This window comes from Salvia miltiorrhiza, chromosome 3, assembly GCF_028751815.1.
Source record: "Salvia miltiorrhiza cultivar Shanhuang (shh) chromosome 3, IMPLAD_Smil_shh, whole genome shotgun sequence".
Lineage (NCBI taxonomy): Eukaryota > Viridiplantae > Streptophyta > Magnoliopsida > Lamiales > Lamiaceae > Salvia > Salvia miltiorrhiza.
The window spans coordinates 24,996,321-25,068,409 of record NC_080389.1 but is presented as its reverse complement, the minus strand read 5'-3'; the positions used below and the strand labels follow the sequence as shown (position 1 = coordinate 25,068,409).

Below are 72,089 nucleotides of genomic sequence, written 5' to 3'. Positions count from 1 at the left end.
TATCTGTAGCAAAGAAAGGTTCTTGGTGAAAGTTGAAGGGATTATCTAATTTTGTTTATGCATAACTTTGGACTGATCTCTGGTAGGTGGGATTTTCATTGAAAGTGATTTCATTTCTTTTTCTTGTCTATATCAGGCATCTTAATGTGTCTTGATTATTAATATTAATGCTACTTTGTCTTGTGGGCCTGATGGGGACTTTCTGTTAATTGTTTTTGAAAATCTGTGTATTTGTTTGTTCTAAACAATCATTTTCATCACTCTGCGCTTTATGTAGGAAACATCTTAGACATTCTTTATTATGTATAGAATATTCATTACACTTGATCTGCATGAAAAGTGGAATCATAGGTGTTTTGGAGTCTCTTCAATGGTTCTTTCTTGCTTATAATTCTTTTTGTATTTATTTATTTTTTATTTTAATCCCAGAAGATCCGTAGCTGCTCGTCGTGGCTTGCAGCTTGTTCTGTACAGTTCTTAACAACGATGATTTTTGTGAATAAAATGGACTATATTACTTGATGTGTTGTATAATTTGCAGTGAAACTATATATGTATATCATAGTGAATCTTCTTTAGCTTCTTTTTGCTTCACTTTTATATGTGGCTTCTTCTAGCTTAGTACTATTTCGATGAAGAGAAGGAAAGAACAAACAAAGAAAGACGCACTTTGCTGTCTTGATAAGCTTTTTAATTCAATCCTTGCCGTTTCAGCTGCTGAATTGTGATGTGAACTACTTCAATTTTCTTGCATTAGGCATTTTGTAGTTGTACCATCTCAAGTTATTACCACTATTAAAAAGTTCATTTTCACGTCCACTTATAAGGCTTGTCTAAAGCTTACATCCATCACAGTTCATTCTCTATCATTTCCTTTTTCAGGTTCCTGAAAATCATCTTTCTGTTTGACTGAATTAGTAGTTTTTGATAGCTCGGTGGTAAGCACGATGACTGTTGGAAACCTAAAGCTTGGGGTAGATGTTATTAGTGCTCATAACCTTTTGCCTAAAGACGGTCAGGGTTCGTCTAGTGCTTTTGTGGAGCTTTGCTTTGATGGCCAGAGATACCGCTCCACGACCAAAGACAAAGATCTTAGTCCCGTGTGGAACGAGAGCTTTTACTTCAATATATCAGATCCTGCCATCCTCCACTCTCTGGCTCTCGATGCCTACGTCTATAACAATGTCAGAGGCATCCAATCCAGAACCTTCCTTGGAAAGGTTAGCATCAACGGGACTTCCTTCGTACCCTACTCTGATGCAGTTGTCCTGCACTACCCTCTGGAGAAGCGTGGTATATTCTCACGTGTTCGAGGAGAGCTCGGGCTCAAGGTTTACATCACGGATGATCCATCAATAAAGTCATCCATCCCTGCTTCCATGGCTGATGAATCTCATTTATCCTCAGAATCAGGTCACAGGTCAATATCAAACGCGGCCCATCATGTGAAAATTGAGGCGGCAAGGCATACATTCCACACTCTGCCAAGACGTGGTGATTCTGATGAACAAGCCCCTGTAGTCGAAGAGCCTCATCATGTTACTAAGTACATGGGTGACGAGATGAAGGCTCCTGAACCAATGCCTCCAAAGCTTGTACACATGCACTCGGTATCATCAGCACAACCGGTTGATTTTGCTCTAAAGGAGACGAGCCCTTTCCTTGGCGGGGGGAGGGTTGTCGGGGGAAGGGTTATCCGAACTGACAGGGCAGCCGTGGGTACCTACGATCTTGTCGAGAAAATGCACTTTCTGTTTGTTAGAGTCGTGAAGGCCCGTGAGCTTCCTGCCATGGATGTCACTGGAAGCCTAGATCCCTTCGTGGAGGTGAGAATCGGAAACTATAAAGGAATTACTAGGCACATTGAGAAACAGCAGCATCCACTATGGAATGTAGTTTTTGCTTTCTCAAGGGAAAGGATGCAAGCATCTGTACTAGAAGTTGTTGTTAAGGATAAAGATCTTTTGAAAGATGATTTTGTTGGTTTGGTCCGATTCGACCTTAATGAGGTCCCGATGCGTGTTCCACCCGATAGTCCCTTGGCTCCGGAGTGGTACCGTCTTGAAGATAAGAAGGGGGAGAAAATAAAGGGCGAGCTGATGCTTGCAGTCTGGATCGGCACTCAAGCAGACGAGGCCTTTCCCGATGCATGGCACTCCGATGCAGCTACGCCCATCGACAGCTCAGCAGCAGCATCAGCTCTTATACGCTCTAAAGTCTACCATGCACCACGCTTGTGGTATGTTCGTGTTAATGTCGTTGAAGCCCAGGACTTGGTACCAACGGAGAGGAATCGGTTCCCTGATGTGTATGTGAAGGCACACATAGGAAACCAGGTCATGAGAACGAAACCAACTCAGGCTCGGAACTTTAACCCTGTGTGGAATGAAGATCTGTTTTTTGTAGCTGCTGAGCCTTTCGAAGACCATCTCATTCTTACAGTTGAGGATCGAGTGGCTCCTGGAAAAGATGAGATCATCGGGAGGGTTATTATACCGTTGAATATGGTGGAGAAGCGTGCTGATGATCGCATCATTCATTCCCGTTGGTTCAACCTAGAAAAGCCGGTTCTTGTGGATGTCGATCAGTTAAAGAAGGACAAGTTCTCGAGCAGGCTTCACCTACGAGTATGCTTAGACGGGGGCTACCATGTTCTAGACGAATCGACTCACTATAGTAGTGACCTTCGCCCCACAGCGAAACAGCTCTGGAAACCACCCATCGGTGTTCTAGAGCTTGGCATCTTGAATGCTGTTGGACTTCACCCGATGAAAACACGTGACGGGAAGGGCACGTCAGACACGTATTGTGTGGCCAAATACGGCCACAAGTGGGTCCGAACTCGTACTATTGTGGACAATCTGTTTCCCAAGTACAACGAGCAGTATACGTGGGAGGTCTTCGATCCAGCAACGGTCCTCACCGTTGGTGTTCTTGATAACAGCCAGCTAGGCGAAAAGGGTTCAAACGGCAACAAAGACCTAAAGATCGGGAAGGTCCGGATACGAATCTCCACGCTCGAAACAGGCAGAGTCTACACACATTCCTACCCACTCCTGGTTCTACACCCAGGCCGGTGTCAAGAAGATGGGGGAGCTCCATTTGGCGTTACGTTTCACGTGCACCTCGTTCGCCAACATGCTCTACATCTACTGGAGACCTCTACTCCCGAAGATGCACTACATCAGGCCGTTCAGCGTGATCCAGCTGGATATGCTGAGGCATCAGGCCGTCAACATAGTGGCAACGAGGCTGGGCCGGGCAGAGCCACCTCTGAGAAGGGAGGTGGTGGAGTACATGTCTGACGTGGACTCACACCTCTGGAGCATGCGGAGGAGCAAGGCGAACTTCTTCCGCCTGATGTCCGTCTTCAACGGGCTATTCGCTGTCGGGAGATGGTCGGGGGACATCTGCATGTGGAAGAACCCTATCACAACAGTGCTTGTCCATGTCCTGTATCTCATGCTTGTCTCCTTCCCAGAACTGATCCTACCAACAGTTTTCCTCTACATGTTTCTGATAGGGATTTGGAACTTCCGATACCGGCCGAGGTATCCTCCTCACATGAACACGAAGCTCTCGCAGGCAGAGGCAGTGCACCCCGACGAGCTTGATGAAGAGTTCGACACGTTCCCCACAAGCCGCAACCCGGATCTGGTGAGGATGAGGTATGATCGGTTGAGGAGCGTGGCTGGCCGGATCCAGACCGTTGTTGGAGACGTTGCAACTCAGGGCGAGCGCCTCCACTCGCTGCTGAGCTGGAGGGACCCTCGTGCTACGGCCATCTTCGTGACCTTCTGCCTCGTCTCCGCTGTGGTATTGTATGTCACGCCGTTCCAGCTTATCGCTGCCTTGGCAGGTGTGTACATGATGAGGCATCCGAGGTTTCGCTACCGCCTCCCATCGCTGCCCGTCAACTTCTTCCGTCGCCTTCCTGCTAGGACGGATAGCATGCTGTAGGCTGATCAACTTTCCTTACACTTTTTGAGAAACATGACTTCTGTTGTAGTATGCTTCTTATCTTCTACATCAGATTATGGATGATATATTTGTAAAACTCATTTTCGTGCTGCATTTTTAATTTGTAGGTTCTTTGTGCAGTAATAACCTTTTACCATTTTGTCTCTAGTTTATCATTTCCACGTTGAATTGTATGATGTCTGTTCGAGCAAAGTATGCTAAAATTAATAAACTACATCCATATTTGGAAGTATGAGAAATGAGAGGGCAATATTTTTATTCTATAGGTGATATCTCTTCATTACAATTCTCTTGTCTCATTTTAATAGATTCATTTTTTTAGGCACCGAAATTAAGAAACTTATTTTTTTAGGAGAAAAATGGTGTGGTCTGGTCCACACGAATTAAATATATTTTTTTTTATCAAAAATAGAAAACGAATCTATTATAGTGGAATGTCCAAAAAAAAAAACGAGTCTGCTAGAGTGGGACGGAAGGAGTATATCATTTGGTTAAATATTATTCTCAAAAGTTTTTTATGAGAAATAATATAATGTTGCTCTAATATATCTCCGTAAATAGATTTGTAGATCGAAGTAAAAAGAAGAAATAGATCTGTAAATTTGGGTGGCAAAATAAATGATTGAAAATGGGAAGTACAAGCATTCGATGACTCAATATTGCATGCAGCCCATCGCACATTGAAATTGCAGGAGCGATAGAGGGGACCAAGCTGATATAAAAAGGGTATATAATCTATAAGGAAGATTATGTACGATCCTTCAGGCAAGTTTAAAGGGGATGTGATGAGTGGTAAATGCTCGCAATTCAACACGCGAGATGGGTGCCCGCTCTGCCTTATTACGACATTGTGGCGCTCCTATATTCACCAATCTGATCCTTCATTACTTCCTCAAGTTCCAATTTTACCCCTATACTGACTCTACCTTATTGAATTTCTAATCTTTACCCTTGTACTCCCTCCATCCCACTGTATCTGAGACTCTTTCTATTTTGGGCGTCTCACTGTAAGTGAGACTTTTTCCTTTTTGGACAAAAGTTTTTTCCTTTAAACACCTTTTTATTTTTTCACCTACATACAAAATACACATTTCTTAATTCTCGTGTCCAAAAAAAGGTATCTGAGACTCTTTCTATTTTGGGCGTCCCACTGTAAGTGAGACTTTTTCCTTTTTGGGTAAAAGCTTTTCCCTTTGAACACCTTTTCACTTTTTCACCTACATACAAAATACACATTTCTTAATTCTCGTGTCCAAAAAAATGTATCTGAGACTCTTTCTATTTTGGGCGTCCCACTGTAAGTGAGACTTTTTCCTTTTTGGGTAAAAGTTTTTCCCTTTAAACACCTTTTCACTTTTTCACCTACATACAAAATACACATTTCTTAATTCTCGTGTCCAAAAAAAGGTATCTGAGACTCTTTCTATTTTGGGCGTCCCACTGTAAGTGAGACTTTTTCATTTTTGGGTAAAAGTTTTTCCCTTTAAACACCTTTTCATTTTTTCACCTACATACAAAATACACATTTCTTAATTCTCGTGTCCAAAAAAAAGGTCTCACTTACAGTGGGACGGAGGGAGTATATAATGACTCTGCCTTGATGAATTTCTAATCTTTCTTTTTTAATTAAAGGGTTAATAGTGTTTTATGTGCCAAACTTTCAGCATTTTTTACAAAATGTCTCAAACATTTATTTTCTTCTAAAAAATCTCGAACTTTCACTTTTTTTTATAAAATTTTTCGTTATATAAAATTCAGTGACAACCCTAAAGAAAATATTTTGAGAACCGTTATTATTGAAAAATTCTATTAGGAATCACCATTGTTGAAAAATGCTAAAAGTTCGGAATTTTTTGTCATTTTTTCTTTATTGAATTATTTTGTATAGTGGGATATTTTATGAAAAAAATTAAAAGTTTGAGGTTTTTTTAGGAAAAAATAAAAGTTCATGATATTTTATGGACAATGTTAAAAGTTTGCAACATAAAACACTATTAACCTTTAATTAAATAAATGCGTTCGAGAATCGAAATCATATATCACTATTAACCTTTAATTAAATAAATGCGTTCGAGAATCGAAATCATATATGACAAAATCTAACCCTTATGGACTAACGGGTATGACTTGTAATCTTTTTTAAGGATAAAATACTATGGATTGAAAATGAGTGAGATCGAACGCTTCGATGGGATTCACGGGTATAGTTGCTGAATCTATAGTCGGGTATGACTTGTAATCTTTTTTAAGAGATAAAATACTATGGATTGAAAATGAGTGAGATCGAACGCTTCGATGAGATTCACGGGTATAGTTGCTGAATCTATAGTCGTGATACTATAAATTTAAGGGATAATTGCGTACAATATCACCAACTATGTTCAAAATCCATTTTCCCCATGAACTTCTAAAAATCCAAATTATATCACATACTTTAATTTGTGTTCAATTTGCCCATGGACTTATTTTTGACTATTTCAAATCATACCCCTGTTTTTCTTGAAAATGTAAAATTGACCCCATCACATAATAAATTGCACAACAACCCCACTTTTGGAATTGTCTTTTCAAATTACACTAATTATAACATATGCATACCACGCTCGCCTAAAATGGTATCAGAGCGGGTTAAAATTGAGGAATTATTTTATATTTAATTTATTTTATGATTAACCTATGTGGGAGGAGACTCCATAAGAATTGGAATGGATCCGGACGAGTGTCCGAGATGTCTTGTATACAGGATATCTTTCCAAATTTTAGAAAAAGAAGCTAGTGACCTAATAAGGGAACTACGATGGTACTGGCGAGCACTTATGCTCAACATCACCGAGGACGAGGAGACTGTTCGTGAGATCGTTACGAACATCCAGGAGCATCTTGATGCTCTATTGGAGAATGTCGTGGCTAAATCGGCAAACAGGCAAGCCAGAGCCTACCTCCATCAATATCATACTTGATGGAACCGAAGGACAAAGCAGGAGTAGCTTATCCAAGCTACACTAAGATCGAGCCAAACTCTTCCGACAACGTCAACTTGCGGGAGATTCAAAGAACGGTGGAATATTATGGCGTCAAGCTATATGAACTACCGATGGAAATGAGCAAAATATCACTCAAACAAGAGGAAATCCTAACCCTCTTGCGTGATATCCAGAAAAGAGTGGAGGACATCGAGCGGAGAAAACCATGTTCCGGGAAAATTCGGAATAAATGGTCCAAAGACCCGACGTATCCACTACCACTTGATGCAGCACCCAAGGAGTTGCAACCGGAGGACATAATCCGAATCATGAAAGGCAAATGAATAACCTTGATCGAATCGGATTAGAAGATTTACAGGAGTTAGCAGAATCTTTTGCTAACCTCAATATGGTTGATCTAAAGATGAACCAAGGAGAAGGGGTGCCCAAAATTGAGCATCAAGAAGAAGAGTCGTCAAATAAAGGTGGGGCTCAAGAAGATGCGAGCCATTTTCAACGAACCAGACGACGACGGCCTCAGATTCGGGATACTCCTGTAGGAAAGGCCACATTAGAACCAATCCATCCATACGGATTGATTCTCAACCTCGATGAAGCTAGTTTCAAAGATTGGGAGAGTCTCATCGACGAATGGGCTTCATCATTGAAGATCGTAATTGCCACGATAGATTATGACAAAGAAGAATTTGTCAAGATCTTCGAAGCAAGTTTTGCAGGCATGGCAAAACAATTCTGGGATAGAGCCGAAACCCAGGGAAAGAATGATTTGTTTAGCCACACGTCAATTTCTGAAATCCTTGAGTTGGCCACCAAACAAATTAAAATCCATTTTCTTGGAATGAGTTTTTTCGAAGGATCTGCAGAAGAGAAGCGCAAGAAATATCAACAGACACTTTACAATTTAAGATTGGTTGTGCTAGAGCCCAAAGCTCTTGATGAATTTCTGCGCCTGTACACCCTATATGTCCATATGGGGGTAGTTGATGATCAGACCGCCAAGGACCTCTTTTTCACAAAGTTTCCGAGTCCATGGAGGGAGATGCTCATCAACGAGTACGTGTCACCAGGAGAATATCCACTTGACAGTGCGTCAAGAAGGATGTCCTATGTTCACAAGAAGCTGTCCGAATGGTGCCAGAAGGCAGCGGACCAGAGAAATCTCAAGAGATTGAGAAGACTCAATAAGAAATCTCCATTGATGTGCGACAACATTGATCTTCCAACAGAGATTGGTGCTGAGTTGCTTTATCAAAGGAAGAGCAGAAAGAAACATAGGTATCAACCCTATGAAAAAAGGTCAAGGAGAAGTTCTTGGAAGCCAAGAACTATGTGGACCAGACAGGAGGCACGCTCCAACAAATCGGGCCAACGGAGCGGACCATCTAGGAACCGATTCTCATCCCAAAAGAGAATCCCGGCGAGGAAAACTTTCAGGCGTACCCAAGCCAAAGCAAATGAAAGTTTCAAAGACTGCAACTGCTGGACATGCGGTGCAAAGGGGCATATCTCTACCAATTGCCCAGACAACGAGAGAAGAGGGATAAAGAAATTCGAATCCACACAGGATATCGAAGACACCCTCTACTACCAAAAATTGATACCCGTGTATCAATTTGAAGATATATCCTCTGACGAGAGTATATATGAGCAAGAAGAAGTCTTTAGCTCTGAAGATTCGGAGATGACCGATGGATCAACCGGAGACGAGTCAGACTAAAGAAGAAAATGAGGTTTTCCACACTCAGACAGAGGATCAGAAGGGTTTTACCAGCCATTTTCTGATTCCACAAGAAGAGGTGGTGAAGAAGCTCGTGAAAAAACTCAAGAATGAAACCGAGGAGGTACAAACATACCAAGGGTTTTCTAGTGGAAGAATGAATCAAGTCCTACACAGCTTGAGTCCATTCAAAAGGAGGCATCATGTCTATTTCGGCGTTACTAGTCGAGAAATGGCGCTTCCAATCGAGATTACAAGCAACCAGGTGGAGATCCAAATTGTTCCAGCCGAAGATATAAGGCGGGATCTCAAAAGAATGAAGCCAGAAGTCGCTAGTACGATGAAATGGATTCATATTGGAGCAATTCAGTTGGTAATCAAATCTGCCCTCTTCCCAGGAACAGATCAACCGATTGATGTTGCACTCTGCGACAAGAGAATTAGGGATGCCAAAGAAGCAGTTCTTGGAGCTTTTTCAGGCAATCTCTATGCCAAAAAGATTATAACCGAAATGTACCCACAAATCGCTTATAATCTACAGGATTCATCCTTCAGCCGAGCCCTGACATTATATCAGGACTACAAGAGGAAGGATCTCATGACGGGAGGAAATAGGCCATACTCGCTTACATATCAAGTATCGTATGCCCTAACAAATTCCCACCACACAGAATTATTTCTGGGAATGGAATTTATTGAAATTCCAGAAATATTCAAAGAGGTAGCCAAGGCAGTCAACCCAAACCGAGTGGAGATTCCCCAGATCAGGGCAATCGACATCGACTTAGGAGACAAGCAGGTGCTAAGCCATGACCAGAGTCTCAGACTGAGAGCACCAAGGCTATCATTCCAAGGAAATAGGCTAACTTCAGGACCTATTACAAGGAGTTTCTCTCATTCATATGAGAGAAGGGCGATTCAGGAAACACCAGTTCCGGACATGAGAATTAAGCTCAAATGTCCCGAAGGATGGAGAAGGGTTTCCACAAGATTTGATACAACAAAAAGGGAAAACCAGTTTCCTTGTAGCACGTTGTATTATTTGGCAAATCCAGAAAGTAACCGATATATCGGAATTCTGGAAATTGGAGGCTTTGAAATCCAAGTCGAAGGCCAAGCCGGACAAGAAGCTGACGTCCTGATTTAAGGACGAGATTTCCTTGACAAATATCAGCCATGGTCATGGAAAGCAGGGGGAATGGAGATCACAATCGGACGCCAAAGATTGATGATCTAATGACAAGTCCATTCTCGATATACATCTCTGTAGGGATGTTATACGAGAAATTCAAAGCAGAATATTTTGCTGCTTATATGGATTCAGGAGCAGGAATCTGTACAGCAAAAAGAGGAGTCTTTCCAGCAGAAGTTGAAGAAGAACTGCCTCGAATTGCGGGAAGAGATTTCTCTAAAAAGATTTTGCTCCTATCAAATGGAGTAAAATAGACGGAAATATTGATCGGTGGTGCAGGACAGACACCTGGTACAAGGTCAAAACTCCACCGATATATTTCCATGATACCGGAGCAGATATATTATTCGGCAATAATTTTCTACAAACCTTTAAGCGGTACACACAAGACAATGAGGCCAGAGGACTGGTGTTCACAACCAATTGTGACCACAAGATCATTGTGCAAAGGCTCGAAGGAGCTTTTAATCGCTCGATGCCATTAAAATTTCGCAGCAAGCGTGGTGATGATGGCAGACTCCGAAGACCACAAATGAAGGATCAACGAAGATTCAGAGATGTTCTGCTCAAATGCAGAATCGAGGGATTCCCAGATCTCTCCGAGGAAGAAACTCAAATCCTCAAAGTCTCCCTGATATCACACAAAGATATCAAGGAAGAAGAACAGGTGTCCATAGCCGACGTCAAAAGGAGAATCCAGAAGTGTTATCACGAGGATCCTTTGGCATGGTGGGACAAGAACCAGCTCAAAGCTACCTTGAAAGTTAAAACTGGAAAGGAGCATGAGTTCGTAAGGTTCAGACCTATCTTGATGAACACTCAAGATCAACATGATATGAGGAGTATAATCAAGGAACACCTTGATTTGAAGCTGATCGAACCAGGGAATTCGCCTTACAGCAGTCCTGGATTTCTGGTGAGAAATCATGGGGAGATCAAGCGAGGAAAACCAAGATTGGTCATTAATTACAAAGGGATTAATGACATTCTTGAGTTTGATGGATATTTCATCCCAAGCAGAGAACACCTTATCAATTGCATCAGGAGTGCAAAGGTATTCTCTAAGTTCGATTGCAAATCCGGATTTTACCAGATTCGCATGGATGAAGGGAGTAAGAAGTTCACAGCCTTCTCAACTCCACAAGGACATTATGTCTGGAATGTCATGCCAATGGGGTTAGCCAACGTGCCTCAGATATTCCAAAGAAAGATGGATAATCTCTTCAAAGATTATTCTTCGTTTATGTTTGTTTATATTGATGACATTCTTATTGCATCAAAGAACATTCATGAACATGTCAGGCATCTGGAGATCTTTGCGGATGTTTGTCAACAAGAAGGACTAGTGTTGTCTGAGAAGAAGGCAGTCATAGCCACCCAGAAGATGGAGTTTCTAGGAATTGAGATCGATGAATCTGGAATAATTCTACAAGACCATATTGTGGAAAAAGTCCAGAATTTCCCGGAGGATCTCAAGGAGAAGAAGCAGCCCCAAAGCTTTCTCGGAGTTGTTAACTTTGCAGGAATGTTTATTAAAAATCTTGCAGAGCACAGGAAAATCTTCAGTCCATTACTGAAGAAAGATGTTCCATTTATATGGAAGGAGGAGCATCGGGAGGGTATGAAGAAGTTGAAGGAGATTTGCAAAAAACTCCCAAAGCTTTCAATACCACAAGATGAGGATGAACTGGTCCTCTATACAGACGCGAGTGATTCCTGGTGGGCAGCCGTGCTCACAAAGATCACCCCATTTGGAGAAGAACCTTGCAGATACTGTAGCGGTCTTTTATCCGACAACGAGGCTGTGCGATGGCACATAAACGAGAAAGAATTTTATGCAGTCAGAAAGGCGTTCAAAAAATGGCCGCTCTTCTTACTTGCTAAGAAATTCGTTTTGAAAGTTGATAACACTAATGTTAAAGCTTTCTTAACAAAAAAGATAGAATCTAAACCTGAAAAGGCTAGATTACTAAGATGGCAAGCAGAATGCCAATATTATGAATTTGATATTGTCATTTTGAAATCTAATGAAAATGTTCTTGCAGATTTCCTAACAAGAGATGGAGCCAACCGAGGTTGACTCTATCATGGAGTACCAGAGGCAGCTCCTGGACAACCTGGAGATGCTACAACAAGAATGGCAAGAGTGCTTACTCCATGCCAAACAAGCGGGAAGGATACAAACGGATGATGAATCCAAAGTGTCTAACTGTATACGAAAATGTATCAAAAAGATGTTAAATCTTAATGATGCAACCCACAAGCCGCTCCTGCGCGGGATCATGGCTCCCATGATCGAAGCAGGCATTACCGTACAGGCCGGATTACCTGTAGCAGGGGATTCAAATACCCCTAACACAAGTTCTGAGGCTAAGGTGTCAAAACCAGATCCTCAAGAAAAAGATGTTGCTAAGGCTTCACCGCCCGAACCAACATGTCAACCCTCCACCTTTGGGGACAAAAAGGGAGAGATCAGTCTTAGGCCGTTGACAGGAAAATCTAAGATTGATATTAACATGATTGAAATTTCTCCTGTTTGGCAGATATACCAATCCAGATGGGAGAAACTCAACACCAGAAAAGGACTTAATCCGGGCTATTGCCGGGTTGATGTTGCGGGAAAATATCCTCGCATATGGATGACCACCGGAGCCAATCCTCAGGAGGTCAAAGAGTGGTATGAATTCGGGGCATTAGCCTCAGTCTATACTACTTCGCCAACATTTAGCGAAATCAAGGGTCTACCCAGGTGGATCCAAGAGACAGTTTATGATGCTTGGGCGAACAACCAGTCCCTCAACCGGGGAGATGTCCTGGAGCTATATTTTCTTAGTGCAGCTCCAGAACCAGCAGGCAAAGGGAATCATGAAGCTTTCCATTTTATCAAGCTTTGGAGACCCGACACGGAGGCCTTAAACCGAATTAAGGCACCTAATCATGAAGTTTCCACTGTTACAACATTCACGGAAGATCAAATTTCCACGAGACGTGCATGGGGACTATGGGTCTGTCTCACAGAGATGGACAAAGTAAAGTACCAGTTCAAGTTCTCTCATAACGCAGGACTTGGATCTTTCCTGTTAAATTCTATGACGGGAAAAACTACAAGCTTCGCGGAGAAGGCCTTTGAAGAGAAAAGGCAGACTCTCTGGCGAAACAAGGTGGCGGGAAGCAAGGAAACTCGTCACAAGTTCTGCAACATGGCTCATTTAGGCCATTGGACAGATCACATCTGCACGGAGTGTCCGACGCAGAAAGAACCGGAGTTTGGCAAAGGCTTCTTTCCAAAGCCTAACAAAAAGAAATTCTGGTCCGACGAGTACGGGGAGCACAAGACTCCACGTGGACGAGCACCTCGGGCACCAAAAAAGTAAGGGGCCCGACAAAGAAAAGGGAGTCATGTGACTCAAGACAGGAGGACCACCCACTAAAAGAGAAACGACGAAAGCGGGTGGATAATAATGCAGGCTAACTACCCACTGACCAAAGTGGGTAATTCTACAGGAGCTCCACTCATCAAAAGAAGACAAAGGATGGTGGAAAAGTTGCAGGCTGGCCCCTCACAGCATTATCAATTGAATAATGGAGTATGGGACCAGAAAAGCACCACTCACCAAAAACATAAGACAAGGCTGAGTGGAGGGAAAAGCGGAGGGACCTCCCCAACCATTATCACAAAAGGATAAAGGAAGGTTCAACTCCATGTGAAGGTACTAACTAGTGTCGGCAACCATGGCCGACAAAAGAAGGTGGATGTCACATTCAAGTTAGCTGGCCACGAAGAAAGAATCCAAGGCCAACTACCGAGCAATTATAGAGGGGATCAAACCTCTATATAAACCCAAGCTCTGGAGAGAAGAGATCATCGAAAAATTCTCAACACTTTCACACCTCACACTCTCTCTTCAGAAAAACTATCTTTTGTATTTTAAATTTTAGTTTTTCAAAGTTTTTTAGTTTTTAAGATTTAGTTTTTTTTATTTAATGTATACAAGTATTTAGCTACTAATGAGTAGCTAAACAAGTTAGTCTCCTCCCTTAGGGAGATTATTATGAAATAAATTAAGTATTTTATAATTCCTCTTTTAAACGCTTTGTTTTTGCCCAATATTCCGGTTAAGTAAAAATATTTTCTTTTCATTTATCAACAAAAGTATTTGACGACGAGACACAGTGAAGGAGGAAGGTTGCAACCATCTCTTGCGAGTGCGTGGTTGGACAAGAGCCTGGAGGGCGGAAGGTCCGTAAAACGCGACGTGTACTGACTCCTGAAGGTGACCATTCGTCGAAAGGTATACTGTTGATTTATGTTTTGAATTATTCTGAAGTGTCACGGAAGCATGTTGGGCCATATTTTGATTTTGCATAATAATTTTGGGTAATATTGCCTTGAATGAGAGCATGTTGGGGTTCTTTGTTGATGCTTAGTTTGAGATGGGGTCTTTTTTATAATTTGTCTGAATGTTGGGTAGATTTGTAATTATCATGAAGATGAATGTGGGGAGATTGGACGACCTTGAAAGTATTTGATATTTTGTGAATTTTTTAAAGATGGTGGGGAATTTGGATTTTCCTCAAAGTTGGTGATATTCTATGCAATTATCCCTAAATTTAATATTGTCGATATGTAATTCTTTGTATAACAACAGATGTTACAGTGAAACACTAATATGGAATAGAGCTGCTAATGTGCCCAAATGCAACACGATGAGGAAAAAGGATAATTGAGAGAGGATAATTCGTGAGATAATTGAGAGAGGATAATTCGTGAGAGAGATAGATGAGAACGTTAACTTTTTAAATTAAACCAGTGCGTAATTCGTCAAAATTCGATGGAAAATTATTTTAAATTATTATTTAAATTATATGATATTTCCTCCATTCTTCAAAATTATGCATACTTTTTTTTTAGTACAGCCCCCAAAATTATGCATACCCTATTTTTATACACTACCCCACATATAATTATTTTTACCCTTTTAACTTACACTATTTACTCATAATCTATTCAACAATATCCTCAATGTGGGACCCTTTCTCCACTATAAACCCTTTCTCCACTATAATTAATACAAACTTCCATGCATAATTTTAGGGGACGGGGGAGTGTTATTTTTATATAAATAATTATTTATATATAAATTATTTTTAAATTTATTTAGTTTAAGGTAATATAGTTGAAATTATATTAATTTGAATCATATTCCTCTATTAAATGTTAACCTTTCGTTAGAATAATAAATATTCTTTTTATATAAATTTTTATTTAATAATATTTTGAAAAAAGGTCAATATTAAAGATTTTATTTCATTTGAGCATCATCTCGTCTAAACCACCATGTAGAATCATATCATCATCTAAAGCCCGGAAGACGACATATAATGTTTGAACACTAGACTTTTGAGCATCATCTCATCTAGACCTTAAAATACAAAAAATGAAATTTTATGCGTCAATTTTTTTAACATCACAATCTGGAAGTTTAAAAATCAAATTTGACTTGTGAGATTGTATGATTTGGAGCTTCTTAATATCATAACTAACTTGTAAACATCATTTTGTATGGAACTTGAAAAAATCTTGACAAACTCTTATGCATTATTGGCTTCAAATATTATAATTGGGTTCCAAGAATCATCTCGTTTAGAATTTGAAAGATTAAATTTAACTTGTGAGTATCATCATTTAATTGGGTTATGAGAATCATCTCGCTTGGAGCAATTCAAATTGTAGTAGTCTCAATCATTCCACCAATTAAATATAGATTTTTAATTTGGAGAGTAAGAACTTCTTCTTGTATAAGTTTTATTTTAGTGAAACCTTATACAAAAAAATCAATGTGAAATGAGGTGATTTATATGAATTCTTCACTCGATTGAGATTATTATAAATTTAATACATAATTAAAGATTTCTAATGTATTTTAACATCATATCCTCTATTGTTCTTTGTCTAAATTCTTCATTTATGCATTACTAATTTCATAATTTATCTATTATTATTATTATTATTATTATTATTATTATTATTATTATTATTATTATTATTATTATTATTGACGAAAATGAAACAAATAAAGGTTTTAGATATGAAAAACATAGTTTTCTTCCCTATACAAATAAAATGTACATATATATATAATAAAAATAATAAAAAAATTAATTATTGTGATAAACATAAAATAAGATTTTGTTTTAAAGCACGTGCATGTCTCAATTCAAACTCAATTTAAAATTGATTTTATTGAAAATCAATATAGTATAATATATGCAACATATACATATAATATATACGTTTTTGAGAAATATAAAATTAATAACAATTATACATCTAATCACTAAGATTCAATTAAAATAATTTATTGTATTTAAATTATAATATTTTTCTTGTTAGAAATGTAAATCTAATTTTCATCAAGATAAAATAAATAATAAAATTTATTAATTTAGATTATATGTGTTAAAGTCAATGTTGATTCCGACAATGTTGGGACCAATGTTGATAACATACGTGTTTTCAATGTTGGGTGGAATGTTGATAACATTCATGGTGTCAATATTTCTGGGTTTCAACCAACATTTCGGAGTCTGCCTTGACTCTATACTTTGACTCTCCATTGGTAATTGTATATATTTAATCTTTACCTTCCTTTCACATTTTCTTATTCTTTGGTTGTGAAATAACAATTTTATGCTTGTTGACCACGTTTCTAATAAGTGGATAGACGGTTATGCATGGTTCAAAGTAGTGGGCAGGTTGCTCTATTTTCCAGGAACCATGATCTCGTAACCAATATTCCAAGGTTGGTCGACTAGCAGTTTTTGAAGATGGATTGCAGCAGTTATAGGAAGGTTCTGGAAGTGAGAAGTGGATGAAACTAACCACGACATGAAGGCCTATAAATGCAGCAAGAAGCTTCAATCTTTCTTACGTTTTGGGAGTGCGTTTTCACCGATCTAACATTCGCTCACAACCAACTCGTCACTTTGTCTTGCTGCAAACATGACACCAGTTCTTCAAACCTTACTTTGACGGAGGAGTCTTAGGCAGCCAATCTGTAAGGGCTCACTCTGTATTGACGGGAGGTCAAGGGTAAGGGTTGAAGATCGAGGAAATTGGAGCGTAGCAGACTATTTTGTCTTAGTATTTCGGTTGTGTTGTTTCAACATTCCTGCTGCAAACGTGATACCAATTCTTCAAGGATTGCTTTGACGAAGGGGGACTTAGGCAGCTAATATGTAAAGTCTCACTTTGTATTGACGGGAGGTCAAGGGCAAGAATTGAAGTACAAGGCCATTGGAGCGTAGCAGGGTGTTGTGGTTTTGTGTTGATTCGACATTCTAGTGTAGAAAGTAGATAGGTTGATTTATCTTAGGCATAAATTCTGTTAAGATAGATCTCCAAGAGATCCAAATCTGTACTTTACTTTGTTGGTTCAACATAGTGTTTTTAGCCTTGAGGCACTTACGGGTTATTTATATAATCCGTTAAAAAAATATTCCTGTGTGTTATTCTTTTCGGCTGCGTGTTGGTGTCAATGTTATTAACATTCTGTTGATAACATTCTTCCCAACATTACTCTTTTATTTACACAGTTTTACTTTGTTGGTAATTTGGGGCACTAAATTCTTTCAATTGGCATCAAGAACGGGTTCTTGACGAACTAAGAATCGATTCATGTGTGTCAAATTACCACTAATGGATGTATCTAATGCTTCGGTTCGTCCTCCTACATTGGATAGTAGTGGGAAAAACTATTCTTTGTGGAAAACTAGGATGAAGATGTACATAAAATTCATTGATGAATGTGCCTGGGTTGCTGTGTTGGATGGATGGACTCCACCGCGTGATACTGATGATGTTGGCAACATTACTCCTAAACCAGAAAGTCAATGGAGTGCAGATGAACGACTCATTTCCAGTCACAACTCCAGAGCTTTGAAGGCTATTTTCATCTTAGTTGATGTTCCTTGTTTTCACATGATCTATAACTGTGTTGAAGCTCGTGATGCTTGGTTTATTTTACAGGAAAAATGTGAAGGATTAGCAAGTGTTAGAGCAACAAAATTGCGAATGTTGACCACAAAGTTTGAAATATTGAGAATGCATAAAGATGAGACTATTCCAGCATATTATGAGAAGTTATGTGAGATCTCAAATGAGGCAGTTGGTCTTGGAGAAACGATTAACAACGAGAGACTTGTAAGTAAAATATCGAGATCACTTCTGAAAAGGTACAGCATGAAAATTTCTTCCATTGAAGAAACTTCTGATGTTACTTCGATTAGAATTGGTGATTTGATTAGTAAGTTAGTAACATTCGAGATGAATCTTGAGCAGCAAAAATCTGATTACTATCATAAGAATGTTGCTTTTCATGTTGACAAATCTGCTTCTACGATTGATGTTACTGACAATGTTGAGAGCACAGATGTTAATCTGGAAGATGATGATGTTAATCTTGTCATGTTGGTCAAGAACTTCAACAACATGATGAAGTCTCTGAAGAAAGCAAAGAACAAATCTGGAGACAAAAGGATGTCAGTGGGATCCTCATCTAACATCTCTAACGTTAAGAGGAACTATAGTAGTCCAACATCAGAGATTAGAAATGCTGACAACATTCAATGCAGGGGTTGTCAAGGCATAGGCCACTATGCAAATGAGTGTCCTGCAGTTGCAATAAAAAGACAAGCTGGACTTACAGCCACCCTTAGTTCTTACTCAAAATTTGAGGAAGAACAATTTTTGTCGTCTGTAACTATTGATGATGATGAATTGTCAGAAGTTGGAGTGATAGAAGTCCTTGAAGAGCTTGATGTTATCTCTGTTGATGAAATATCTGATGATGATACCGAACCAAATTTGTTGAATGTTGGTGATAATGTTGTTAACATTGCTCCAAACATTCAAGATGTTGATGAAATGGAGATCTCCACTAACGCAAGAAACTGGTATGAAATAATATTTCTTGGTGAATTCAATACTAACATACCAGATGTTTCTTGTACTGCTGCAGTTGAAGAACAGATGATTGATCCGCTGAAAGAAATGGAGAACAATGAAGCCTTGTATGAATAAGTGGGCAATCAATGTGCAGAATTGAGGAATGACATTTATTTGTTGCTGGATGAGAATCAAAAGTCCAAAGATGAGGTTACCAGAATTGAAGGCCTTCTAACACAATGTGATGTTGAATTGGATAAGCTCAATGATGAGGTTGTCAGCGTTGAAAGAACATTTGAGCATCTAAACAAAGGTACCTCTGATCTTAACGAAGTGTTGTCTCAAGTTCAAACTGGTCAATTTGAAGCCCTTGAAATGACACCAATTCATTCTCACATGTTTGTTATCTTTTATTTCTCTTCTCTTTGTTGTTTGGGGACAAACAACGCTTTAAGTTTGGGGGGTTGACAAACATGGTTTTTGTACCTCAATATCGCATGAATTGTTGTCATTTTCCCCCATGAATTGATTGCTAATATGTGTTTGTATCCCAATTTTGAGTTTTGATTCCTTGGTGTAGTTTTGGAGTGATTTCAGGGAAAATCAAGGATTAATTGGAGGATTTTGAAGACATGAGATCGAAGTACGTCTCGATAGGAATTCGTGAGCGCAAACGGTGACCAAATCCGAGTCCGGACGAGGGAGAACGGAGCCGAACAAGCTGACTGCGCATAAAGCCCAAGCACCCGCGGTCCGGGCCGCGGCCACGGGCCCGACCGCGGGCCTCTGCTCCAAAATTGCCCAGTAACCCGCGGTCCGGGCCGCGGCCACGGGCCCGACCGCGGGCCTCTGCTCCAGAGCAGTCCAGAACGTTTTTTACAGTCACCCGCGGTCCGAGCCGCGGCCGCGGCCTCCCCTGCTTCCAGCCGCGTTTTCAACCGCGGTTCATGCCGTGACCGCGGGGAAGAGGCGGGGATCCGCCTTTTGGTGGGCCCAGACGTGATTTTTAGCCCAAAACTCCATTTTTTCCCTCTTTTCTCATATCATTCACCACACACACCCACTTCATCTTCCCCAACACTCCAATTCCAAACCCTAGCCTTCATCTCTACCATTTTTCTCTCTTTCACACACAAAAACAACACCAAAATCAAATAAAGAAGGGGAAGACTTGGAAAGGAGCTCATCAAGACTACATGATTGAAGATCAAGATTATAGGATTTGTCTATGAATCTCTATCTCTCTATATCTTTATTTATGTTTTCTTATGACTTGAGATTTGCTTTTATTATGAATATGCTTGGCTAAAATCTCTTATCTTAGGGATTAGATTAGATGGATTTGTAATGGATTGATTTCTTTGTTCAATATATATCTTGATTGTGCTTATTGTTGTCTTTTCAAGTCCTAGATTTATCTCTTGTATGATTGGTTGGCCACCTTTTGTGCATTTCTAATTTGTGATTTGAATCGGGAGAGGATAATTACAATAGATTAGGAGTTTGATACATATCATCTCAATAAACCGGGAGGTTGAGAGTTGGGTGAGGGCTTGTTGATCCTTTGTGCTCTTGGGAGTTATAGGTTAGAAATTGACCGGGGACGGCAATTATGACCCGTAATCTACTGTTTTAGTCGTCCGGGAGGGGGCTAAAACTAGTGGGGAGATCGCCCTAGATAAGTAGGCCATATCAAGATTTAAATTGATTTAGATTGAAGTTCATTACGATCTATCGAAATCTAGTCCCTAGGATAACTTTCATTCAAGTCATTCCCCAATTTATTCACTAAGTTTATGTTATTGTTATTTACTTTTCTTGCTTTATTTAGTTTTGTTTTAGTTATCAACACCTCTTGAACTTTGGTTGTCTAAATAGATTAAAAACAACTTATTAATAGTGTAAAGAAGTTTAAATTCACCTATCCTTGTGGAATACGACCTTGCTTCCCTTATATTGCAACTACACCGTATACTTGCGGCGTGGTGAAAATATTAGCGAACACTAACACAATGTGATGTTGAATTGGATAAGCTCAATGATGAGGTTGTCAGCGTTGAAAGAACATTTGAGCATCTAAACAAAGGTACCTCTGATCTTAACGAAGTGTTGTCTCAAGTTCAAACTGGTCGAATGAACATCACAATACCACAGTGTGTGCTAAGGAGAGAAATGTTGGTGTGATCATGGAAAATGTTACTAACATAGGATTTTCACATGAAGAAAAATCAAAGGGGAAGCCTAAATCCTATGCGTGCCATTATTGCTCAACTCCAGGTCACATTAAACCCTACTGTGTTAAATGTCTCAATGGTGTTGATGATCTATCTGCCAAAATGATGTCTGATAGTTACCAAAGGAATGTTAGTAACATTAGCAGGTTTGTTTTTGGAGCAATGTCCAACACTGAAAGAGATGACGAACCTTGCAATGTTATATACATATTTTTACATGCTAACATCTCTGATAGTTGGTATTTTGATAGTGGTTGTTCCAGATACATGACAGGTTTTAAAGCGTTGCTCACTGACTATGTCTCAACAAATGGAGGAAATGTTACTTTTAGAGCAGACATGTTGGTGAAGTTTGACAAGAACATATGTGAAATGTTTGACAACATCAATCAATGTTGATGATGTGTAGAAGATCCTCTGATATCTGCTACAAATCTGAGGATGATAACATTTGCAATGTTGTCAAGCTGAATGATGTCGAGCTACGGCATCAAAGACTCAGTCATGCTGATCTCAAAAATCTCCAGAAGCTCATTGCAAATGATGTTGTTTATGGATTCCCAAAGGTTGTGATCAAACAAGATGTTGTATGCCAACCATGTCAGAAGAGGCAACAACTACGGACTGCATATCCAATGTTGTCAACATGCAACACCACCAGATGCTTTGAACTGTTACATATGAACTTTATGAGTCCTGTTGAGGTAGAAAATCTTGGAGGAAAGAGGTATGTTCTTGTGTGTGCTGATGATTACTCAAAATATACTTTGGTTGCATTCATGAAAGCAAAATCTGAATTTTTTTATCGGTTTGAGAAACTGTATAAAATGTTTGTTACCCAATATGAACTGAATGTTGGCAAAATCAGTCTTGATCATGGAAAAGAGTTTGAGAACTTATTTTTTTATGACATCTGCACTAACCATTATTCTTTTTATGAGTACTCGGCTCTCAAAACTCCTCACCAGACTAGTGCTGCAGTAAGGAAGAATAGAATACTTCAAGAGATGGTGAGAGCAATATTACATGCAAAGAGTTTGTCCAAATGTTCGTGGAATGAAGTAGTCAACGCTGCATGTCACATTATCAATCGAGGTTATTTGAGACCATATGATGAAGATATGTCGGTGTTACTGGAAGAACATGAGCAATTTGTGCAAACATGTGAACAACAGAGAAATGCTAATGTTGATCCAACATCAGATGTAACATCCAGTGACTTAACATCATACCCCGATGATAAACAGAAAAGACATCTTCTTCATGACTCCAGTAGGTGCGATCCTCCAGGACATGTTAGAAAGAATCACACGAACACTCAGCTTATTGGTGATGTGTCAGAGCAAATGCAAACTCGAAAGATGAAGGAGACCAGCTACAAAGATATGGTAAAGATTGCATGCATGTGTTCTGCGTGTGAAACTGTTGAGTTTAGATGTTACATGTCCATTGTTGAACCTGGGAATATTACTAAAGCACTAAACATTGGTAATTGGGTGAATGTCATGCATGATGTGACAAATCAGTTTGTTAGGAATGATGTGTGAGATCTTGTCCCCAGACCACATAACAAGAATGTTATTGGCATAAAATGGATCTTCAAAAATAAAACTGATGAGGCAGGTAACATTGTGAGAAACAAGGCTAGGTTAGTTGATCATGGTTACACACAATATGAATGCATTGATTTTGATGAGATTTTTGCTCCTGTTGCTAGGATTGAGTCGATTAGACTGTTATTTGCTATAACATGTCAGGTTGGGATATCTCTATTACAGATGGATGTTAAAAGTGCTTTTTTAAATGGTGTGTTGACTGAAGAAGCCTATGTTGAATAGCCCAAAGGGTTCGAGGATGTTAGTAAACATGACCATGTGTTTAAACTGAAAAAAGCTTTGTATGGTTTAAAACAAGCACCACATGCATGGTATGAAAGGTTAACAATACTTCTTGTTGACTATGGTTTCTCTAGAGGTCAAGTTGATAAAACATTGTATATTAAAAAATATGTTGGTAACATTATTATTGCACAGATCGATGTTGATGATATTATTTTTGGTGCTACTAATGATAAGCTTGTTAACGTGTTTGCTCAAGCAATGTCTACCACTTTTCAGATGAGCATGGTAGGTAAGTTGAACTACTTCCTAGATTTACAAGTGAAACTAACATCTGATGGCATTGTCTTCTCTCAAAGTAAATATGCCAAGTGCTTAGTGAAAAAGTTTGGTCTGGAAACTGCCAAATACATGAAAACACCCATGGGTTCTACTGACAGATTGTGTAGGAACGATGTTGGTGCCAATGTTGACCCAACATTGTATAGAGGTATGATTGACAGTCTGTCATTCTTAACAGCATGTAGACCTGACTTTCTGTACAGTGTGAACGTGTGTGCCAGGTATCAAGCTATACCCAAAGAGTCTCATTTGAAGGATGTCAAGAGAATAATTCGTTATGTTGCTGGGACTGCAGAATTTGGAATGTTGTTTTCAAATGACACTAATCCTAACATTGTTAGTTTTAGTGATGCTGATTGGGCAGATGATGTTGATGACAAGAAGATGACAAAAGGAGGATGTTATCTCCAAGGTAACAAAGTTGTGCCATGGTTTAGCAAGAAACAACACTGTGCCTCTTTCTTCACAATTAAGGCTGAAAACTATTGTGCACAACTCCTCTAGCTCAAGCAGATGTTGGATGACTATGGTATGAAAAGTAACATTCTCACTGTGATGTGTGATAACATTAGTGCCATTGAGATTCCAAAAAATCATGTTCAACATGTTTTCACAAAAAAATATTGACATTCGCCATCATTTCATTAGAGATCTTGTTGAGAAAAAAGTTGATTGCATTGGAGTACATCCCTACTAAAAACCAATTTGCAGATTTATTCACTAAAGTTGTTGATTTTGAGAGATTTTCCCTTCTTAGGAAGTCTTTCGGTTTATGTTGCATGTAGGATGTTTGCATGTCATAGATGTTGGGACTTAGGATGTTTGTTGGATCCCAACATCTAATTTCTATTTCTTGTGTTTTATTTTTCATTTTTTAGGCATATGCATGTGGAGACTAATGTTACTAACATTGCAGAACAAAGTTGGATACTTTGATTTTCTAACTGACTTGATGTGAGACTGTCCCATAAGCAGATGTTGATTTCTTAAAAATCCTTTGATGTTATAAGACCGGTAGCACAAGAGTGAGGCTTAATGGTCATAAAACATCCCCAAGAAAAGAGATCACATAAAGAACTCTCATCTAAGTACTCAGGGCACGACGTTCGCTACGACGATGCACTCAGGGAAAACAGATGTTGAGAACAAAATATCTCAAATATTTTTCAAAAGAAAATGATAAATCCTCTCTGCATAAGGTGATATGTCCTCTGAATTGAGAATGTTGATTGTTAATGTTATCTGGTGACGTTCCAACATTGGTAGCTAACATTGTCTCATCCCTGTTTGCGTTCATTAGGCATACCGTTGTTTCTTCATTCTTTATCTCTCATTATTTGATCGCATGTGAGTTCTTCTGCAATTTTGTTTTTCTTTGGGTTTGTTTCTTCATGTTTATCTGCCTATCCCTCCAGATTTCGATTGATTTGGTACTGAATTGATATGTTTTTTTAAGAGATTTTTATGGGATTTAAAAGTTATCTCCTTGTGCTTGAGAGTTTGATGTTGGCTGGTGTCTTGGGTTATATATGTGCCTCACTTTCATAACTTTGCATGATTTAACCTTGGTTGTTGGAAGCTTTTTCGAAGAGTTGTGCATACCTTAAAATCCAAGAGTCATGGATGAAAATCCTGATTTGAGTAAACTCTTTGAAAGCTTCATCCAACACTTCGGCTCATCAGAAATCGCTGCAAAACTTCTCTCTACCCTACTGACGTCCAATCCAGCACTACTCTCTTTATCGTCCTAACATCCGATGACCAACTTTCAAGAATCCACAAAATCTCTGGTGTCCTCGCCTAGAGCTTCGCCAAAACAGAGCTCTTCAAGCTCTTCGATGGATGTTGGCACACATATTGAGAAAGTTGTTGCTCCAGATGTTGATGCCCTTGTTGCTGATGTTGATGTTGTACTTGCCCAAGGTTCTCGTGAGGAGGTTGGAAGAAGAAGGTTGTGTCCTCAAGAGGATATCAGAGATCCACCAGATTCAAGTCCACTCTCCATGTATCACAAAACATTAATCTTCCAAACCGTACTGAGTCTGATGTTGCACCAACATCCAAGCCATCATTGCCGAAGATGAAGATCTCTCATTCTCATCCCACTAAATCAGGCAAGGCAACAACCTATTTTCAAATAGTCTCTCAAACCTCATCTCCCACAGATATACTTCAGACAGCACCTCTCTTTCAAAGGTTGAGGTAAGCAAGTCCTATTCCTCCAAATTCTATTCTAGTGAAGCCAAATGATTGCTTATGACTATGTCTGCTAGAAAGTTCCTGAATGAATGTCATGCTGAAGAAAAATTCTTTCAAAAATATATGCTTGATGTGCTCTTGCAAGATATGGGGATGTAGGGGACCATTATGAATGTGTTTGGATATGATGAGAAGAACTGTGAGTAACGTTCATGGATATGATTGGTAGATTGTTAGGATATTCTATGCTAGTTTGGTGAGTGAAGCCTTCAATGTTGAGTTTGTGAAACATGAAAATGTGTGTGTTTGATATTATGAGGTATTTGTTTTTTCTCCTACTACCGTTGATAAATCATTTGTTATGGAGAATGTTGATTCCTCTGTTAGCAATATTGATGAAAACGAAATGTTGCTGATGTTGACTGGTGAAAAGCTGACCGAATGGACATCAAATTGTTGCCTTTGGCTAATATGGAAGCATGTTTATCTGCACAAGATCGATGTCTACAAATGGATGCCGAGTAAAAACACCACTGTGCTCACTCATGATCAGGCTAAATTTCTTCATGAAGTTTGTAAGCCTCTTATTTTTATATTTGGTGAATTGATGTTAGCTAACATCAGTCGTGCAACATCCAAGTCAGCAGGCTCTTGTATGCTTCTCTAGACCAACATTACCCACTACTTATTGATTGTGTGAAGGATCTTCCCTATAGTCCAACAAAGCTTGGTGGACCCATAATTGCTTAGAATGATCTTAATAATGAGGAAGAATTCTTATGGAGCCACGAAGGGTGAGAAAAATGTTGTTGATGCTATAACTGCCTGGGGTACAGATGCTGAATCCAATGTTACTAACATCTCCACTTCAAAGACACACTTGTTTGTAGGCTCTTATTCTCATTCCAAGAAAGGCAAAGAGCTCATAAATGCTGATTCCAGATCAAAAGAGGTGGATGTTGTTATTGATATTAATGAACTAAAGAAGGCTGTGGTGGAATTTTGCAACTTTCTAAGACCAAGTCAAGAATGTATGGTAGAAAGCACGAAAAAAAATGGGCGATGCCATCATTGCATGGTTTGAACACCTGGAGGAAGTGTACAAACAACTTCTAAATTTTCTTCCTTCAACAAAAAAGGGGGAGTAGATTCTGATTTCCTGATCAACTGATATTGATGCCTGTACTAATGCAACTGGTGTTGATATGTTGAAGTTTGATGTTAGGGAGTGGTTTTTGATGCATTGTCATCTGTTTTTGTGGTGTTTTCACACCTTTGGATGTTTGTGGTGTATGAGCACCTGTTATCTTAGTTTTTTTTTTATCTGTTGTCGTTCCAACATTTCCTTATTTTTGATATACTGTTAGTATATTGTGTTTTGTGTTGAGCTTCTGAATTCCCAGATCCCAACATCGCAAATGAAGCTCTTAGCCTTCGGCCGACCTTCAAAAGGTTGAGGGGGAGATTTGAAGTTCAATACTTGTTGTGTTTCACTGGCATTTGTTTTGCATGTTTCAGTGTTGCTGAATTTAGGGAAAGTTTCAAACTCTCTCGTAATTTGTTTCAAAGGCATTGTTGTTCCAACATTCCCTCTGGACTGTGTTGAGGTTGTCACCTCTTGTTTGTTTCAGGGGGAGTGTTGTTTCAATGTCTTTTCTGAACTATTTTGAGGTTTACCTCTTATGTGATTTAGGGGGAGTTTCAAACTCTCTCGTAATTGTTCCAAATGGAATGTTGTACCAACATTTGTTATGGATTGTTTTGAGGTTTACCTCTTGTTTGTTTTAGGGGGAGTGTTGTTCTAACATCTCTTCTGAAATGTTTTTGAGGTTTAACTCTTGTTTGATTAAGGGGGAGTTTCTAACTCTTTCTTGATCTGAAAACCTGTAACATAGAATTCTTTTCTGTATATAGTTTTTGTTTGTTTTGGTTTTTGTTGCAGGAAGGAAAAGATTAAGAGGGAGATTGTTAGAGTCAATGCTAACTCCTACAATGTTGGGACCGATGTTGAGAACATACGTATTTTCAATGTTGGGTGGAATGTTGATAACATTCATGGTGTCAACGTTTCTGGGTTTGAACCAACATTCTGGAGTCTGCCTTGACTCCATACTTTGACTCTTCATTGATAATTGTATATATTTAATCTTTACCTTTCTTTCACGTTTTCTTATTCTTTGGTTGTGAAATAACAATTTTATGCTTGTTGACCACATTTCTAATAAGTGGATAGGCGGTTATGCATGGTTCTAAGTAGTGGGCAGGTTGTTCTATTTTTCAGGAACCATGATCTCATAACCAACATTCCAAGGCTGGTCGACTAGCAGTTTTTGAATATGGATTGCAGCAGTTATAGGAAGGTTCTTGAAGTGGGAAGTGGATGAAACTAACCACGACATGAAGGCCTATAAATGCAGCAAGAAGCTTCAATCTTTCTTACGTTTTGGGAGTGCGTTTTCACCGACCTAACATTCGCTCACAACCAACTCGTCACTTTGACTTGCTGCAAACATGACACTAGTTCTTCAAACCTTACTTTGACGGAGGAGTCTTAGGTAGTCAATCTGTAAAGGCTCACTCTGTATTGACGGGAGGTCAAGGGTAAGGGTTGAAGATCGAGGAAATTGGAGCGTAGCAAACTGTTTTGTCCGAATATTTCGGTTGTGTTGTTTCAACATTCCTGCTGCAAACGTGATACTGATTCTTCAAGAATTACTTTGACGAAGGGGGACTTAGGCAGCTAATATGTAAAGTCTCACTTTATATTGATGGGAGGTCAAGGGCAAGAATTGAAGTACAAAGTCATTGGAGCGTAACAAGGTGTTGTGGTTCTGTGTTGATTCGACATTCTAGTGCAGAAAATAGATATGTTAATTTGTCATAGGCAGAAATTCTGTTAAGATAGATCTCCAAGAGATCCAAATCTGTACTTTATTTTGTTGGTTCAACATAGTGTTTTTAGCCTTGAGGCGCTCACGGGTTATTTATATAATCCGTGAAAAAAGTATTCATGTATGTTATTCTTTTCCGCTGCGTGTTGGTGTCAATGTTATTAACATTCTGTTGATAACATTCTTCCCAACATTACTCTTTTATTTACACAGTTATACTTTGTTGGTAATTTGGGGCACTAAATTCTTTCAATATGTAAGTTAATATTATTATTATTATTATTATTATATATATATATATACATTTATTATTAATTATATTTATTAAGATTAATTTTTATCGAGATAAAATAAATAAGAAAATTTATTAATTGAGATTATATGTAAGTTAATATTATTATATATATATATTTATATACACATTTATTATTAATTATATTTATTAAGATTAATGAATTTTCATATGAAACGTAATAGTTAATTAATTAATAAATAATGAAAATTATACATGATAAATTATTGAAATGGAACAATTCTAAACCTGCCATATACGCTAAGATTCTTATTATAAAGAAGATTCTCCATTGCATGCAACATCGGTGTCAGTATAAAAGTTAATTCAAAGTTTCGATACATGCTGACAGAAGGAAGAATCTATGCATGATTGATATTTCGTTTATACTAATTACTCCCACAAAATAAACTATGAAAATTAAAAATAGTTATATAGTATAGCCGATTCAAAAAGTGGATATACAGTGTAAGAAACTTTAACAGATGAGTTATTCTTATATTTTCCCACAAATATTACTGCGAAACGGATTGAATTTCGATGAAAGAAACATGGATACAAGAGCCTTTACAAGTAAGACCTATTCCCCGTACAATTTAGGATGCTGATTTTGGCGGGGCCGCGGTGATTTTGGCACGTTGCACATTGTTTACCCAAACAAACAATGATAAATTAAAACGCGTAGCTATTGAGAAGAAGAAAACAAGTGAGCCCGATTCTCACCCCAAGCAACAACTGCTGCCTTTTCTTCTCCTCTGTCTACAAAAGAAACCACCTCCACCTTCAACCGCAAAATGTACACACAGATACACGCACCATAGGCAACCCAATCACTACCCAGGAACCTAAATTGCCCCGCCGCGCAACCCACGACGACGTTGCCGACCAAGAAACTGAATATCCCGCAGTCGTGAGGGCAGAGTAGGAGGGCAAGGTTAGCCAGCCACGCCACCGCCAACAAGAGGAGCGCTACCGCCTGATCCGCCGATGTTAGCCGGAAGAAGAAGCTCTGGCAAAGAATCGCGCTCGCCATCCCTATCGAAAAATCCATCACCCTCCCATTCTTCTCCATCATCTTCCTCACCTTCGAAAAAACCCTAATTTCTCGGATAGCCTCGTCGCCGGTGATGGAGGCGTGGGCGGCCAGGGTGAAGAAAGCAGAAAACAAGACCGAAAACATCAAATAGGGGATATGCATTCCACCGCAGAGAATAAACAATACACACATGAAAGAGTAGTGGAAGAGCAGCGCAAACTGCTGCTCCCCGACGGCGGCGAAATGAGCGTGGTAGATGACGATGATGTTGGAGAGGAAGATGGAGAAATACCACGCGAATGGATCGCCGGGCGACAGGAAATACAGAAGCGGAAACAGAGCAACCGCCACAGACTGGGAGTAGAAGAAGACGGGGCCAACGAAACGCTCCGCCCACGGCAGGAAATAGAATATCACGACGGAGGTGTTGGCGGCGGAGTAGATCGGGAAATACCAGGCGAAGGATTCATCGGCGGCGATGGCGGCGAAGCCCAATGGGAATATTGCGAAGGCGAACCAGAGATAGTATGTTTGCGTGCGGATCTTCATCTTGGAGCGGAAGACGAGGGCGTGGGTGGCGGAGTGGCAGGCTGCTGCGGCGAAGAACAGCTTCAATGGGAAGAGGATCGCCGGAGAAACTGAGGTCGGGGAATCTGTGTTGCCCAGAACCTCCATTGCTATGTATAGTGAAAACACTCCGATCATGGACCAGAAGGAGAAATACATCCATGCCGGAATTTCCATTTTTCTGATCTTGACTTGTTTGGAAATTTGGATGGAATTTTGGGAGGAACTGAGAATAATAGGAATTTCCATTTTTCTGATCTTGACTTGTTTGGAAATTTGGATGGAATTTTGGGAGGAACTGAGAATAATAGGAAACGTGAGGATTTCCATTTTTCTGATCTTGACTTGTTTGGAAATTTGGATGGAATTTTGGGAGGAACTGAGAATAATAGGAAACGTTGACATTGCTCATGTGGTTCTAGAATTCATGGTTGACTAATGAACTATATCAAAATAATCTATATCTATTATTATTCCATAATATTAAACACAATCACCAATTTCATCACCATAGCCTCATACTAAAAATAATATAATTATACTATTGTATCCCTATAACCTCCATTTAAAATTTACCCCTAGGGAAGGCGCACCGCCAATGACCTACCTAATCTACGTGCAATATCAGTGTTCATGTGAAAATGTGTGTGCACAGAAGGAAACCAAGAGTCAAAATGAGTCCAGACAATCAATGCAGTCACACTCCACAAGAAAACACGCAGACACAACTCGAATTGAGGAGATACACAACACAGACACAATAAGACAAGAGAAATGCCCCGCGACTGGAGACTAGAATAAATAGGAAGACGATCAAATAACAGATGTCACAGGAAAACCGAAATGGTGAGAGTAAAACACTCACTCCACATATTAGCAAACAAAGTCTGTCTGGGCAGCCATCTTCAAACAAGATCCCAAGCAAAGGAAGTCGAGAACTCACCGTGGCTGGTCAAATCCCAATGCATCACATCCTTCGTCCCCATCACCATCGGCGTCCAGCTCAAGGCATCAATCAAATCAGCAGGAAGATCATGTAAGTCACATAAATCATGCACGCGAGTCTCACCTCAAGCAAAGTCATGCCAAAACTTACAAACTCGAGGGAAAGTGTTAAACATACTGTAAACTGAGAGAAAAGTAGAGAAGAGATTTGGAGAGAGTGATTTTCTGTATTCAAAGACTTAAGCAAATACAAAGTATTTACAAAATATATAAGCGAGCAGAGTAACCGCTCCTAACTACTCTAACTGCTCCAGCTAACAACCTAACAAACTAACAAACTTGCTGACTGGACTGCTGACTCATAGCTGACTCAGCTATGCTGACTCATACTCTTAACATACTCCCAAAAAGATTTATCTATATGTAATCAGCCTGGTTGTACAAGTTTTAACTTTGAACGAAGTAAACAAAAACGAGACTCCGGGAGTGGTTTGGTGAAGATATCGGCGACTTGATCTTCAGTTGGAACATGTCCTACTTCAATGATTTTCTCCATTACTTTTTCCCGAACGAAGTGGATGTCGACCTCAACATGTTTTGTGCGCGAGTGGAAAACAGGATTTGCTGAGAGGGCAACGGCTGCTGTGTTGTCACACCAAACTTGATGAGGATGAGTAAATGGGAGTGCCAACTCTTGACAAAGCGACTGAAGCCACATGAGTTCAGTGGCAACATTTGCAAGGGAGCGATACTCCGATTCAGCACTACTCCTAGAAACTAAAGGCTGTTTCTTTGAGCTCCAAAGCAATAAATTGTCACCCAAGAAGACACAGTGACCTCCGGTAGAACGATGATCATCGGGACAACTGGCGTAGTCCGCATCCGAAAAACCAGTAAACTTGACTGCAGAGGAAGAGGTGAACTGAAGAGCAAGTTGAGAAGTACCCTTGAGATAGCGCAAAACTCTTTTGCAAGCAGCCCAATGCTGATCAGATGGAGATGATAAGAACTGACTCAGTTTGTTAATGTTGAAAGCTATATCTGGACGAGTTAAAGTGAGATATTTCAATGCTCCAACAGTGCTTCGATACAGCGATGGATCAGAAAAAGGTGTACCATCAGTTTTAGAGAGCTTTGGAGAAGTTACCATAGGTGTGGGACATGGTTTACAGGAGGTCATACTGGTTTTGGCAAGAAGATCATGCAGATACTTTGACTGACATAGATTGTAAGTGGAGGAGTTTGGCTTGGCTACCTCTATGCCAAGAAAATAATGTACCTCACCAAGATGTTTGAGAGCAAAGGTATCATGAAGTTGCTTGATCAGTTGGAGTACATAAGCCGAATCATCCCCTGTGACAAGTATATCATCCACATAGACAAGAATTAAAGTGAGAGCACCACCTGAATTTTTGTAGAATAGAGAGAAATCCGAGCTAGAGCGTTTGAAACCAAGTTCATAGAGATAACCCCTGAGCTTATCATACCATGCACGAGGAGCCTGTTTGAGACCATACAAGGACTTCTGCAATTTGCAAACATAATCAGGATGAATGGGATCCTCAAAGCCTTGTGGCTGCTGCTTCATATAAATGACATCTTCTAAATCACCATTCAAGAAGGCATTGTTAATGTCTATTTGTTGCACAGACCAACCTTTTGAGGCAGCAATACTGAACATAAACCTTATAGTAGAGGCCTTCACAACAGGGCTAAAAGTTTGCAAATAGTCAACACCCGCAATTTGCTCAAACCCCCTGGCTACTAATCGAGCTTTTAGCTGATCTAGAGTTCCATCAGATAAGGTTTTGACACGAAAAACCCATTTATTGCTTATAACCTTGTAGCTGGGATCAGATGGTAAGAGGATCCATGTACCTTTAATCCCTAGTGCAGCAATTTCTTTATTCATGGCAGAGAGCCATCCAGGATGAGCAAGTGCCTCCTCCACAGACTGCGGTAGAGAGGGAAGAGAACTGGAATCTTGCTTAGAACTGTCAGGTAGAAACTCATGGACAATAAGATCAGTAGAGTTAGACTCATTATTCACTTCAACATAAAAAACTTGAGCTATAAAGCTTTTGGGTTTGAAAATCCCATGTTTGGCTCTGGTGATCATTTGATGAGCATTTGTATGTGGTGGATGATGAGTGACAGTAGGTGATGGTGAATGGGAAGTGACAGTAGGAGGAGTTGGATGAGCAGATGATGGTGAGGAGGAAATGTCAGGGGAAGATGTTATGACATCTGAGGATGTAGATGATGAAGTAGTATGATGTGTGGAAGGAGAGGCTGAAGAGCCTTGAGTGGAAGGTGGAGATGAGACAGGAGATGGAATTTGTGGAAGGTGAGGGAGCTCTGGAAAAATGAAGGAGGAAGAAGGGCTGGGAGATGGGGTGGGAATAGAGGATGGAAAAAGTGTAGAGTAGGGAAACTCGGACTCATTAAAACTCATTGTGTCTGTAATATAAATTCTGTTATCAGCACCAATGCATTTGTACCCTTTATGTGACTCACTATAACCCAAAAATACACACTTAGATGATCTATATTGGAGTTTATGCTGTCTATATGGTCGTAAGTAAGGAAAGCAGGCACAACCGAATACTTTTAAGAGGCTATAGTCAGGTGGTTTATGAAATAAAAGTTCAAAAGGAGTACTGTGATTAAGAGTTGGTGAAGGAAGCCTATTTATGAGATAAACAGAGGCTGAGAAGGCATCCCACCAGTATGTAGATGGAAGTGCAGCTTGAGCTAAGAGAGTAAGACCGGTGTCTACAATGTGTTGGTGTTTCCTTTCAACTTTTCCATTTTGTTGATGAATATGAGGGCAAGGATGTTGAAAATGAATGCCTAAAGTTTTGAGATGTTGAACTAGGGATCTGAATTCACCCCCCCCACCCAATCAGTTTGTAAGGCTTTAATGGTTACACCAAATTGACAATTGACTAAGGCTATGAAGTTTTTAACAATTTCAGCAGTTTGAGATTTGACAGTGAGAGGATAGATCCAAGAATATCTACTGTAGTCATCAACAAACACAATATAGTATTTATATCCATTTAGAGAAGAAACATAAGAGGGACCCCATAAATCAGAGTGGACTAGCTCAAAAGGTGAAGATGTTTTAATAGGCTGAGTAATGTGAGACTTTTGATGTAGCTTTCCCATTTTACAAGCATCACTGAAGGTTAGTTTAGATGAGCTAAAAGGTATTTTTAATGTAGCACATACTTTTGCTAGGGTATGGGGGGCAGGGTGTCCAAGACTTCGATGCAAAATATCCAAATTTTGGGTACAAACACCAGCAAATTGAGAAGTTTTATTACAGATTACAAGAGCTTGATCAGAGTTCAGAAGATTCCTACCTCTAGATTCTGATACAGAACAGATGTTATCAGAATGATTACATGAGACTGAAGTAGATGAGTTACAAGGCTTAATGGAAGAACTCTTGCAAAGAGAGGAGAGATCAAGCTGATACAGCCCTTTATGCAGATGGCCCTTCAAGAGAATCTTGCTGGTTTGGAGATCCTTGACAAAACAGCAAGTGTGATTAAATTCAATTGAAACTTGATTATCTTTGGTAAATTGTGAAATGCTAAGCAAGTTTTTGGTGATTTGGGGAACATAGAGGATGTTGTTGAGTAATAAGGATTGTTTTGTAAAGGTAGGGGAAGGAAGAGAGGTGCAGCCTATAGAAGAGATAGGGAGAGAATTACCATTGCCAACCACAAGATGTTCTTGTCCAATGTAGTCTTTGCTTATAGCCAAGTTTTGCATGTTGTTGGTGATATGAGCAGTAGCTCCACTGTCCATATACCAGTGAGGATCTCCCTGCATATCATCTTGAGGAAGATTAGATTCAATAGACATTCCAGTAGCATCAGAGTAAAAAGCTTGAGGAGATGTAACAGTGTTATCAGTGAAGTGTATGTCAAATCTTTTGAAACACTTTATAGCAACGTGGCCATTGCGACCACATAATTGGCAGGTGATGATTTTGCTTGTAGCTGATGATCTGCCACCTCGATTTGCCATGCCTCCACGGCCAGAACTTGGACCTCTACCTCCTTTGTAGGCAATGTGGGCAGTAGGTTCGAATAGAGAAGTGAGAGGAGACTGTTGTTGCAGGAGCCGAAGTTCATAAGCCTGAAACGCAAATTGAACTTCCTGCAAGTTCTGTGTGTCAGAGTTATTCATGATGTTTACCACTAATGCTTCATAGTCTGGACCAAAACCAGCCAGAATGTACATGATTAACTCCTCATCATTCACAATTTGCCCAACCGCAGACAGTTGATCAGCATATCCACGCATCTTTAAGAAGAATTCTTCAACAGTGAGGTCGCCTTTTTTTGTAGATTGAAGAAGGAGGCGCAGTTGCATTATGCGCGCCTTAGACTGAGACATGAACAAGCGTTCTAGAGTATGCCAGAGCTCAAGAGCGTGGGAGCAGCGAACGACATGTCCAAGCATGGACTCACTGACGGAGGAGAGAAGCCAGCTGAGTAGAAACTGATCTTTGCGGTGCCAAAGAGCATACTCTGGATTAGAAGCTCCAGAGGAAGACGGAAGAGAGCGCGATGGAGAAGTAGCAGTAGAGGAGATCAGGTTGTCGAGACCATGAGCATGGATGGTGGCGATAGCTTGAGCTCGCCAGAAAACATAGTTCGTGCGATCTAGCTTGATGATTGTAGGTAGATGTGGTAGATTTGCAGCGGAATTGCGATTTTCCATGGTGAGTGAGAGAAAAATCGGATCGAAAACTAGAAAACTTGAAGGAGAAGAAAGCTCGATCTAGAATTGATCGAGAGGATTCTGCAGATTTGCTGCAAGGAGCGGTTTAACTGGCGATTGATACCATGTTAAACATACTGTAAACTGAGAGAAAAGTAGAGAAGAGATTTGGAGAGAGTGATTTTCTGTATTCAAAGACTTAAGCAAATATAAAGTATTTACAAAATATATAAGCGAGCAGAGTAGCCGCTCCTAACTACTCTAACTGCTCCAGCTAACAACCTAACAAACTAACAAACTTGCTGACTGGACTGCTGACTAGACTGCTGACTCATAGCTGACTCAGCTATGCTGACTCATACTCTTAACAGAAAGTGTGACCATTTTCGGGATAACTATATGAGCTCGATCCCCAAACTATATGTCATCCCATATCCCGATTCTATCACTCCCAAGAGACCACATAATATGACAATGTGCAGAATCATAAATGCGCATCATACGACATCAAGTAGGACTCACATGAAAAGTGTAATGCAAGCACTGAGGAAAACAACCATTACTATACTTGGCCCACATGTACGTATCTAGCCTAAAGCGACTCTCTAGCCTGAAAGCGTCACCACAACTTAAAGTTGAAGGCGCGAACTAACGCAGAGAAGCGGCGAATACCAAGACTCCCTTTCCCACCCCCCACGCTAAAGGCATGCAATTTTGCTTTCAGCTCAACTAGTGAATCTTTCGCTACTCACCCACAGAACCCCAAAAGAATCGAGCAATCAACTGTTCTCAATCCCGGAGGGACACTTTGCAAAGGCTCCATCACCTGAAAGATTGAAAGGATTTGGTTGTGAATTCATAGATTTGGTTGTGAATTCAAGAACATTAAGTTGTGAATTTATAGATCTGGTTGTGAATTCAAGAACATTAAGTTATGAATTCATAGATCTAATATTGAACATCAAATTTCTCCAACAAAATTCACATATATTATAAGATCAACACAATTACTCTCATTTACGGTTCACCATGTCAAAATTATAAATAATCATGATTCTCAATTATAGAATATTAAAAGGCATAAATAATCATGTATTCTCAATTGCTTCCATGATTCATATCCTATATATCTCTATTTCCAAAAATTCTTTTTAAACACAATTATGCTATTCGCACGCAAACCAAAGACACCTTCAATTGTGCAAAAGTTGCATAGATACTCCCTGTTTCAAATTATATTGAATCGCAACATTAGTGTGATTGTATGATGATGGCAACAACACCATAAATGAGAGACGTCAAAGCATTGCTTCTTTGTTTCCTTCACGGCGCATTTGGAGGAGTGGTTGATGAGTTTTCAGATCTCTGCTTTTGCCGAGCAATGCTTCTTTGTTTCCTTTCTATTGCGTCACAGTAAAGGAGAGACGTCAAAGCATTGCGAGAGAGAGAGAGAAAGAGAGATCGTAGAGAGAGATATCGCAGATAGAGAGAGAGAGATGGTGAGAGAGAATGAAGTAGATGATGTTGTGAGGGGGAAGAAAGTGATTATTTTTTTTTAATTTTAATGTTAGGAATAATTTTATACTTTTACACTAAAAGTGGCTAATATTTAACATTTTATTCCATAGGCTACTTTTAAAATTTACAATAAGAAATAAGCTAATTTCATATATTACCTCATAATTAATTCTGTATTATATATAATTTATTTTTAATTATTTATTTACTATTTTACGTAGCTATAATTAATAAGCTACTTTTATGCCCGTGCATCGGACGGGGTAACAGTAGTAGTAATTTTGATGAATCAGTTGAGCCGCCCATTTAGCCTTGATTCTTCAGTTTGAAACCTTGGTAATTGAAGAGCTTAATTAATTGAATTTAATTAAATCCTACCACTTAAAAATTTGAAAATGCAGTTAATTGAAGTTTAAGTGAAAACACAAATACTCATGTGTCCGGCTGTCAGAATGACATTACTTTATTCGGGAAATGACACTTGAACATTTCTGAATGACATTACTTCAATATACAAAATGACACTTGAAGATTTTCAAGTGTTATTTGTATGTTGAAGTAGTGTCATTTAGAAACCAATTGCACAGTGCAACCGGTTGCACAGAAGAGTGTCTCAAGTAAAAAATGCTAACAAAATGAAGTAGGAATAAAATACATTTAATTAAATGTATTAAAGATGTAGACCACTACACTTTTCTCTCTAATCTATAACTCTACTAAATACCCGTATTTCCAAAAGTTTTATGTCTTCATCGTGGGATAGAGGGAGTATGAAATAACCTTATTTTACAAAATTTGGTTTATCTATTATATCCCCATCATTTCTATAATCTAATTTAAAGACAATATGTATTATTATTATTATTATTAAACAAGAATCTCACTCCAATTAGAATCCTAAATGAGTTTCAACTCTTCAAAATTGATCACTATAATTTATAAATGGTACCTTTCAAAACAAAATAAAACAAAACATGACATAAATCTTTATATATATTGATTGCTTCTAATTAAACTAATTATCATAAAATATTGCGTTTGATTAATGCTTGCAATTAGATCTTTCTATTTTATTAAATGAAAAACATAAATATACTATTACGATTAGATAACTTGCATAAAGAAAGTTAGAAGCACTATTTGGTTAAAACAAAAAAAATCATAATAACAACTGAAAGTTTGTGTATAAGGATGGATGACTTTCAGTTCATGTCTAAAATAAAGAATTGGTTAAATGATTATTCTCGTGCTTAGATTGCTACACTTTGAAGAAATCTCATTGCTTTGATTATTAAAATTTACTAGTACATAGGCAAGATTAATGAGTGTAATCTCTTAATTATGTGTGCTAATAATGGGATCTGGAAGTGTTACCGACATAATATATTAGTATAAGTTTGGCTAAGCATTCTCTTGCAAATATAGTATTGGAAGTCAAATACCAGGCAGGTTATCAATAATTAAATGGGTTACGAACATTTGGACTTTATTTTAGTTTCCCCAATACAATGCAACAGTCAGAAGCAAAGGTTGAAATCCGATGTGTTGTAATTTTAAAATCTCTAGTCAACATGCTCTTGTTCATAATCCAATACGACGTGCTTCCATCGATCAATCGATGTTTCTGGTGAATCCCACACCCTGCACTATTAAAGCAAGAGAAAAAACTCTGTGATTCCATCAATTAATTTATCGAAATGGCTGTTTTAGTGTCCAGGAAGAAGCAGAGGCTGTCTAAGAAATTAGAGGCTGATGAAGTAGGTTTCTTGTGTTTATTTCTTGAAAAGGTTATGCTAAGGGTGCCAGCAGCCTTTTTCATCCTAGCTTTCATCTACATTTGGTCTTCTTCCACCACCATTCTTTCCGGCGACATCGTTCATGTCTGCGTATCGTCTAGGAAGCTCAACAATCTCTACTGCCTCTCCGCCGGCACTCAACCCAACTTCAACATCGTCCAAAACAGCACTACAACTGCTGATTTTGGTTCCATGATTCCTAATATTGAGAATTACAGTGCGGTGGGAAATGCATACGAAGTGGTTGAGGAGCAGCTGCAGCTGCACCGATCATGGAGATCGAGTTCATCAAATCCCACAACGTGTCAAGGAAGGGGTATTTACGTTTACGAGCTGCCATCCAAGTTCAACAAGGACTTGGCAGCTCAATGCCACGACATGATCCCGTGGCTCGACTTCTGCACCTACTTGAGCAACGGCGGGCTAGGGGAGGCCGTGGAGGAGCTCGGCAGCGGCTGGTACAACACGCACCAGTACGCGCTGGAGCCCATCTTCCACGCGCGTGTGCTGAATCATCCCTGCCGAGTTCACGACGCGAGCGAGGCGAAGCTCCTCTACGTGCCCTACTACGGCGGCCTCGACGTCCTCAGATGGCACTTCAACAACGTCACCAACTCCGTCAAGGACGCCCTCTCGTTAGACCTCGTGAGGTGGCTCCAAACGCAGTCGTCGTGGTACAAAAACATGGGCAAGGACCATGTGTTGGTGCTTGGTAAAATCTCGTGGGATTTCCGGAGAAACGAGAGGGATTCGTGGGGTACGAGGCTGCTGGAGCTCGACGAGATGCAAAATCCGATCAAGCTCTTGATTGAACGCCATCCCTGGCGAGTAAACGACATCGGCATTCCCCATCCGACTTTCTTCCACCCGCACACCGACGCCGACATCGTGTCGTGGCAGATTAAGATGAGTAGATCCGCCACGAGGAATGTCGTCGTCGGCTTCGCTGGGGCAGCGAGGCCCGGCTCGGCGGAGAGCATCCGCTCGGTACTGATCGAGCAATGCACCTCCGCCGGGGACGGGGAGTGCAGGTTCCTCAACTGCACGTCGGGGCAGTGCGACCGCCCCGACTCGATTGTGGGGCTGTTTGCGGAGGCTGAGTTCTGTCTGCAGCCTCCGGGAGACAGCCCCACGAGGAAATCGGTATTTGATTCGCTGGTTGCGGGGTGCATTCCGGTGCTGTTTGATCCGATGACGGCTTACTATCAGTATGCGTGGCATCTTCCGGAAGAGAGGGACAAGTATTCGGTTTTCATCGACAAAGAAGAAGTGAGGAACAAGAGTGTGAATGTTGTGGAGAGGCTCGTCAGTATTCCGGCCAGAGAAAGGGAGAACATGAGGAGATATATTGTTTACGAGCTGTTGCCTGGACTAATTTATGGAGATTTGGATTCCAAATTCGACAAGTTTCAAGATGCATTTTCCATAACCATCAATAGTTTGCTCGAGAGTACTGTTAGCAGATTGAGTCGTGTATGAAGATTACGAGTTTGTTCTTATGTTTATATGTATTATATATGTCAATACACAAAATTATTAATTTTCATAAAACAAAAATAAAAAGTATTCACTAAGATTTTTTTTTTTAAACTTAAAAACTTAACCATTTTTTTATGTAAGATTATAATTTTACTCTTATCATTAATTTTTCACACTACTACAAATTCTCTCGTAGCCTACAGTTTTAAACCATAGACTATGATAATTTTATTCTTATGTAAGATACAAATATGTACCCTCGATCGAAAGCAAAGAGACAAATGAAGAAGAAGAAGAAGAGTGGGAAATAGCAAAACGAGATGAATTCAGCTCATGGCAATTTCTACTACTACTCGATGATTTACAAGTGGTGCGTTGGAGAGCTGATGAAACTAACTTCCCTAGACTCTGCCATCTCATTATACAATCTAGAGGAAATCCCCACCGGCATTGGAGAAATCCCAACCCTCCAATTAATCCACTTAGGGTGTGTTCTCTTTGGTTGTAAATTTGTCATGGGAAAAGGAATGATAAACAAAATTTCACCCTTTAAATCCTTCATTTCTTTTCACACATTTCCTACTTGACCCTTACTAATTCCTCATTTACACTACAAAGGAGGGATAATATTATCACACCATTTTTGGAGGGTATCGTATCCCCTTATATGGAGCAAGAAATCCCTCGTTGTTCGCATACCCGTTGTCGCATAGGTAATAATTGTCTGCAGTAAACACATTCGTAATGGCAGTTAACAAAAGGACCAATGTTATTAAAATACAAAAGATAGTAATCTTTCATCTATATTTACCCTTGGACACTCTCAAGCCATTTACCCGTGTGAGGGCATTACGCAAGATTCTCGAATTCGCTGTCGAGCCTTCCCAATCGGGTAACACATAGACGAATTTCATATTTCGATCACAAACAGCGAGTGTGTTTGTAGAAATCTAACCTTTCCGGGTTCGGTACCTCGGCTTGTCAGCATTGCTCACCATTACGTTTATATACGTGCCATCAAGAGCACCCAAACAACCCTACAACAAATTCAATATTTTTCAGTTCATTGCTTTAAACATAGGCATAATATCTCAATTTAAATCTAAAATTTAACAAGTGGTATTAGGTCCCGGAAGGTCTAGAATAGGTGTAGGGAGGGAATACACCTATAGGCTATTTTTCAAAACACACAGAACAACCTTTTGAAGTTAATTGAAAAAGTATCAACTGATACCGACAGTTAACGAAAACTCAGTTAAACAAAGGTTAAAGACTGATACTGAAATTACTTCAGTAAAGATATTAGTTAGGCTCAAGGCTTTAACTGATATTCGCGTAGAGCTTTAGTCTTGATTTTAAAACAGAAGAGTGTTATGAATCTTACTGATTATCCGAAGATTTATCAGTTAGATTAATAACACTAGCAGCGGAAAACTTATCTTTTGAAATAGCATTTGATTATCACGTTGTCAAATTATAGTTTCACTTTGCTACTAATCAGTTTCAGTTAAAGAGATGTTTGTGCATAGATAAGAAAGTAAAACTGAAAGCGATAAACGACAAAGGATTTTTACGTGGTTCGGAACAAGTTCCTACGTCCACGGTCAGTTGATCATACTGACAATCACTATGGGTTAGTGCTTACGGGTACACAGCAAACCTTACAACTGCAAATCAGATTTTCAGTACCAACACACTGGGTTTGATTTCTCGCTCACTCTTAGCACGCTAAGACACAACAATGCCTTTTCAGCGGATGGCTAAGATCTCTTAGAGTCATAACACTGGTCTGAACTCCGCTCTACTCAAACACTCTTTTCGCTCAGTTGAAAGGAGGTTCGAAGTACCAACTAGATCACAGAGAACAGGCTCTCTGTAATCGGAACTTAGGCTTTGGATATACAATGTATTTGCCTAAGGATCTAAGAGAATGTATGAAATCAGTAGTCTGATTTTGGGCTTTGGGTATTCTCTTCTTCGATTCAAATCTTTGAAGGCTTTGAATGACTGAGTTGCAATTTTGGCAGCGTTTCAGCTTGTGCTTTTGAATCGGTGAAGGTTGAAGTGATTCTCGAGCTCTAGCTATAGGAAAGGTCTTGAATGGATCCGTTGGCGGAGATTGTCTTCAAGATTTTATCCGTTGTGAGAGTAATTCGAATTTAGCTGAGGCTTTAATCTTCGAGGTTCCTTATTTGGCGAGAAACGGCGTCTCAGGTACAGGAGATAAAGCGCCTCTGAAAAGTAATCACCAAAAAGGAATGCTCTGCAGAGAAATGACGATCCTCAATATCTCTGCATTTAATGTGGCATGTACTTGAAAGTACGTGTCTAGAGTTTCAGTCCGATGAAGAATGTCAACCGATACTTGACTTTAGTATCAGTCTGCAAAATCCACGTAGCCAGCATTGATGAATCAGTCATAACTGATTCTTCAGTTGAGAAACTCGTTTAGTCAAACATTAGTATTTGACTTGGCCTTTTATTGCAAACTTCAGTTGAGTTCTTCAGTCTTCAGTCCTCCGGTCTTCAGTCTTCAGTCTTCAGAACACTAAACAAACTAGAAAGTGAACTCCAACACTTGAGCTCGGAAAGTTCTAGTCTATTACAAAGAAAACCTAAGGATTTTGGTATCATCAAAACTAGGGCTAGGATATTTAATTAAGTTCCCAATAAGTGGGCAGAATGTATGATGAGTAAGCTGTCCAATTGAACTATATCTTTTCGAATGGGCTTACCTTGAGCCATCGCCATTTGTCATCCGTACAGTCGTCTGGAACGGGAACAGGTTTAACAAGTAAAATCGTGTGCAACCTTAAAATTGCCCTTAGAACAAGATGCACAAATTTTGAAACAGTTTGGCCAGAACGCCAGAAATCAAACCTAACAACTCTATTTTTTTGTGGTGCGCTAAAATAGACAAAAACACTGCAACATGTTCTTCAACCCTAATGTACCTCCCATCAGATAAACCCCCTAGATCACGCAACAACACGCAAAGCCTACCGAATGTGTTGCGGTCCATACGCAAGTTTGCTAAGCAATCAATATCACTAACACCTACAAGCCTATTCATATGCATAACTTGATCGGGAATACGTTCAACATATCCAAAAGCTGCTGCATTATCAAATCTTTTTCGTTTACGTAATCTCAACCTAATCATAATGCGCCATGTTACCAGTATGAGAATGATATTTTGTATGAAAATCTCTTCCATCAACAGGTATATGCATACAGTGGTAACATCATCAGTCGGCATTGTGAACCTCACCCAACAACAAGCAGAAAATGTGTCTGCAAATACATAACAAGTGTTGTCATATGAGTGAATCATATGAGTTTCAAGAGAATTTGCTTTGGACACAATAATCAAATATTTTTACTCTGCCCTTTCATGACAGTTGGAATGACAAACACATACTCACAATGTGATATACTAGTTAAATGAGCTATAATTAATTTTACAGAGAAAAACTTGGTTCCATCGGAATCTAATTTTCCCAAGAAGTTTGAGATGCATAAAGACCAAATTCATAGAAAAAACATTTCAAATCCCAGCAAAACTAATATACCAAATTCACAGACACCAAAAGCATAAAAATTCCATATCAGATGCAAGCAGATTCCCTCATCTCAGACACAAATCGATGCTTGTAGTTATTATATAGGAAGACAAATTTCAGAATACAAACATCATGATTCCAAAAAGCAGCAAATTGTACAAAGAAATTTCAGTATATGTGACCCCTATTTTAGGAACTTGTACCTCGTTTCAAAAAGGGTATATACGGCACCTTCAACTCCAATATCTTCACCACAGATGAGCAGGGAAAGACCGGACCTGCAACTAAGGGAAAGAAGATTTGAACTTTTGAGAATTTCAGGTATTAAAAACAATCAACACACCTCAAGCATGAGAAATTCAGTTTGTGCAAGCGCCAGTATACCACATTTCATAAAAAAAAAATGGAAAGAGAGAGCATCAAAAACGAAGTACTCTTTCACAATCAGATCTATTTCACTTCCTATGAAGAAATAAATTGTCGAAAGCAGTAGAATACACCTCGAGCATGAAGCGACCAAGAAGCGACAAAGGAAAAAACCATTAACCTCTATATATTTTGCATACCCAATTCAGATTGTGTAGAACAAACAAAAAAAAAATTACCAACAAAAAATCCAAAACCCTAATCAATCTTTGCAGATTCTCTCACAATAGACGAGCAAGTTATAATTTGCAAAGAGACATTGTTGCGAAAATAACACCATAACTCACTTTCGAGAGGATATGCCGAAAAAATCAAGACACCAGCTGAGCAATACACCTTTGTTTTGTTGAAGGAGGCGGGATTTGCATAAAGACCCAATTTTTGAAGTAATTTCAAGGACAAAAATGTCAAGTACAAATTTGATCCGACTTCAATGTGCATTCAATATTAATCAACTTGGGGGTGAGCATTAGTTGTAGTTTCTCAGCCGCACAGTGATTTTGATGCGGGCCTAATCTATTATTTACAATACCTATCAAATTGAATGTTAAGGTAAGAAATATACAAATTATCTATGCCAATAGACCCTATCAAACGGCCCCTAAGTGAAGATCAAGTAAGGAAAGCAGCAGCAGATGATGAGATCATGCGAGAGATGGTTACTCTAATCGATGAGGAGGAGTTTGAAGCAACTCAAAGTTCCTCAAGAAGCGTGGAAGGCATTTCAAGGAATTTAGTGGCAGATGATGAAATCCTGCGAGAGATTGTTGCTCTACTTGATTAAGAAGAGGTTAGAGCAGCTCAAATTTCTTCGAGAAGAAGAAATCGGAGGAAATGTAGGAACAAAGAGCATCAAAACAGGAAAAGTCTTGCAAATTTGGAGACTGTATGCACACGAGACGAGACAAAGGCAATAGCAAATTTGGTCACTGTATGCACACGAGAAAAAATACTATTGCGGCTTCTCTTTCACTTTTATTTTTATACACAAATCATTTTTTATTTTCTTCCACCGCAAAAAAAATCTATATATAGCCATATTCTAAACTCTTGGTTCTTAGATAATCTAAATTTCGTCATTTCGATTCACCGCGTAATCTTTAAGCTTCGTTTGTGAAATTGTAAATCTTGGGTTTTAACAGCAGCACCAAATGGCCAGCCAATCAAACCAGCCTAATTCAATCCATGAGTTCACTGTTAAGGTATATCACAATTTTTTCCACTTCTCTGAACTTCTTCTCATAGTTAATGGTTTTGTTCCTTTTACCCGATTTATAATTACTCTGGATTTTTTGTTGTTAGCATTATTATTTCGTTAATTTTTTCAGTGGAATCTGATTTTTTTTTTAGTACAACTGTTATTGATTGGTTTGGCGAATGGTGGAATTCTATTTTCAAAACCCTATTTTTCAAAATAAATATTGTTATTCTTAACATTCAAATGCGATTTGTTCAGTACATTCCAAAATTCGTTTTGAGGAAAAAGGTTTTGTGGTGATGTATTGCTATCCCATCTAAAAGTTTGTTGGTTTCAGGATGCTAAGGGCGATGATATCAATCTGAATACATACAAGGGCAAGGTCCTGCTGATTGTCAATGTTGCATCACAATGGTATGTATTTGCTTAATATTCTAAGATTCATGTCTGAATATGAGTGGAACCTGCTTTTGTTGATTGTAGATGATCTGGCTGAGGTGATAAGAACACTAGTTTGAATCTGGTGGCCTCAGTTCGAAATTTCTATGTTGTCTGTATTTATAAATTTTGGTGAAAAGCTCGTATATTTGGACCTTTTGTCGCGTGCCCTGCTGCTGCCTGTAATGAAAGATGGTGGCCTCATTATAGTCTTTTTGGATGTGTAAAACTAAACAATACTCAGTTTTAGTTTATGTCGAAAGTGTTTGGAGGAAACTTCGATCTGTGTATGAAGTAATCTTTGGCAAGGCTGTATGTTAGTTCTATATCTTTCTTTTGAAGGGAAAATATGGCTAATGTTATTTTCTTGCCTGCTGCAGTGGACTGGCCAATTCTAATTACACTGAGCTGACACAGTTATATCAGAAATACAAGGATCAAGGTGTGATTAGGTTTACATAATTTTGTTCTGTTTAATGCACTTGTTTTTTGTTTTAATGAGGCATATCATTACAAAGAAACTGTAGAAGTGTTACTGTTTCCTCTTCTTGAAGCCAGAAAGTTTATGACCTCCAAAATCAAGTAGTTTCTTGCTATATGATCTCTGGTATGATGAGGGTTTTCATTGCTACTTCACCTGTTGCTCAGGATTGGAGATACTGGCATTTCCATGCAATCAGTTTGGTTCACAAGAGCCCGGTACTAACGAAGAAATTCAGGAATTTGTCTGCACTCGTTTCAAGGCTGAGTATCCTGTATTTGACAAGGTAAAATTCATTAAACCGACTCATTTGTATGTGTTCAAATGTACCATTTGCTCGGAGTAACCTGGAACATGACTATAACTTACTTTCACCTCTTAAGAGTAGAAAAGAAAAGAGATTATGTGACACAGGGATAGCATCAATTTAAAGATTTTGTACCTTTCTGTATTTCTACAATAGAACTTTCAACATTTATTGAAAGAGATGCAGCTGGGAGATTGTTGATCATATGATATTTCTTTTGTACCACACAACTAGTTCTCTTTTCCATAAAAGATAACATTGGAATGGAAACATGTCTTATTTGATGAAGGTGGAAGTAAATGGTTCCAATACTGCACCAATATACAAGTACTTGAAGTCAGCAAAAGGCGGCATGTTTGGGGATGGTATTAAGTGGAACTTCTCCAAATTCCTCGTAGACAAAGATGGTCACGTCGTTGATCGCTATGCTCCCACCACATCTCCTCTAAGCATAGAGGTAAATATAGTAAATTAAGAGAATAATAGCTGTAAATATTTTGCTATTATGATAGAGCTAAGGGTATGTTTTCTTCCTCCGTCTTGCAGAAGGATATCAAGAAGCTCATTGAGAAAGCGTAATATTGCAGCAGGCGGTCGTGTTTGTGGATGAGCTAGAATAAGTAATGCGACTAAGAACATCTGCATTTGTACCCTTTGAGTTTTCGTTTGAGATCTTCAGGGGGTTTTAGGTTTTTTTCTGTTGTCTGTAAGCTTTCACTGTGTTTTCTTTTCCTTTGTTTTCTATATGTATCTAATGTTGTATTGTATGAATAAACCTAATATCCTAAGATGTAACTTGCACTACTTTTATCATCTTAGGAGGATTAGTTGTGCATATCCCTAAAAGTAAACATCACAAATGAGGATTATCTATCATTCCAATAAATGGGATTTTTTTTTTTCTATTTACAGTTAGTTTATATTGGTAGGATAGTAAGTGTGAGAGCATCCACAGCAAATCTCTCAAAATTTTACTCCTAAAAATACTTCTAAAGTCTTCCCTAAATTATTTTTAACCCCTATTTTACAATTGCATACAGCAGCTCTCCTATTTTTCATTATTAATTTTATAAATTTAGAATTAGATTTAAAGGGGTGTAAATTTATGATTAGATTTGAGGGGGTGTAAATTTTTTTGTGGGTCTAACTTAATATAGGTGATCTGTTGGATGATCATTTTATCTCACTTTTTATTATTTTAGCTCAAATTTAAAGTTAGAATTACTTTTGAGAGATCTATATATAAAAAATAGAGTTAATAGATCAATCTATACATTATCATTTGGTAAAAAGAAATACTCCCTCCGTCCCTCAAATAAATTCCTTTTTTTTTCCTTTTTGGGACGTCCCCCAAATAAGTTTCTCTTTCTTTCTTTCCATTTTTGGACAACTACCCCACCACTAATAATATTTTATTTATTCTTACTTTTTACTTTTTCACCTCTCCCAATACTAATTACTCCCTCCGTCCCAATAAATGTGGCCACTTTGTTTTCGGCACGGAAATTAAGAAACTCATTGTTATGTTTTAATTGAGTGTGTTAAGGAGTTCATTAAGAGATTAGGGGATGACTGTTGGCTGCCAATCACCTTCTTCTCCGGCGACCTCCTTCTCCGGCAAAGGCGTAATCTCTGGCGACCTCCTTCCCTCTGTCCCCCGACGACCGCAGCCGCTACCTCGCCGCCCTCTATCCTCACCAGAACCCTAGATCCCCAAATCGCGACCTCCGTCGACCCGCCTCTCTCTCCCTCCGAATCTCTCCCCCGACTAGACAGCTAACATCGGCAGTGAAGGAGCCGCCGCCTGAACCCGAACGGCGACAACAACAACCTCCCAAAATCAGACACCCAAAATCATACACCCAAATCGAAAATAATAATCAGACACCCAAAATCGCAAACAAAAATTTTGAAAATCAGACACCCAAAATCGTTCTCCGGTCGCCCCTCTAGGCGAGGGAGCCGCCACCGGAGCCCTAGGCGAGGGAGGGAGGAGACCGTTGTCGTCGATAGGGGGAGAGAGAGAGTGGAGTTTTGGAAGGTCTAGGGGTTGCGGGGTCGGCTTCGGGAGCTCAGGTACAGGCGTTGCAGTTTTCCATGGCGGAGAAGGGTGTGGGGGTGGAGGCGCCGCCGTCAGCGGCAGTGGGAGGTGGTGGACGAGGAGGAACAGAGTATGGTGAAGAGAGAGAGAGACAGAGACAGAGAGAAAGCATGGGGGTGGCGAGAGGGAGAGACCAGAGGCCGGCGGGGGGGGGTGGTGGTCAGACGGCGGGGTGGCGGGGGTTCAGGCGGCGGGGGTTAGGGGGTGGGCGGCGGGGGGTCAGGGGTTGGGGGGGCTGAATGTGAAATGTGTGGTGGGGGTGAATTTATTTAATTAGGGTTTAAGTTTAGTTAGCATTTTAATTAAATTAATTAAGTAGATTTAATTAAAGTAAATATTTCCATTTTAAGGAAGTGACCACTTTTAGTGGGACAAACCAAAGTGGAAAGGTGGTCACATTTATTGGGACGGAGGGAGTATAACATATTTGTCTCCATTATCAATACATTTTACCATTTTTCCTTAAAACCCGTGCCGTCCCCAAAATAATTATCTATAGATATTAATCTTTCAAAATAAGCGCCCCTTTGGGGTCTAGTGAGAGGGATTACAGGTAAAATTATGCCAAACTCTTGAAATTCTTGCACCCATCACTTTGAGTTACAGAAAAAACAAAGTATGAAATTCTTGCACCTGTGGTTTTCTCTTTGAAGTGGTGTTGCCTCCTTCCCTGGTGCCTTGTTGGTTGAAACAGAGGAAATACGAAACAAACAGCTGCACGAGTCCGTGCAGTGTCAGTATCTCATTAACAGAATCTTTAAAGCTGTTCTATGAAGATCAGAAAAGGAATTCAACAGCTGAACCCACCAGTTCCACTGTGACCGATCAGAACAATCAAAGCTCGGAATCGGATGCAGGTGCTCTTGAGAATTACCACCTACTGCTTCCATGAATCTCCACTGCTACTTGAAAACAATGCTTTAATTTTGCTTCTATAGTAATAGTAATTATCTTGAAAATAAAGTAGCACCATAAAAATGGGAGAAGCCAGAAAAATAAAGTAGAGGATGGCTTGATTGAGTCTACCTCTAATGGATAATTTGTCTTTTGTTGTACAAATGCGTTGAAGAAATTTTGATAGCGAAGGGCGATTCATGCTGCTAACCTTCATCATTTCCATTGCCTGCAGTAAATAAAGCATTTTAGCAAGATTGCCAAAGACGAACTGCCGAGCCTTCTTGCTTATGAGATTGAAGCTTCTCGTACATCTGTTGGAAATATGGTTTTATGCCATATCTGGAAATTATTATTTAATTAAATATTTATTATTTAATTAAAATAATGATTGGATGTTAATCTACATCTCGAGTAGATCAACGTGATATACTTGAAGTCTCAAAACCGATTTCCGATGAGTGAGATATTGTATGTCAAAGTTTGGATGTTAAAGAGGGAAAATCAGTTTCAACTTCTGCGTTCAACGATTGCGGCCACCTACCGCGTTCAACGATTGCGGCCACCTACCGAGTTCAACGATTGCGGCCACCTACCGAGTTCAACGATTGCGGCCACCTACCGCGTTCAACGATTGCGGCCACCTACCGCACCCGCCGGAATTGACTGACGTTCCGTTCACACCGGCCGTTCACACCGGGTTTAACACCTATAAATACGGGTGTGTTGTGAACTCATAACTCACAACTTAGAACTCACAACTCAGAACTAACGACTCTGAGAACTCACAACTCACATCAAATTCTGCATTCCACCTCAACCTCTAGCTCAGTTCTTGATCCTATTCAGTTCGCCGGAGCTCGCCGGATTGGGGTGCTACATCCGACGAGACGAAGTCGTTTTACCTTTGGGGAAGATACGCCAAACCGAAGAGCACTACCGGGGCGATAATCTTCTTGCGGGAAGAGATTCATCTCGACTCGACTTGATTTGTTTAAACGTATAATTAATATTTATACAGTGTTTTTCAGTTGTATATATTTATTTGAGTTGTAATTTCTCAAATTATTTCTTTTGTAATATTTTCAATTATTTTGAGTTGTATTATCTCAAAATATTTATTTTGTAATATCTCAATCGTGTACCCGGTTCTAACAATCGCAAGAAGATTAATTTCTCTGTCGTTGATACACGTTCGAGAAATGGCTCACACCGACGTCAATATGGATGGCTCCACCACCTCTACAACCATCGGTTCAACCACGTCGTCAATATTTTCCTCGTTTGCATCAACGGGGGCTTCAACATCAACCATGGCCCCATTGCAAACATCTAGGACTATTGGTCTTGCCGAGAAACCATCAACGTTCTCGGGCAAGAATTTCAAATACTGGCAAGAGAAGATGCTATTCTACCTCACAACCGTGGGGTTTGCCGGATTCTTAATGGAGGATAAACCTCCAACCCCGAGTGAAGGGGAAGGGGAGACAAGCCAAGAAATTCGTGCCGGATATTTGAACTGGTGCCGCGGCGACTACTTGTGCCGTAACACCGTTCTCATGTCTCTGGACGAACGGCTCTACCGTGTTTTCAAGGTTCATGAAACCGCGAAACAATTGTGGGAGGCCCTTGATCTAAAGTATCAAGTGGACAAGGCGAATACTACCAAGTATGTCGTTGCCAAATGGTTGGAATATAAAATGGTCGACTCCCGACCATTGATGGACCAAGTGGAAGAATTCCAAAATCTTTCACATGAGGTTCAAGCCGAAGGGATGCCCTTGGCGGATGCATTGCTCGTTGCAATCATCATAGAGAAATTACCTCCTAGTTGGAGGAAATTTCAAAACCTTTTGAAGCATGAGCGCTCGGAGATGTCCGTGCCGATATTGTTATCCAAGCTTCAAATGGAGGATCACGTGAGAAGTCGTGATCAAAAGGGCAAAGCGCCGATGGATGCGAAGGCCAATCTCACCGAGAACGGCGGTCCTTCCAACAAGCGTGGCCGCCCTAACCCCAACAACAAGGGCAAAGGGAAGTTAGGTGGAGAACAACCATCAAAGTTTGATGGTGTGTGTTTCAATTGTGACAAAAAAGGTCACATGGCTAAAGACTGCCGCAAGCCAAAGCGTAACAAGGCAAAGAGCAACGTGAACAACGTCGAGAAGGACTTCGACGATTGGAACCACGATGACTTTGCTGCCATGATCTCCGAGGTGAATCATGTGGACAACCCGAACGCTTGGTTCGTGGACACCGGCGCTACCGTCCATATATGTATAAATCGTGAGTTGTTCCACAACTACAAAGAAGTGGAAAACAAAACGATAATGGAGGCTAGCGAACGGACATCCCAAGTCCTTGGCATGGGAGATGTGATTCTTCAACTCACGTCGGGCGTGGAGATCACATTAAAAGACGTATTACACGTTCCAAATGTCCGAAAGAATTTAATTTCGGGCTTTAGGCTTACGAATAAGGATTTTGAATTGTTTTTCAAATCTGACTATGTTGTAATACGCAAGTGGGGAAAGTTCCTAGGGAAAGGCTATGCCTCCGAAGGACTTTTCAAACTTGGTGTAAGAGCTTGTAAGCCTGCCAAGGCTAAGATCAATAAAGATGCATCAACCTCTTCTGCTTACTTGATTGAGTGTTCTGATTTATGGCATTGTAGACTTGGACATGTTAATCTAAATGCTATAAAGAGATTAGTAAAAATGAATTTACTAAAAGTTGATGAATACAACTCACAAGAAAAATGTGAAGTTTGTGTTGAAGCCAAAATGGCTAAGTTACCGTTTAAATCGGTAAAAAGGAGCACTCAACCTTTGGAACTTATTCACACCGATGTTTGTGATTTAAAGTTCGTGCAAACTAGAGGTGACAAGAAGTACTTTATCACCTTTATAGACGATTGCACAAAGTATTGTTACCTTTACTTATTGAAAAGTAAAGATGAGGCTATTGAAGCTTTTAGAAACTTCAAAAATGAAGCCGAGAATCAACTTGGATGTCGAATTAAGATGATTCGAAGTGATAGAGGTGGAGAATATGTAGCTCCGTTTGCTGAATTATGCAACGAAAGTGGTATAATCCATCAAACGACGGCTCCTTATTCACCACAATCTAACGGCGTTGCTGAACGCAAGAATCGAACTCTTAAGGAGATGATGAATGCCTTGTTGATTAGTTCAGGATTACCCCAGAACATGTGGGGGGAAGCTGTCTTAACGGCCAACTATATCTTGAACAAGATTCCACTCAAAGGGAAAGATGTAACTCCCTATGAGCTATGGAAAGGAAGGAAACCTTCGTATAAATACCTCAAAGTGTGGGGGTGTTTAGCCAAGGTAGAAGTGCCTTTACCAAAACAAGTTACAATAGGACCTAAAATGGTGGATTGTATCTTCATTGGTCATGCACTTAATAGCAGTGCCTATCGTTTTATAGTGCACAGATCGGAGATACCTGATATACATGTTGGGACAACGATAGAATCAAGGAATGCTATATTCTTTGAAAATATCTATCCTAACAAGGATAAAGGTACATCGAACTCTAATGATGGAGTTGATGGTGATGCTACAGGTTCTAAACCTATGGAAGTAGCTAGTAATTCTACTCAAGTAGATGATGCCACGGGTTCTAATCATGTACCACCTAATAGGAAAAGACCAAGGTCTAAACCTATGGATGTAGAACCGAGACGTGGGGAACGAGTTAGAAAAGCTAATGTCTATGGACCGGATTATGTTGTCTTGATGCTAGATGGCGAACCGGTGACGATTAAAGAAGCTATGTCTGGCTCAGATGCAGCTCTCTGGAAAGAAGCCATCGATATTGAGATTGATTCCATTATGAAGAATCATACTTGGGTGTTAGTGGATCTACCACCTGGAAGTAAAGCTTTAGGATGCAAATGGATCCTAAAGAAGAAGTACAAATCTGATGGTACTATAGATAAGTACAAAGCCCGACTTGTCGTTCAAGGTTTCAGGCAGAAAGAAGGGTACGATTTCTTCGATACCTATTCACCTGTGACCAGACTAACATCTATTCGGATGCTTCTCGCTATTGCTGCCTTGCACAATCTCGAGATTCACCAAATGGATGTGAAAACTGCGTTCTTGTATGGCGAGTTGGAAGATGAAATATATATGAAGCAACCTGAAGGGTTTATAGTACCTGGGCAAGAGCACAAGGTATGCAAACTTCAAAGGTCTTTATATGGGTTGAAGCAAGCACCGCTTCAATGGCATTTAAAATTTGACAGTGTAATGTTGTCAAATGGATTCAGAATCAATGAGTGCGATAAATGTGTCTACATTAAGAATTCTAATAACGGATATGTTACTGTTTGTCTTTATGTAGATGACATGCTCATCATGGGAAGTAATTCCCGAGTGATTCAAGAAACCAAAGGCATGCTAAGTAAAAATTTTAGCATGAAAGATATGGGCTTAGCTGATGTTATCCTTGGAATTAAAATTCTAAGAAGACCTGATGGTATTACTATAACACAATCTCACTACGTTGAGAAAGTGTTAAAGAAATTCAACGCTTTTGACAAGCCAATAGCTAAGACACCATGGGAACCTAGTGTGCATTTGAGTGTACACAAGGGAGAACCTGTTGACGCGATAGAATATGCGAAGATTATTGGGAGCTTGTTGTATCTAACAAATTGCACTCGTCCCGATATAGCATGCTCGGTCAACAAGTTGGGCAGCTTTACAGCTAACCCTAGTAATGAACATTGGAAAGCTCTTGAAAGGGTTTTGAGATATTTGAAATATACTCAAAACTATGCGATTCATTATACTAGGGAACCCTCTGTACTTGAAGGGTACTGTGATGCAAATTGGATATCTGATGCCAAAGACTCGTTTTCAACGAGCGGTTATGTATTCACTGTGGGGGGTGGTGCTGTGTCTTGGAAATCCAAGAAGCAAACATGTATTGCTAGATCGACCATGGAATCAGAATTCATAGCTTTGGATAAAGCTGGTGAAGAAGCCGAGTGGCTTAGAAATTTCCTCGAGGATATTCCATGTTGGTCGAAACCTGTGTCGTCCGTGATAATTCATTGTGATAGTCAAGCTGCTATCGGACGAGCACAAAACCATTTGTATAACGGTAAGTCGAGACATATTCGTCGACGTCATAATACCGTGAGACATTTGATCACTAGTGGAGTTATCTCAATTGATTATATAAGATCAATTGATAACATAGCGGATCCTTTGACAAAAAGTATCCATCGAGATCAGATGTATAAACTGTTAGGGGGAATGGGTTTGAAGTCCACAAATTAAGGATAATCATAGTGGCAACCCAACCATGATGACTGGAGGATCCCAAGAACTTGGTTCAATGGGACAACTAAGTTATGAAAATCCGTGTGTTGAACACTCGAATTGCCTATTCCTTGTAGAACAGTGAGTGTTCGGAAACCTGCACGTGGTGAGGTTAAGTCTTTGACTTTTAATGACTCTAGAACTCCTCGAAGAGGACAAGTATAGCAGGATACTTGAGTTAAGAGTCACCTATGTAAGTGTGAAGTGGGGCCGCTTCGATTGAAACACTTATGAATCCAAAGAGGTGTTCCAAGGCCTGTAATGGACACAAACGTGAGAACGAATAAGGATTGAAGCAATATTGTGTCAATATTGTTGACTCAGTATACACCGAGGAGGACTAGTTCAAGGAACACAATCCACTAGGCCGCCGGTATACTCGATAATATTGACTATGGCAGGTTCAAAGCCACAAGCTACCTTTCCAAATGCAATGTTGTATCTTAAGAGGACTGAGCTAAGTGTTTGTATACTTTCGCATACTGATTTCTCACTCATGTGGGGGATTGTTGGAAATATGGTTTTATGCCATATCTGGAAATTATTATTTAATTAAATATTTATTATTTAATTAAAATAATGATTGGATGTTAATCTACATCTCGAGTAGATCAACGTGATATACTTGAAGTCTCAAAACCGATTTCCGATGAGTGAGATATTGTATGTCAAAGTTTGGATGTTAAAGAGGGAAAATCAGTTTCAACTTCTGCGTTCAACGATTGCGGCCACCTACCGCGTTCAACGATTGCGGCCACCTACCGAGTTCAACGATTGCGGCCACCTACCGAGTTCAACGATTGCGGCCACCTACCGCGTTCAACGATTGCGGCCACCTACCGCACCCGCCGGAATTGACTGACGTTCCGTTCACACCGGCCGTTCACACCGGCCGTTCACACTAGGTTTAACACCTATAAATACGGGTGTGTTGTGAACTCATAACTCACAACTTAGAACTCACAACTCAGAACTAACGACTCTGAGAACTCACAACTCACATCAAATTCTGCATTCCACCTCAACCTCTAGCTCAGTTCTTGATCCTATTCAGTTCGCCGGAGCTCGCCGGATTGTGGTGCTACATCCGACGAGACGAAGTCGTTTTACCTTTGGGGAAGATACGCCAAACCGAAGAGCACTACCGGGGCGATAATCTTCTTGCGGGAAGAGATTCATCTCGACTCGACTTGATTTGTTTAAACGTATAATTAATATTTATACAGTGTTTTTCAGTTGTATATATTTATTTGAGTTGTAATTTCTCAAATTATTTCTTTTGTAATATTTTCAATTATTTTGAGTTGTATTATCTCAAAATATTTATTTTGTAATATCTCGATCGTGTACCCGGTTCTAACAACATCAACATGACACGTGCTTCATTGGATCTATCGTCCAGTTTTTCGTACATGAAAAAAAAGCAAAAACAAAAATAAAAAAAATATGTGCACTTGCTTTATTATCGAAAGAAAGAAGAGAACCAGAAAAATGTGTTTTTTATTGAATTCTAATGCCAAGTGGAGTAACATACGCTTCACCTGTGGAGAGACCAAGAAAAGATCTCGCATGGCCAAGGCCAAGGGGCGTAGATAGAGGAATCGCCTTCCCCTCACCCTCATCTTTATCATTCTTCCCATCCACAGCTACTCCTGAAAGATATTATGGACTAGATTAGGATATATTTGATATATTCTAATACTAAGTAAGACAGTTCAAGTGTGAATTCCTTAGTCGTAATTGTTGACTCAAGTGTGAATTCCTTAGTCGTAATTGTTGACTCAAGTGTGAATTCCTTAGTCGTAATTATTGACTAAGGAAGACAAGACAATTTAGAATTGTCTTCTTCGCTTATAAATAAGGGAGCTTGGTCTTACGAATCGAATATGAAAATATACGAAAACATTAGAAGCTTTTGCTTGTGAAACACCTAGAGAGTACTATGGTTTCAATCGGAGATTTCCTAGCTGTCGAAGATTGAAACATGCACTGGGAATTGTTCCTGCATCGAATCGACATACACGTGGATACCTCTAGTGGTGGATTCAATTCGCAGGAATCGAGACGCATGTTTACTACACAACGAGTAAGTTAATTTTATTGTTGTGTACGTTTGTAATCTCTACACATGAATCAATTGTAAATCTAGATCTAATCCTTGAATGTATATTCCGCTGCGTATCATTAGATGATGTCAAGGATAACCAACAGTGGTATCAGAGCCCGGGGCTCGATTTATAATTGTTTTATGTTCATTAATTATGGGTTAATTAAATTTGATTTTAGAAATCTTATTTTCAAATTGATTTTGAAAATTAACGATTTTGAATTGGGATTCGTTTTTAAATGTTGCTGGGCAACGCAAGATGAACTTGGTTTGGGTTTTTCGTCGGACAACTTCGACCGCCACTGGCAGTGGCGACTAAGGTGGTGTGGGAGCCGGAAACTTCGTTAAACGAGGCGGCGAAAGGTGGCTCAGGGCTCGCCGTTGTGCCGCGCCTGACCACCTACCGCCGTCTGCAACACGATGTGGCTTCCGAACCAAAGCGCCGCTGCCTCTCTGCCTCTTTGTAACAGTCCCACTGGCGTGGTTTTGGATACCGGCGCGGGGGAGACTGCTACTGGAAGGAATCGCGCGGTCGGACCCACAGGTGGCTCGGGGCTCGCCGGGTGTGTTGCGCCCGACCACCTACCGCCATCTGCATCGCGTCGCGGCTTTGAGCCGGCGCGCTTTTCTTACTCCGAAACCTTGTCCCACCGCAAAAGCTTGAACGCCAGCGTGGTGGCGGCGACGGTGGCTGAAGGAAGGTGGCGTGCAGATGACGTTGAAGTTTGGCGGTAGCACGCGACCACCGTGTCGACGACGACACTGCTGTGGGCGGCGGCGAGGAGCTTCTTCCTCCTTGGCGATTCGCGCCCCACCGGAGAGCTTGGAAGCTGGAGCGTTCGGAGGGAGAGGGAGATGACCGGCGAAGGCGTGCCTTAGCCGGACGTCACAGCCGCTTACCTCCGACGCGCCTTCGAGCTGCGACCGGCGTGGAGACCTCCGGCGTGGACGCGCGACGTCTGATGGCGTCGTTGCTTCGCGCTCGGCGGCGGCGGGCTGACGGGCGAAGAGGCGGCAGCGGGGCTCCGGGCGAGGCGACGGGAAGGAGAAAGGGGCAGCGGCTGCTGCTGCTGCAAACCCCTTTTCTCAAACCCTTATTGCTGAAAGTTGATTTGGGCCTCGGTCTGGGCCTGGTCTGGGCCTAGGGCGGCTGGGCCTAGTTCACTTGCTGGGCCGCGAGTCCTTGGGCCTTGGAGGCTGGGCTTATGATTTTTTTTAAATATAAATGGCCCTTTTGGGCTGAAACTGTTTTATAAAAAAAAAATATTTTTATATATATTAATTTAGAATTAATAATATTAATTCCGATTTCAGAATTGAATTTATTAATTAGATTAATAAATCTTGTTTATTATCATTTTAGAAATAATAATAATCATTGTGTGTTTATATTAATTTGGAATTAATATAAATTAATTAGGTTAATGAATTTTATTTAGTATTATTATTTTGAAATAATAATATTGAATGTATATTTATATTAATTTGGAATTGATATAAATTGACTAATTCATTAATTTGATTTATAAATCATGAATTATTATTATTTTTGAAATAATAATATTTGATGAGTTTTTATATTAATTTTGAATTAATATATGAAATTATTATTTTTGAAATAATAATGTTGGAGTATTAATTTGGAATTAATACAAATTGATTAACCCATATTTTAATTGGAGAATAAAATTTTAATTGGATTAATGAATTTTATTCGTAGAGATTCTATATTGTTTTGTGATAAGCATGTTATTTGATTTTATGCTTATTTTAACTATAGTAGTTAGAGACCGCTTTAATGCTTGGGTAGGCGGCGCCCTGTATATGTAGTCCGCGTTACTATGTATGGGTAGGCGGCACCCAATATGTGTGGTCCGCATTTTGTACGCCTGGGTAGGCGGCACCCAGTAATTGTTTTGTTATTTAATATTGGATATTAAATATAAACAGTTAGTATCACATGCTAAATCCCCACTAAATATAAGTCTTTGTGTAAGCACAAAACGCGTCGTCCATCATAATTGTTTGAGCAACCCATCCTTTTCGACCAAGAGTATTTACACCCAAGTGTTTGCTCTAATCTACAAGGCCAAGGCTCATGCATAGGTTGGCACCGTGTGATGGGGTTGACTTGCTTGATCATTTGTGGCGTGAAACTCGACCAAAGTGATTTAAGGACGCAGATTAATTAGATTAATCAACCAAGAGTTGCAAAATGGTTGTTGCAATTGGCTTAGAGGCCTACTAAGTGATATTATTGTAGTCATCAGCAAAGCAGAGGCCGCATAATATTGACTTGGATCTTGGACCACTAAGATTTATATTGATTATAAATCCGTATTTTATGTTGGGGGCATAAGATATGTTAAAATTAGTGGAAGCTAATCAAAACAAAATGCCTTGTTTGATTAGTAAAATAAATGTGACTTTTTGATTTGATTCATTTTACTGTTTTCTTTTATCTCTGTTTTATCTGCAACTGTTTTGTTATGTTTGTTGGATACGGTAAATTGACTAGGTCAAACTTTCTGGATTGACCGCGTAATTTGCGTTTGGTGCTAAGGCTAGACAGGATTGATTATGTCTTGGAGAAATCAATCCACATCATCCTTAATGTGACTTTAGAAACTTTCAAAATGTTTGACATTGAAAGTTATAAGAAACATATGGATGATGTAACTTCTGCTAAATATGTCATGATTGTGTCTATGAGTTTGGAACTGCATAAACAACGTGATCATATGTTTTCGATTGAGATGTTGATACACCTGAAGAGTGTTGATGCTTTAGAAGCTAAGACCATAAAGTATAAGATACTCATGGATCTCTTCAGGATTAATCTACATGGAGTAGACAAGGTCTCTATGAATGTCTTGAAAAAGATTGAGTTAATTGAGAGGATGGCCACGATTGGAACGAGACTATTCGATATTTGTCTCAATCAACTTAATCTTGCAGTAATGATCTGTCTCATTTGTGAACTTCATAGTGAATTCAAAATGAACAATAGGACAGTGACACTGCCATGAGTTTCATGACATGTTAAGGAACGATTTTGAATCGTCTTCCACTAAGGACAAATAAGTTCTTATGATTAATGCTTCTGTCAATTCTAACCCAAAAGGAAAGAAAAGGTAAAAGAATGATCAAAGAACTAAATTTTGTATCCTAAGGTGGAAACCAAAAGAAGCAGAAGTTACCCAAAGATGAAATGCCTTTTTGTCAAGAAAAGGACACTGGAAGGAATAATGTTTGATGTTCAAAACATTGGATGTTTTGATAGCAGGATTTGGTATGTTTATCATTGAGGTGAACATGTCTACTAACAACTCATGCTCCTGGGTATTAGATACGAGTTATAATTCACACATTTGTTAAAATGTGTGTTGTCTAACTAAAACAGGAGAGTGGGACCAAGGAAATTTGACTTACGCATTTGTTTTGAGCAATAGTTGTTGCTAAATGCATAAGGTCTTATGGATTTGATCTATCTTTGGGTTTGTGGACATGTTAGATTGTTATTTTGTTCTTGGAATTACGAGGAATATAATTTCCATTCTCGTGTTAGACATTGAAGTTTTTCATTCCATTTTGCGAATAGAATTTATTCTACTTTGCTTAATGGAGATAAAAATATTTCACTTGAGAATGCTTTATATTTACTCAATGCGAACAAAATATCCTCAATGTGTAAAATAAACTATCACAAGCAATGCGAATAGTCCGACTTAACTTTGGCATGTAGGCTTGGTCACTTAATGAGAAATGATTAACAAGATCGAGAAAGTTAGACTATCTCACACTTTTTGACGTAAAGTCTTAAAGTGCTTGTGAAATCACATCTCAAGGTTAAAATGACCAACGAGCCACTTTCTAGGAAAAGAATACAAGCTAAAGTACTTGAGTTGATTCACATAGTGATATGTGGACCGTTTCCAACTCAAGCACAAAGTGGATTTTCGTACTTCACAACTTTCACAGACGATTTCTTAAGGTATGGAAATGTGTATCTTATGAAACACAAATCAAAAACTTTGAGAAATCTATGGAGTTTAAGTTAGAAGTCAAGAAACAACTTGGAGAAGTATTTAATCTCTAAGATTAGATCGAGAAAGAAATACTTAAGCCATGTGTTCGTCGATTGCTTGAAGTCATATGGAATCCATCCACAATGGACTCCTCTAGGGATACCTTATCTGAGTTGGGTATCCGAAAGGAGAAATCGAACATCATTAGATATGATTCGATCCATAATGAGCTTTTCAAAACTTCTGGTGTATCTTTGGGACTATGTCTTGTTTATTATTGCTTATATTCTGAACCAAGTTCCACTTGAATTAGTTGAGTAAATATCATATGATTGTGGTATTGAAAGAAGCATAGTTTACACATGTGTGAACCTTGGGTTACACTACATATGTAGAGAAAATGCTCGCTGATTAGTTGGAATCAAAAGTGAGAAGTGTTACTTTGTGGGATATCCGAAGAAAACACGAGAATACTACTATTTTCTTGGAAAATATAAGTTCTCAGTTTTAGGATTGCGATGTTTCTTGAAAAGACTTGGTCTATAGAGAACAAGATCGTTATGACTTAGATCTTGACAAGATTTGAGAACCACAAAGTCAACATTGAGGAAGAAAACTTGTTAGATGGTCTAAACAAGGATTTAGTGGGAGCTGTTCATGATCTTATTGGTACTAATGCACTACTTAGAGCGTCAGACACATCCAATAAGAGCAGTATTGAAGATTTTTGCAGAAATGCAATATTCTTCAATACGGGGGGAGATATGACATTGGATGTCGAAGATCCTTCATCATGATAAAGTGGATCAACTTCCTCAAGTTCCTCAAGTTCAGAATAACGAAGAGCCTGCACAAATGCAACGTCGTATAAGTTCTAAAAAACGTAAACCAACTAAAGAATGTATCTATTGATCTAGGATCAAGATGATAAAGAATTTGGAATTGGTGATGAACTTAGAACCTATGCGAAACTATGATAGTCATAGGTTCCATGATGGTCATATATTCTTAGAAGTGGCAAAAAAAGCCATAAAATCTAAAATGGATTGGTTAGACCTTAACTGAGTCATCATCTGGGGTAATATCCATTTGATGCTAATGACAATGTGCAAACCTGCAAGGCGAGGTTAGTGGCAAAAGGTTATATAATCACTGTGAGAGCATTGATTATGATGAAATCTTTTCACTAATTGCTAAAGTCAAGTCCATTGAGATTTTGCTTGTTGTTATGAACTAAAACAAACTTCTAGAATATGGAACAAATATTTTGACAAAGAAATCAAATCGTTTGATTTTGGTCAAAAGCAAAGAAAATTATTGTGTTTATAGGAAACACAAGAATGAGAACAAAATTTTCATCATCATTTATGTATGACATATTGAAAATGAAAATTATTGTACTCATGATGCAATCCATGAAAGACTAGTTGTAAATTTCCTTCATGGTGAAGGATTTGAGTAAAGCCTATTATATCCTTGGGATCAAGATCTATTGAGTTTGAGCTAATAGACTGTTAGGCTATCAAAATCCACTTACATAGGCAAGATGTTAAGGCGATACTCCATGAATAAGTTCGAAAGGACATCTACCGATGGAATATAGCATCTATTTGTAAAGAAATGATTGTTCTTCTAATGACAATGAGATTTAACGCACAAATGATGATCCTAACGCTAGGGCAATAGGATGGTCATGAATGTCATGATTTTCACTACACAAGGTGTAGTCTGTGTGCTTAACATCGTTGACAGATTTTAAGAGATATTAGAAACAAAAGATTATGTTAGATCAAGTTCCCACATAAGAGGACATAGCTAATCCTTTTGACCAGTTGTTATGCATTATGAATCATAACAAGCACTTTGAGTGTTTGGGCATTGGATATCTTTGAGACTGGCTTTAGTCAGTGGGAGTAAAAAGTAATATGTCTAGAAATAATCTATGTTGAGACTTATTACTTGATCACATTTATGACATTTGATGTCACTAATGGCATTATGCATTTATTTGATTGAATACTTTGATTATTTGTTTTCATTCAATTAAATGTTCCCATGAGTTTATATTGTTGCTAATTTAGTGGGAGGTTAGCAATAGAGTATAACTCTTAAAGCGCCCCAACTAAGGATCATCAAGATTGGGATATTGATGATATGTTATAAGTTGGCATGCGATCTGTATCACATTCTTAGAGAATATAGTTGTTCCCACGACTATGAGATATTAGATACTCGTGATAGATGCATGGATACTTTAGAGAGTATTGGCATACCCAACCAATATATCATTTGTTTTGGTGTCTATGATTATTGGTGTGTGGAGTTTGTGACAGTCCTTTGACTTGAGGGCAATGCTTATCTTACTTATTGAATGGTATACTTTGACCAAGTACAATGCTTGCACTCCAACCAAAGGGGTAGATACGGCTTGTGTTGGGTATATCGGGATATAAGGGAAGGTGGTAGTTGTGCCAAGATAGGATTCATTCCTCGATTTACATTTCGAGAAGAACACTCGGTTTCTCTATATTACTTGACCGTTAAGTCACTGGCCAGTGCAATTGATATGTTCGAACTTTAAAAGTTGAACATGATCGATGGAGGTCATTTAATAAAGATGAGATAAATTGATAGAGCTATTAGAAAGACACAATGGCAAATTCTAGGCTCTATCGAGTGGTTCGTGAATGAAAGGATGTTACTAAATCTTCGCATAAAGGTTTTGTTTACAGAATCCACGTAAACGTTCTTCATATATCGAGTTCGCTACACAACGCAGTCTAGGAGTTTTGTGTAGACTTTAATTTGATTATCGACGATAATGGAGGCCTATTGGGTCACACTTTATGTGTATTGTTGATTCGCTTAAGAGTGCAAAGTTAGTGCTTGGTGTTTAATCTAATGCTAGTCCAAGTGGGAGATTGAAAGATATTATGGACTAGATTATGATATATTTGATATATTCTAATACTAAGTAAGACAGTTCAAGTGTGAATTCCTTAGTCGTAATTGTTGACTCAAGTGTGAATTCCTTAGTCGTAATTGTTGACTCAAGTGTGAATTCCTTAGTCGTAATTGTTGACTAAGGAAGACAAGACAATTTAGAATTGTCTTCTTCGCTTATAAATAAGGGAGCTTGGTCTTACGAATCGAATATGAAAATATACGAAAACATTAGAAGCTTTTGCTTGTGAAACACCTAGAGAGTACTATGGTTTCAATCGGAGATTTCCTAGCTGTCGAAGATTGAAACATGCACTGGGAATTGTTCCTGTATCGAATCGACATACACGTGGATACCTCTAGTGGTGGATTCAATTCGCAGGAATCGAGACGCATGTTTACTACACAACGAGTAAGTTAATTTTATTGTTGTGTACGTTTGTAATCTCTACACATGAATCAATTGTAAATCTAGATCTAATCCTTGAATGTATATTCCGCTGCGTATCATTAGATGATGTCAAGGATAACCAACAACTCCACCGCCTTCTGCATCCGAATTTCCGACTATATTCCAAGGAACATCCTCCTCCACATCACCATCCTCGATTTCATTAATTTGTTTGAAATCATTAATGTGCAGCGATGGTGAGTGCGCGCGGGATTGGCAGAAAGAGGAAATTATTGCTAGGGATTGGGTATTTTGTGCAGGGGCTGAGGTGTTTCCCATGGATGGGGGTGAATTTCTTTCTCAAGGATGGGATGCGAGTGGCTCCCGCCACTCTTCAGATCCTTCAGAATTCGGCCAATTTGCCCATGGTGGCTAAACCTTTGTACGGCATTCTCTCCGATTCCTTCTACGTCTTCGGCGAGCATCGTATCCCTTACATCGCCTTTGGAGGTATGAGAATTTCCTCTTTTCTGTACCACTTTGGATTACTAGTGCAATTCAACTGAGTTTATGAGTTCCTTTCTTTGTTAGTTTCAATCGTTTATCTATAATATATTTTCGTTTGCAATTCTTCTCCTGCTTAATGCTAGATGCGTTTTGGTTTGGAGTTTTAGATCAGTGAATTAGTTTCAGTTTGCCTCGGTTTTATGCAGCACATATTCTAGCAACCATGCTCATTATATTGTGAGATAATGAGATTGTTTGACATATTCATATTCATATTCATATTCTAGTGTAGTCATCAATGATGTGTTTGGTAATACGAAAGGACTCCGATAGTTAAAAATACAGTTACGAGGTGGGAAACTGTGGAGTCTTTCTTCTTCCTGTTTGGATGATATTATCTGAGAGTCCATTTGTTGAGACTGCACTAATTAAGTTCTTGTCATTCATGAATGGAATGAGAATGTAGGTTCAGTTGGTTGTTAATGCACATAGTTATGGTGACTATATGCCAATTCAGTAATGCTAGTAGATTGTATTTATTTCAGCATTCAAGTATGAAGTATGAAATTTATGTTTAATATCTTCTTGGTGTAAGGATACTCTTCCAATTGAGATGTTATTTTAGGCTTCAATGATCAAGATAAATATTTATTTCATCTCCATGTAAATTGGAATTTATTTGCTCAAAGGTATTTGAATAACCTTATTCCTCCTATGAGGCAAGGCATTAAATAAGAGTCTGTTTTGGCATGAAAGTATCTTTGAGTTCATGCAATAAAATGCACTACACTTCATGGATAGAAAACTCTAATGGTGTGGTGATAGTTCCCTAATATGGGGATAATGGGTCTGTAAAATGTTAGTTTCGGACTTCTCTGTAGGAAAACTTGAATGTCGTGGAAGAATGACAACCTTTTGAGAATATTGGAACTGATTGGAGACTAGGAGTTAGGTGTCTTTCATTTTTACTTTTTTTATTCTCTTTTATTTTATTTTAATACTGGATTTATGGCGCGGATTATCCTTTTGCTCACAGATAATAATGAATATTTTGCAGCTTTTCTACAGGCAATATCATGGATGGCTATTGCAATCTTTGCTGCATCAGACATCTCCTTTGCATCTGTTACATTTTATCTCCTTCTTGGGAATTTGGGTGCTTCTATAGTCGAGGTTGCAAATGATGCCATAGTGGCAGAGACTGCAAAACAACCTACTTCTTCTTCCAAAAAAACCAAATCCTCTTCATCCGGTGGGCTGCAGTCGTTCGTCTGGATGGCCTCGTCGATAGGTGGAGTTCTGGGAAATCTTATAGGTGGTATTCTTATTGATCGGTTTTCCCCACGGATGATGTTTTTAATCTATGGCATTCTCCTTTCGTTTCAGTTCTTAATAATCGGACTTATTCGAGAGACCACTCTAGCCCTACCAACGAGTTCATCCCTAGGTTTTAGGAAGCAATTATCTGAACTCTTTGCTGCGCTCAAGAAGCCGGACCTCCTTTACGCAATAATCTGGTTTGCATTTTCCTATGCTGTGATCCCAGCCCTAACAGGCACCATGTTCTTCTACCAAACTCTACATTTGAAGATCGAGTCATCACTACTTGGGATATCGAAGGTGGTGGGCCAAGCAGCCATGCTCCTATGGGGCGCTATTTACAATCGCCACCTCAAGTCAATTTCATCGAGAAAACTGATCGTAGCCGTTCAGGGGACCATGATTGTATTCATGTTATCGGATTATCTTTTCGTGAAGGGGTTCTATCAGAACCTTGGCATTTCCAACTCCTTGTACGTCATCGCATTCTCCGGCTTGCTCGAGGTTCTCTATTTCTTCAAGATTCTACCTTTCAGCGTTCTGATGGCACAGCTCTGTCCACCGGGTTGTGAGGCCTCCATAATGGCATTTGTCATGTCCGCCATCGCACTTGCGTTCATAGTGAGTGGCTACCTAGGCGTCGCCCTTGCCTCCTATTTTCGGGTAAGTGGAGATGATTTCTCAGGCCTTCCGGGAGCTCTTCTGGTGCAGGCAGCATGCACGCTTGTGCCTATCTTCTGGGCGTCGTGTGTTCCAGACGACGTGAAGGCCAAAGGAAAGTCGAAGGAGAACTAGATGCTGTCGCTCGCTAGGTTCTTGTATTTCTTGTGTTTGTCTCATTTCTATCCTTTTAAGTTTATATGCCATTGACGTAATCTCAAGCTTATTAGGTATATAGTTTTCAATAGAATGAATATATATATGTTGATTTAACACGGTTGTGAATTTTTGGTTTTAGTAGAGGTAATAAAGCAAGAAAATTTATTCTCTCCATATCATTTCAACATCACAAAAAAGCTAAAGAAAACAACACAATATTAAAGCATAAGTTGATCCTTTCAAAAGTGATTGACAGAGATATTGTATTGGACAGTAGCATCCCTTGTCTTAGCATCCAACCTATGTTGCACAGGTACGGGGGCGGGTGCGGGAGCGATACGGTTCGAGTGCGGGGATACGGATTTTCAAAAATTATAGGTGAGATTCGTGAAGGATACATCTATTATATTTATATATTTTATTATATATAATCAATCAAATACATATATATTAGAGTAAAATTTTGAAGTAGCCAAAATGAAGTATAAAACACAATTTATGGCCACACATTGAAAAAACACAAATTTTGGCCATTTTTATTGATTTGGACGTTTTTGCCCTTAATGAGGCGGACTGGGTAGGAACAGGCACGCGGGTCGCGTGCCGGGTCGGGTTAGGCACTTATGGCACTATTAGTGCCATAGTGCCATAAGTGCCAACGAAATTCAAAATAAAACTAAGTAAAATGGTCATCAGCACAAATACAGAAACAACAACATCATTTAAATCCTAAATGGAACATCTAAACCTTAAATGGATAATCTAAACCCTAAATGGAACATCTAAACCTCAAATGAATAATCTAAACCCTAAATGTAATATCTAAACCCTAGGGGGAAGTGTGCACTTATGGCACTTATGGCACTATTAGTGCCATAAGTGCCATACGTGTAACACAGATCAGATCTGTCGATGGCTGAAATCGAAGGAGGTGAAGATCAGATCTGCCGATGGAGGAGGCGGCGCAACGATCAGATCCACCGCCGTCACCTCATCAGATCAGATCCACCGCCGCCTCATCAGATCAGATCTGCCGCCGCCGCCTCATCCTCCGCCACCTGACCGACCTCCTCCATGCCGTTGATTTCAGAGGACCGGATCTCCTCCACCGCCGCCGCCTCATCCTCTACTCCGACGAAGTCTGCCCAAGCCGCGAGAGCTCCGGCGAATTCTCCAAGCTCGGCGCCGCTGGAGAGAGAGGGAGATGAGAAAGAGAGAGGAGAGAGAGAGAGAGAGAGAGAAGGGTAGAATAGTCATGACATACAAAAATGGCCAAAATTTATGTTTTTTCAAATAGTGGACAAAATTTGATTTTCATTCTTCATTATGGCCATTTGGGTGGATTGTTTCTATATATTATATATTTTATTATATATAATCAATCAAATTTAAAAATTAGAATAAAATCTGAAAGGCTATATTAAAATAAAAGAACCCATTTAAAATAAAATAAAATCTAAAAGGCTATATTTAGGCCCATTTAAAATCAAATCAATTAAAATACTTTTCTCACTCTCTTTCCTCACAACCCGCCGCCCTCTCTCTCTCTATTTGCTCCCTCATCTCTCTCTCTCTCTCTCTCGAAATTGACCATGCCGCCACCCTCCTTCCGGCGAGAATCGTCGGCAGCCGCGCCCCCCTCACGACCCCTCCACTCTTGCAACCGCTTCCCATTTGTCCTCCCTCACGACCCCTCACGCACACACGCCCGCAATCCACACAAAACTGAAAACGCAGCCGCCTCTCCCCCTCAAAATTTTCGGCGAGATCCACTAGAAACATCGCCTCCTTCTCCTATATCTCTTCGGAACGACAGTCGCGACTCAGCCGGAACGCCGCCATCACCACCTCCCTCGCCACAGCCAGATTCGCGAGGATGGCGCACCCGATTTGCGAATCCTTTTTCTTTTTTTTTTTAATTTTTTGGGGGGATTCACCACGTGGCGAATCCCACACGAATCGTACCCGCACCCGCCCCCTGTACGTATTCGATACTGCGATGTATAGTTTTTCCGCGAATCTTTGCATTATAGCATCCAACCAAACGATAACTACAATGTGACTATATAGATTTAGTTATTGTATCATAGATGCATGAAATTATTTCACTACGAATTGCCTACCACTTCCATAATTGAATATTTATAATTATTTATGTAATTGTTCATCGATACATACTTGCTCATAATTTGTCTTTAGTTTGGTGATACCTGTGCCTCTCTCAGTGACTAAAAATTTCATATATTTTAATTTTTCTCCAATCTACTACAAAACAGTACGATTTTCTCTATGGATAAAATACTATTGATGTTTTTATTTGTCATAATTTTAACACATGACAATTTCAATTTTTCCCCAAATAAGAAACCCTAGTTCAGACCACGAAAAGGAAGTGCTACCATATGGTTATTTAGTTTAAAATGCACACTCGCCTAGTGTAGAATAATATAAAATACATGTTTGACAAAAACAAAAAAAAACAAAACAAAAACAAAAACAAAAAAAAAAAACAAAAACCCTAAAAATTTAAATTTATAATGCTACATCGCATTGTTATTGCAACCTAGATTCAAAAATGAGAGTTGGGCCGTCACAAAAAATTGGCCCCTTAGGTGTACCATACACCCGTATTGACTCGTACCCAGATCCTGACCCGCATGCTAATTCAAACTCGCATACTGATTCAAATCGTGTAAATGACACTATTTTGTTATACAAATGAAACTGCTTATAATTGACACTATTCAATTATAGAAATGACGTTGTAACATTTTAAAATATTATAGTGTCATTTTCAATCTTATAGCGTTATTTAAAATATTATAGTGTTAATTACAGGAAGTATCATTAATATTTCTGAATATTGTCAATTATACACAGTGTCATTTACAATGTTATAGTGTCATTTATATGCAGTGTCATTTGTACAACAAATTAGTGTCAATTACAAGCAGTGTCATTTGTATAACCGAATAATAGAGTCAGGATGCGGGTCAGGATCTGGGTACGGGTCAATCCGGATGTACGATACACCACAGTGTACCCAAGACCACCTCATATATAAACTCTAGATAACACAAACTAATTATTTAGTAATTGTGCTTATAATTCAGATTAATGTGATATTTTACAATTATAATCTTCTGATTATTTTGAAAAGACAAACATACCCCTTATTCCTAATTCCACTTTTATCAGCCAAATGAATTTTCATTATTTCCAAACTCATTTTCAAATGAACTTTCATTATTTTCAATCATCGGCCTTCTACCCAATTCAGACAACATGATTCTTCACAAACTCAATAGCCACATATAACAACTGTTCATTCCGTTATTCCACATACAAATAAAAGCTCAAATTAACACAAGAAACATAGAAACTTAAACAAACACCTCAAGAACAAAATATGAACTAATCCCGACAATAAAATCCACAAAAAAAGAAAAAAATAGTTAGAAAAAATTAAATATCACATATAAAAATCAGAACTTTGGCAATCAATTATACAGAAACTTCAGTTCTTAAATACTCCATCCGTCCCTAAAATAAGTTCCTCTTTAGGGGCGGCACGAGTTTTAAGAAAATGTTGTAAAGTGTATTGATAGTGGAGAAAAAGTATTATAATTATTATTGGAAGTTGTGAAAAAGTATTGGGAGTGGTGAAAAAGTGAAAAATAAGAATAAATAAGTATTATTAGTAGTGGGGTAATTGTCCAAAAATGGAAAGAAAGAAAGAGGAAGTTATTTGGGGGACGTCCCAAAAAGGAAAAAGAATAACTTATTTCAGAGACTGAGAGAGTATTAATAAAATCACCCAAACAACTCAACCATAAACACACATACAAAAAACTTACTTTCAACGTAGGTTGAGTAACACTAAATCAAACGAGTTTTATCCATTGTTTTTCATTGAATCTCAAATAAATGTGCAATATTAATTATGATTAAAAGAAAAGGAAAAAATCAAGGTGCTTGCCTCTGAGAGAGTGAAATGGTATTGATGTAGAGTTTGTGCAAGAACGTTGAGAGTGAGACAGAGGACCATAGGTTTATTTAATAAGGTGTATTTCTTAGAAGTGATTTATGGTCATCTTTGCTAGCTTATTTATCTAATTTTGTCCTAATATTTGATTTGATCCTAATTTGAGTCATTGAGGGAGGAGTTGAAACTTGGAGGTTGTTGATGTGGGTGAATGATGTTGTTGAATGATGTTGTGGAGATGTGTTGATATTGAGAGCATGGGATGTTTGATTGAAATAATCCTAATACCTTATGAGCTTGAAAAGAGAAAGAAAGAAAGAAACTGTAAAGAAAATCGACGAAGAATTGCGATGAACTCAAAGGATTTACGTGGTTTGGGTTGAAACCCTACATCCACGGGACCAAGAAACGAAGCTTTGTTTATTGATTCACAAACTGAGAATTTACAATTGATACAAGTGTTGTTCTTCTTCAGTATGAGACACTCAATTGCTCTTTATATAGCGAGCTTAGAAAATAACGAACA

At 39.2% G+C, this 72,089-nt stretch overlaps 4 protein-coding genes, 1 long non-coding RNA gene and 1 other non-coding gene across 7 annotated transcripts in view; 5 read left to right on the top strand and 1 right to left on the bottom strand.

Annotated features, from left to right (window-relative positions):
• LOC131019180 (multiple C2 domain and transmembrane region protein 7-like) overlaps positions 1–4,124 on the top strand; it is a 4,853-nt gene extending 729 nt beyond the window's left edge. The window contains 3 exon segments of the mRNA XM_057947865.1: positions 1–82; positions 919–3,068; positions 3,070–4,124. The exon segment at positions 1–82 is cut by the window's left edge and continues 729 nt beyond it. Coding sequence (XP_057803848.1) covers positions 58–82; positions 919–3,068; positions 3,070–3,960 — 3,066 coding nt within the window. The 5' untranslated portion in view covers positions 1–57 and the 3' untranslated portion in view covers positions 3,961–4,124.
• Positions 4,125–4,758: 634 nt separating this feature from the next.
• Positions 4,759–4,862, top strand: LOC131019241 (small nucleolar RNA Z279/snoR105/snoR108). Its single transcript, XR_009100161.1, has one exon. It is a non-coding gene; the product is annotated as a small nucleolar RNA Z279/snoR105/snoR108 (small nucleolar RNA).
• Positions 4,863–39,019: 34,157 nt separating this feature from the next.
• On the top strand, positions 39,020–41,252 carry LOC131016388 (xyloglucan-specific galacturonosyltransferase 1-like). Its single transcript, XM_057945091.1, has one exon. The coding sequence runs from the start codon at positions 39,121–39,123 to the stop codon at positions 40,696–40,698; it is 1,578 nt and encodes a 525-aa protein (XP_057801074.1). The 5' UTR covers positions 39,020–39,120; the 3' UTR covers positions 40,699–41,252.
• Positions 41,253–45,246: 3,994 nt separating this feature from the next.
• Positions 45,247–48,014, top strand: LOC131015718 (probable phospholipid hydroperoxide glutathione peroxidase). Its single transcript, XM_057944139.1, has 6 exons — positions 45,247–45,889; positions 46,223–46,299; positions 46,704–46,765; positions 46,972–47,090; positions 47,401–47,568; positions 47,658–48,014. Exons 1-6 carry the CDS (start codon positions 45,839–45,841, stop codon positions 47,688–47,690), a joined length of 510 nt encoding a protein of 169 aa, XP_057800122.1. The 5' UTR covers positions 45,247–45,838; the 3' UTR covers positions 47,691–48,014.
• A 1,753-nt stretch (positions 48,015–49,767) lies between these two features.
• LOC131015717 (uncharacterized) lies at positions 49,768–50,415 on the bottom strand. Its single transcript, XR_009098677.1, has 3 exons — positions 50,239–50,415; positions 50,020–50,111; positions 49,768–49,926 (listed from the first exon to the last, which is right to left on the bottom strand). It is a non-coding gene; the product is annotated as an uncharacterized LOC131015717 (long non-coding RNA).
• A 14,462-nt stretch (positions 50,416–64,877) lies between these two features.
• Positions 64,878–67,752, top strand: LOC131015716 (probable folate-biopterin transporter 7). 2 transcript variants are annotated; one of them, XM_057944137.1, is made up of 2 exons: positions 64,878–65,442; positions 66,497–67,752. In XM_057944137.1, the coding sequence occupies exons 1-2, from the start codon at positions 65,187–65,189 to the stop codon at positions 67,552–67,554; spliced, it is 1,314 nt and encodes a 437-aa protein (XP_057800120.1). In that variant the 5' UTR covers positions 64,878–65,186; the 3' UTR covers positions 67,555–67,752. The 2 variants fall into 2 exon arrangements, with proteins under 2 accessions (XP_057800120.1, XP_057800121.1); XM_057944138.1 differs by having other exon boundaries at positions 65,086–65,442; positions 66,508–67,752.
• Positions 67,753–72,089: the final 4,337 nt, after the last annotated feature.

Bases quoted from the DNA above. Each gene is read 5' to 3' on its own strand.
- LOC131016388 (XM_057945091.1), top strand. From the start codon at position 39,121: ATGGCTGTTTTAGTGTCCAGGAAGAAGCAGAGGCTGTCTAAGAAATTA.
- LOC131015718 (XM_057944139.1), top strand. From the start codon at position 45,839: ATGGCCAGCCAATCAAACCAGCCTAATTCAATCCATGAGTTCACTGTT. The intron at 45,890-46,222 runs GTATATCACAAT...TGTTGGTTTCAG, and splicing joins TCCATGAGTTCACTGTTAAG to GATGCTAAGGGCGATGATAT. The intron at 47,569-47,657 runs GTAAATATAGTA...TCCGTCTTGCAG, and splicing joins CATCTCCTCTAAGCATAGAG to AAGGATATCAAGAAGCTCAT.
- LOC131015716 (XM_057944137.1), top strand. From the start codon at position 65,187: ATGGTGAGTGCGCGCGGGATTGGCAGAAAGAGGAAATTATTGCTAGGG. The intron at 65,443-66,496 runs GTATGAGAATTT...AATATTTTGCAG, and splicing joins CCCTTACATCGCCTTTGGAG to CTTTTCTACAGGCAATATCA.